This window comes from Biomphalaria glabrata, chromosome 13 (assembly GCF_947242115.1).
Source record: "Biomphalaria glabrata chromosome 13, xgBioGlab47.1, whole genome shotgun sequence".
NCBI lineage: Eukaryota > Metazoa > Mollusca > Gastropoda > Planorbidae > Biomphalaria > Biomphalaria glabrata.
Window position 1 is genome coordinate 18,713,436 of NC_074723.1, and position 60,948 is coordinate 18,774,383.

General features: G+C 38.4%; 3 protein-coding genes across 8 annotated transcripts; 2 read left to right on the plus strand and 1 right to left on the minus strand.

The window, feature by feature from the left end:
• The first annotated feature begins 6,978 nt into the window (after positions 1-6,978).
• LOC129922540 (allatostatin-A receptor-like) lies at positions 6,979-13,824 on the plus strand. Its single transcript, XM_056009173.1, has 3 exons — positions 6,979-7,274; positions 11,674-11,888; positions 13,121-13,824. Exons 1-3 carry the CDS (start codon positions 7,058-7,060, stop codon positions 13,730-13,732), a joined length of 1,044 nt encoding a protein of 347 aa, XP_055865148.1. The 5' UTR covers positions 6,979-7,057; the 3' UTR covers positions 13,733-13,824.
• Positions 13,825-28,346: 14,522 nt separating this feature from the next.
• Positions 28,347-49,149, minus strand: LOC106068873 (carboxypeptidase D-like). 6 transcript variants are annotated; one of them, XM_056008143.1, is made up of 10 exons: positions 48,914-48,983; positions 46,602-46,710; positions 46,373-46,431; positions 45,502-45,752; positions 41,096-41,357; positions 35,571-35,758; positions 32,741-32,897; positions 30,547-30,689; positions 29,350-29,516; positions 28,348-28,523 (listed from the first exon to the last, which is right to left on the minus strand). In XM_056008143.1, exons 4-10 carry the CDS (start codon positions 45,745-45,747, stop codon positions 28,418-28,420), a joined length of 1,269 nt encoding a protein of 422 aa, XP_055864118.1. In that variant the 5' UTR covers positions 45,748-45,752; positions 46,373-46,431; positions 46,602-46,710; positions 48,914-48,983; the 3' UTR covers positions 28,348-28,417. The 6 variants fall into 6 exon arrangements, with proteins under 6 accessions (XP_055864114.1, XP_055864118.1, XP_055864116.1 ...); XM_056008141.1 differs by lacking the exons at positions 46,373-46,431; positions 48,914-48,983 and adding an exon at positions 49,079-49,149; XM_056008142.1 differs by lacking the exon at positions 46,373-46,431 and having other exon boundaries at positions 48,914-48,982.
• Positions 49,150-49,552: 403 nt separating this feature from the next.
• Positions 49,553-60,212, plus strand: LOC106059617 (allatostatin-A receptor-like). The gene is made up of 3 exons (XM_056008169.1): positions 49,553-49,891; positions 57,152-57,366; positions 58,881-60,212. Exons 1-3 carry the CDS (start codon positions 49,582-49,584, stop codon positions 59,508-59,510), a joined length of 1,155 nt encoding a protein of 384 aa, XP_055864144.1. The 5' UTR covers positions 49,553-49,581; the 3' UTR covers positions 59,511-60,212.
• Positions 60,213-60,948: the final 736 nt, after the last annotated feature.

Here is a 60,948-nt window from a genome sequence, read left to right on the forward strand (position 1 = left end):
GACATCCTCCCATATAGAGGGCGCTGTTGTAGAGTGGGGTCGTGACATCCTCCCATATAGAGGGCGCTGTTGTAGAGTGGGGTCGTGACATCCTCCCATATAGAGGGCGCTGTTGTAGAGTGGGTCGTGACATCCTCCCATGTAGAGGGCGCTGTTGTAGAGTGGGTCGTGACATCCTCCCATATAGAGGGCGCTGTTGTAGAGTGGGTCGTGACATCCTCCCATGTAGAGGGCGCTGTTGTAGAGTGGGTCGTGACATCCTCCCATATAGAGGGCGCTGTTGTAGAGTGGGTCGTGACATCCTCCCATATAGAGGGCGCTGTTGTAGAGTGGGTCGTGACATCCTCTCATATAGAGGGCGCTGTTGTAGAGTGGGGTCGTGACATCCTCCCATGTAGAGGGCGCTGTTGTAGAGTGGGTCGTGACATCCTCCCATATAGAGGGCGCTGTTGTAGAGTGGGTCGTGACATCCTCCCATATAGAGGGCGCTGTTGTAGAGTGGGTCGTGACATCCTCCCATATAGAGGGCGCTGTTGTAGAGTGGGGTCGTGACATCCTCCCATATAGAGGGCGCTGTTGTAGAGTGGGGTCGTGACATCCTCCCATATAGAGGGCGCTGTTGTAGAGTGGGTCGTGACATCCTCCCATGTAGAGGGCGCTGTTGTAGAGTGGGTCGTGACATCCTCCCATATAGAGGGCGCTGTTGTAGAGTGGGTCGTGACATCCTCCCATATAGAGGGCGCTGTTGTAGAGTGGGGTCGTGACATCCTCCCATGTAGAGGGCGCTGTTGTAGAGTGGGTCGTGACATCCTCCCATATAGAGGGCGCTGTTGTAGAGTGGGTCGTGACATCCTCCCATGTAGAGGGCGCTGTTGTAGAGTGGGTCGTGACATCCTCCCATATAGAGGGCGCTGTTGTAGAGTGGGGTCGTGACATCCTCCCATATAGAGGGCGCTGTTGTAGAGTGGGGTCGTGACATCCTCCCATATAGAGGGCGCTGTTGTAGAGTGGGTCGTGACATCCTCCCATGTAGAGGGCGCTGTTGTAGAGTGGGTCGTGACATCCTCCCATATAGAGGGCGCTGTTGTAGAGTGGGTCGTGACATCCTCCCATATAGAGGGCGCTGTTGTAGAGTGGGTCGTGACATCCTCCCATGTAGAGGGCGCTGTTGTAGAGTGGGGTCGTGACATCCTCCCATGTAGAGGTCGCTGTTGTAGAGTGGGTCGTGACATCCTCCCATATAGAGGGCGCTGTTGTAGAGTGGGTCGTGACATCCTCCCATGTAGAGGGCGCTGTTGTAGAGTGGGTCGTGACATCATCCCATGTAGAGGGCGCTGTTGTAGAGTGAGTCGTGACATCCTCCCATATAGAGGGCGCTGTTGTAGAGTGGGGTCGTGACATCCTCCCATGTAGAGGGCGCTGTTGTAGAGTGAGTCGTGACATCCTCCCATGTAGAGGTCGCTGTTGTAGAGTGGGGTCGTGACATCCTCCCATATAGAGGGCGCTGTTGTAGAGTGGGTCGTGACATCCTCCCATATAGAGGGCGCTGTTGTAGAGTGGGGTCGTGACATCCTCCCATATAGAGGGCGCTGTTGTAGAGTGGGGTCGTGACATCCTCCCATATAGAGGGCGCTGTTGTAGAGTGGGTCGTGACATCCTCCCATGTAGAGGGCGCTGTTGTAGAGTGGGTCGTGACATCCTCCCATATAGAGGGCGCTGTTGTAGAGTGGGTCGTGACATCCTCCCATATAGAGGGCGCTGTTGTAGAGTGGGGTCGTGACATCCTCCCATGTAGAGGGCGCTGTTGTAGAGTGGGTCGTGACATCCTCCCATATAGAGGGCGCTGTTGTAGAGTGGGTCGTGACATCCTCCCATGTAGAGGGCGCTGTTGTAGAGTGGGTCGTGACATCCTCCCATATAGAGGGCGCTGTTGTATAGTGGGGTCGTGACATCCTCCCATATAGAGGGCGCTGTTGTAGAGTGGGGTCGTGACATCCTCCCATATAGAGGGCGCTGTTGTAGAGTGGGTCGTGACATCCTCCCATGTAGAGGGCGCTGTTGTAGAGTGGGTCGTGACATCCTCCCATATAGAGGGCGCTGTTGTAGAGTGGGTCGTGACATCCTCCCATATAGAGGGCGCTGTTGTAGAGTGGGTCGTGACATCCTCCCATGTAGAGGGCGCTGTTGTAGAGTGGGGTCGTGACATCCTCCCATGTAGAGGTCGCTGTTGTAGAGTGGGTCGTGACATCCTCCCATATAGAGGGCGCTGTTGTAGAGTGGGTCGTGACATCCTCCCATGTAGAGGGCGCTGTTGTAGAGTGGGTCGTGACATCATCCCATGTAGAGGGCGCTGTTGTAGAGTGAGTCGTGACATCCTCCCATATAGAGGGCGCTGTTGTAGAGTGGGGTCGTGACATCCTCCCATGTAGAGGGCGCTGTTGTAGAGTGAGTCGTGACATCCTCCCATGTAGAGGTCGCTGTTGTAGAGTGGGGTCGTGACATCCTCCCATATAGAGGGCGCTGTTGTAGAGTGGGTCGTGACATCCTCCCATATAGAGGGCGCTGTTGTAGAGTGGGTCGTGACATCCTCCCATATAGAGGGCGCTGTTGTAGAGTGGGGTCGTGACATCCTCCCATATAGAGGGCGCTGTTGTAGAGTGGGGTCGTGACATCCTCCCATGTAGAGGGCGCTGTTGTAGAGTGGGTCGTGACATCCTCCCATATAGAGGGCGCTGTTGTAGAGTGGGTCGTGACATCCTCCCATATAGAGGGCGCTGTTGTAGAGTGGGGTCGTGACATCCTCCCATGTAGAGGTCGCTGTTGTAGAGTGGGTCGTGACATCCTCCCATATAGAGGGCGCTGTTGTAGAGTGGGTCGTGACATCCTCCCATGTAGAGGGCGCTGTTGTAGAGTGGGTCGTGACATCCTCCCATATAGAGGGCGCTGTTGTAGAGTGGGTCGTGACATCCTCCCATGTAGAGGGCGCTGTTGTAGAGTGGGGTCGTGACATCCTCCCATGTAGAGGGCGCTGTTGTAGAGTGGGGTCGTGACATCCTCCCACATATAGGGCGCTGTTGTAGAGTGGGGTCGTGACATCCTCCCATGTAGAGGGCGCTGTTGTAGAGTGGGGTCGTGACATCCTCCCATGTAGAGGGCGCTGTTGTAGAGTGGGTCGTGACATCCTCCCATGTAGAGGGCGCTGTTGTAGAGTGGGTCGTGACATCCTCCCATATAGAGGGCGCTGTTGTAGAGTGGGTCGTGACATCCTCCCATATAGAGGGCGCTGTTGTAGAGTGGGTCGTGACATCCTCCCATGTAGAGGGCGCTGTTGTAGAGTGGGTCGTGACATCCTCCCATATAGAGGGCGCTGTTGTAGAGTGGGTCGTGACATCCTCCCATATAGAGGGCGCTGTTGTAGAGTGGGTCGTGACATCCTCCCATGTAGAGGGCGCTGTTGTAGAGTGGGTCGTGACATCCTCCCATATAGAGGGCGCTGTTGTAGAGTGAGTCGTGACATCCTCCCATGTAGAGGGCGCTGTTGTAGAGTGGGTCGTGACATCCTCCCATGTAGAGGGCGCTGTTTTAGAGTGGGTCGTGACATCCTCCCATGTAGAGGGCGCTGTTGTAGAGTGGGTCGTGACATCCTCCCATATAGAGGGCACTGTAGTACAATGAGTCGTGACCAAGGTGGAGACGTGCTGACATATTGGTAAAGCACTTGGCTTTCGAATCAAGAGGTTTCTGTTTTGAATCTCGGAGAAGACTGAGATTCGGAATTTTTGGATATTTACGCCGCACCTGAGGTGATGGGTACCTGAAAAAAGTTGTGGTCGTTTTGTTGGCCACATGACATTATCGTTAATCGTCGTCTATAGAAACAGATGACCATTACATCATTTGCCATATGGATCACATGGTCTGATGAGGAACTTAACTATTTTTTTTTTATTAAGACAAAGGTTTCTATCTCTACAGAACAAGTGACTTAGAAATCAGGGCTCAATTGAAATGTATCAGTTGAGTGAACTGGCTATAGATAGCTGAATATAATGTAGTGTTTGCTACAAAGCCTCAATTTCCTTGGTCTACATGCCTGGTCACATTTCTGTACACGTTATACCTCCTATTTACCATTCTTGGATCAAGTTGAAACCTTACACAATTATTCATTGTACTAGACATTTGGAAATCATTAAAATAAATTAAACAAGTAATTATTAATTAGTGGTATTTAATTATTTTGTTTGGTATCGAAACACGGTATAAATTCTACAGTATTGGTATATATAGTTGGCTATATAGTTGGTATATACACATAAGCTCATAACTCTCTCTCTCTCTTTTTCTCTCTGTCTTTCTCTCTGTGTCTCTTTCTATCTCTATCTGTCTCTCTCTCTGCCTCTCTCTCTCTCTGTCTCTCTCTCTGTCTTTCTCTCTCCTCTCCCCCCCCCCCCCCACTGGTCCACAACTGAGATTGAACTAAAGCGCTCTGAGCATGCTATAAGCATGAAAGTAGCGCTATATAAAAGCCATAATTTATTTATATATGTATATATGTATATATATATATATATATATATATATATATATATATATATATATATATATATATATATATATGTATGTATGTATGGATGGATGGATGGCTATAAATTTGGAATTTTTTCCCCTTTGATAATTCGTACTTAATATTTTTTTTATATTTAGCTGGTTTTTAGATTAAACTATTTTATGTTTGTTCTTGTAACTCCAACCTGTTGTTGAGTGTTACATTGGTGATGGCATTTTTTGCATAAGTGATTTAATATTGTTGTAAACCTAGTTCTCACGTTAGATGTAATAACTGGTGGTGAAACTACTATTGTTTATATTACTATTTGTATTAGCACCATGGGCGTAGCCAGAATTTTTTTTCGGGGAGGGTTTGGGGGGGGGGGGAATCCGGAAAGATTTTATATATATATATATATATATATATATATATATATATATATATATATATATATATATATATATATATATATATATATATATTATATATATATAATATATATATAATATATAATATATATATATATATATATATATATAATATATATATATATATATATATATATAATATATATTATATATATATATATACTAGACATGTTACCCGCGACCCGCGGGTCTTTATTTGCGCATTACTTTCGATATAGTCACTGAGAGTGTTTTGTAAACAATTAAACGAAATAATAATGTAATAAGTAAAGCGAATGTGTCAATGTAAAAATAGTGTGAATGAAGCTATCAAATCGAAATAGCTAATAGGCTTAAATCCATTTTTTAAAATTAAAACATTTGCTTTTGAATAATCTAGTGGATTGGATTTAGATGTATGTTAAACGTAGCTAATGATCCTTTCACGTTATTTCTCTTTCGCTACGAAAATAAAATTAGTTTTGCGAAAATGGTTTACCCGAAGTCGATACATTCTTATCTATTAAAAACGAAAAGAGCGATAGCTTTATTAAATAAATGGGATTATAAAGTGAACAATTAAACGAAATAATTTTTAGTACGCGATTCATGAATGAATATAGATCTAGGCCTATCTCAACTCGGCTTCGCAGCTTTCGTAAACGAATGTAGCTTTAGAAAACCAAATTTTAATGTTTATTTGATCAAAATATGAAATGAATGGACTTTAATTAATATATTTATGTGTTAAAGTATAAAACTATCTGTGCGAAGAGAAGTTTTATCATCTTAGAGTTTTAGATCTAGGGATGGGATTATAAAGTAAACAATTAAACGAAGTTGTTTTTTTTTAAAGAGTATTTTTGGTTTTAGCTTTTTTTTTTTGCTATATAACACAATTTTCAGAACATTTTCCTTTTATTCAGCTCCTTCTCTAGACCGCTTCTCTTTGTTTGACCTCAATGTTGTGGCTACGATAGGTCTCTATTGAACATGTTCAGTAGATTTTAAAAAACATTGTCAAGATAACACATTTCATTTACGCCATCTTACCTACAATTCTGAAGCACCCATAAAATTGTCTTGACATTTTTGGTAAATATTGTCTTTATCATGTCTCGAACTTAGGACCTTCGACCCAGTCGACTCTAGTACTAATCAGGTCATCATTCCCAAATTAGACTCCTCAAGTATTTTTGTATACGTATTATAAAGTACTAGTAAAGTGTTGTTTAAACCAAAACTAGTCTCACTTTAAATGTAAACCAATGATTTCTTGTCTAAGTCAAAGTATTGATTAAAAATAAGTTTAACGTCCTTGTAAACAGGACACCTGCTAGCATCTACCTTAGAAGTTGACATTGTATATACATAATACTTCCTGGTTAATTGGCAGCTTGTTATCACAGGAGAAACGTGACCCTACTCAGGCTAAGTAAACATACAAATGACACAAACACAACATTCTCTAATTAAAATACTGATACATAACTCTCAATCTGCCAGAATACATACCGCCTGTGATGAAAGGTCTAGCTCAGTATTGATCCTACTTACTGATCGATGGTTTGTAATAAAAAAGGATTTTGAAAAACGTTAAGGAAAAAAAATCATTTTCATGTAAAGAGAGATAACATTTGTTTTAATAAAAAATTATTTTAATAATTTAATTGTTTATCTTATTAGTGTAATGCACTATTTAGAAATGTTAAACGTAGTAACACATAGACACTAAATTAAAACAGATCTACACTTGAGCATAAAAATATGACGAGGTCACTTGAGCAATTATAAAGAACAAACACCAAAAAATAAAATCAACATGAAATAATTACAAGCGATTATTGAATTACTTTTATTTTTTTTTGTCAACATACATATACAATGTATACATTTAATCGCCTCCGTGACACAAGTTTCATAAATTTATATTTAATTAGGTCTATAATAACTTTGTTACCTCTGTGGATGGGGCTCAAAAGGTGCTGTTATATCAGGGCTTCAAATGTGCCCCATAGTTCCATGCTGCATTCTTCAAAAACATATTTTGTACTTGTACAAAGTGGATAGTTTTTGTAAAAGAAGAATTAATTTTACTATGAATATTAGTCTAGATGAGCAGCGTAATTGGACAGCAGGTGAAGTCGGATGGTCGCTGGGGTATGTTAGCGATGAAGTGAGCCTCCTCTTCCAAGCCATCAACTTTGCTGTGGTGTGTCAGGCGATAGACATCTTTGGCACAGTGACCAACATTATAAACATTGTCGTCTTTTGGAAGCAAGGATTTAAAGACTCTGTCAATGTTAGTCTGTTTGGTAAGTGTTAGCATATTAGTTGGGCGTGATACGTTACATAGACTAACTTCTGCTCCCTTAACATACGTGTATGGTGTCATATGTCCACTAGACTACCAGTTTGTGTCATAGTAGGTGGCTACCTGATCGAGGGGCATGCGTTGTGGACTGTCAATTCAATTCAATTTATAAATGCCAGAAAGAACAAATGAACCTAAAGGAAAGTTATTTAAAGCAAAAATAAATTCAAAATATTAGCCAGTAATCTAAATATAAACAAAATACAAGCACATCGTATCACACAGTCCAGCTGTCTTCTTCTAGTTTCTCTTTCTTTCTCTCTCTCTCTGTCTGTGTATCTTTCTCTTCCTCTCCTTCTCTCCCCCTATAAACATTTCCATCCTCCAACATCCACAGGTACTACAATTATTTGGATCAGCCGGAAGTTCGAACATTGCTTGCTGCCATAACCAGTCTTCACTTGGAAGGTTGAAGCTAGGATTTACAATTCCTCATTTCTGTAAGAAAACACAACAAAACAAATTCCTCTAGCCTTTCAGTTTGATGTCATCTAGCCCCTCTAACCTGTTTTATATCATCTGATCCAATGTCATACCTTTTGGGTGTCATCTAATTTACTATCCAGCTTGGTGTCATGAATGTCTGGCATCAAACATTTTATTACTATACTTGTTTCATTATTGAAAAAATACATACGTACAATCGTAAAAAAAGATTTGTTGAAAAGCTTGAAATTCAACACAAAAGCTTAGAAAACTCCATTGTTCTTTAACCTGCCTGAATCATTGAAAAAGACTAGTTTCTATCAATGGGCTAGGTTGAGCTTATGTGTTTCGTTTCTTTAGTTTAAAACTAGAATTACTAATTTGGGTCGGAAGTACCATATTCGTTATATATCTTTACCATTTTTCAGTTCTCATTTTAAATTAAACTGACATTATTATGCTATAATTTTAATTATACCTGATAGAGAAAAAAAATTCTGCACAAAAATACGGGTAGTTCGAATCAAACCCGATTGAGGCTATAAAAAGAAAAGACCTGAAACAAACGTGTTAATCTAGACTTTTAAAGTACTTTGTTTCATGAGTCTTTTACCCAAGATCTGTGTATTTTGTTTAGGGCTAGCTTATTTAAGTACCCGGCATTTTCCGATACACAATTTCACACACAAAAATAATTGTAGAAATAAAAAGTATAGTGATTTTTAAACTTTTAATGATTTTTAAAAAGGTTTATCTAAAAAGGTGTTACTGTACTCAATTGTTAATATTCGTTTGTTATGAATCTTAATGTCTATTTTGCGTCCGTTCTAGTTTCTTACTGTTTTCTTGAGTTAAGGTGTCGTGTCTTCTCCTGGTTTATACCTGATCCAAAATAATGCTAAGCTTATATATATTAAAAAATCGCATGTGCATATATGAATGAACTTGTTTTAGATGAAGTCCATTAATTATAGTTGCTTTGAAAAATTGATCTGACACATACCATGGGCATTGTCAAAATAGTCATAGATCTATAAAATCTAGTTATAATCTGTGGTCTATATAATCATAAATATTCAAGTTGAATTTGAATTGTAACTATAGAATCAGTATAGATCTACTTCTAGAATATATGTCTTGGTTATAAATATAGTAGAAATAGAATCTAAGTGGTTATCTCAACCCTTTTATATGGTATGGATATTATACAGAAAGCAACTAAGTCTACTTGAACGCTATGAACTCTTTCACCAAAGATGCTTGCGCTTCATCATGAACATACGGTAGCTAGACAGCACTTCAAGCAGCGATGTCCTTGCAAACGCCGGTATGGACAGTATAGAAGGACTTCTTATGGTCCAACAGTTATGCTGGGAAGGGCACGTATCCCGTATGGGGAACGAACGTATGCCAAAAGCAGTCTTTTTTTTTGTAACCTTAAAGGTTGTCGACGTAACAGAGGTGCCCCACGGAAACGCTTTAAAGACCAGCTTAGATGCAAACTTGCCTTAGCTGACATATAAGAGAGCACTTGGTTGCATGCAGCAGCAGAACAAGACAGCTGGAGGTCACTTACAAAGGCACATTTGAGACCAAATGGAAATCCGCTGCTGAGGACGGACGCAGACGGCGAAAAGAAAATCTTAACCGACTACCTGCGGACAATGGCTATGCTTGCCCTGGTTGTGGGAAAATATGTAGGTAACAGCTGGGGCTGCGTAGATACGGGAAGTATTGCTTTCCGCATTAATCTTCGAAATCGATGACAAGCCTTATTATTATTATATTAGTATATTAAGTCTTGGCGATGAAAAGTAGATCTATAAGTAGAAGTATATTCCATATTGTATAGATAGTAAATCTACTGAGTCTGATCTAGACTAACCATGGGCGTAGCCAGGAGAGGGGGGGTTTGGGGTTCAACCGCCCCCCCCCCCCCAGAAATGAAATCCCCCCCCCGCAGGGGGGTTGGGGGAACGGAATGCAGTGACTGATTTTTTGCTTTTATTTTGTTTATTTTAGGTGAGATTTTAATACTAAATCATAACTTACCACAGCACAGCCGAGGGGGTTTTGAGTTAAAAACCCTCTACCAGGGGGTTTTGAGTTTAAAACCCCCTGCCAGAGGGTTTTGAGTCAAAAAAAAACTATCAGGGAGTTTTGAGATAAAAATCCCTCTACCAGGGGGTTTTGAGTTTAAAACCCCTTACCAGGGGTTTTGAGTTTAAAACCCCCTATCAGGGGTTTCAGTTTAAAACCCCCTACAGGGGTTTTGAGTTTAGAACCCCTACCAGGGGTTTTGCAGTTAAATCCCCCTCTTCTATAAACAAAACTTAAAAAAATGCAAACGACAATCCCCGAATTCAAAGAAAACAGCTAAGGAAGATTTTGACTTTAAAACCGCCTCCAAAAATTACGATAAAACCCCTTTCAATATAAAAAAAGCAAATTACACACTCAAAATTCTATGAGCGTAGCCAAAGGGGTCTGGTTCAAACATTGGGTCCGCGGAACTGTTTTCATTTACATGAGAAAGGGCCAAGGCGAGTAACTGGCGCCTAAACCACTAAGCTTTGGCAGGAGGGACTCATTAGCATTCACTTGCAACACACCGAGAAGAAGAAAAACTGAATTCAAATTTCAAACCTCTGCTGCCGTGCAACTATACCCCAACACGGCGACTTTTAAGCAGTTTGCAGCACACAGCGCTACACCCAGTCAGAGCCTTCGACACGGCTGATCCCAAACTGTACGGGTCATTTGCAAAGAATTCCATAAGCACAAGAAGCTTTTAGTGTTATAACTCATACCCCCGACATGCCCTTGAACTGTATTGTTGCTTAAAGAATTTCGTTAAATAATATCAGATGTAGATTTGTGTCAAATAATTCGTTTTTATCTTTGAGAGTTCGAAAGTTGTTCAAACCTTTACCTTTATTGTCAGGGTGACATCATCTCAAATGACCCTGCAGATGGAGTCCAACGTAAATACTTAGTCACTTAGGCAACCAACCTCTTATTTGACAAGAAAGAAATGAATCCCGATTATCAATAAATTTTAAATATTTGTTTTTTTTAAGCATTAGTTAAATTTTGACACAATTAAGCTATTAAATCGGTATTCAAATTAAATACAACATTTTTCTTTTGATTAGCAGGAATATTTAAGGATTAATAAAGTACAAATCATATATTCGTGAATGAAATAAGTACATTAATAGGATCTGAAAATTATAGTCATGACCTGCTTTAAATGAAATCCATTATCGTAGACCCCCGTGGACATCTCATAGACCCCCAATTTATTGTTTTACTTTCGTAGACCCCTTGGAAGTCTTCGTAGACCCCTGGGGGTCTATATAGACCACTTTGGGAATCACTGATTTAAATGTTTCACGAATCACATGTGCTCATGTGGTGATATGACTACGCCTACGGAATACCAGACCGTGAACCTATTGCTATTTGACGACTTTTATAAGTTTATATGTTGTGCTGTACGAGATGCCAAAAAAAAATGTAGATTTTAAAATTCTAGAACAATAGATCTATTTCAAGTAATTTATTAACATAAATCTACTAATCTCATTTATAATATGTAGCTTTAGATCTACCAACGCATTCATTCAGATTTTAATATACAGATTTAATTATACTAATAAAGATATGTAATTTAGATCCATACGGTGTTAGCGAATAGCGTTACACAAAAAGGAACCTGGCTTTTTCTAAACTCTGATACTTGGTCTATAACAGTAAAGCAGCAACTGCCTAAATAAATAAATAGAGATCAAATACCTATATTTAATGTAGTACATCACCTTTGTCCTCTAGTTAACCGAAACAAACGACAAATCATTGGCCCACCCTTGTCTATGACATTATTGTTATTTGTTATTTGTTTTTTTCCACAGCACTTGCGGTGTCGGATGTCGGAATGTTGGGAACGCTCATCTGGCTTAACCTTTGTTTCAACCCTTTGTTTCACAACCTTGACCTACCCTTTGACTCAGTGGAAATACAGTATCTGACTGCCGGGTGGCCGCACGTGGTGTTCACGCGAATTACCAGCTGGATCACGGCTTTTATCACCCTGGAGAGATGCCTCTGCATTGCATTACCGTTGAAGGCAAGTGACTTGTAATAGTGTTACGTGAGGCTGTTTTGTTTGATAAGACATTTTGTAATTGGGCTTTTCCTAAATCTTTGAATGAATCATACCTAAACAGATTTCAACGAACTAGAAATTCTTTTCCGAAATTTCTTGGAAAATCGTTAAAGCCGTTTTTGATATTCGTGCCCAGGTTTTGACCACGGAGGTTTTTTAACACCCCAATTTTTTTTTTTTCAAAATTTACGAGTTAACAGAGGTATTGCTATAAAGGCTAATTTCTTATTTTATACGTTAGGATAGCTTGAAACAGCAAGTAAAACCAACGACTTAGCAGAGTCTAAGTCTCTGATTAACATACGTGATAAGATTGACACATGGTTACGCATAGGATTTAATTATCTTTTCTTTCGAAGTGACAAAATTGTCTAAACCTAACACTTAAGACCACGAATCAAAGAAAATACAAACATGATCTTTATTAAATTAGAACCAAACATAATCCTTCATCAATGATTTTTTCCTTCAGGACTTCCTGAGTCTACCGAACTGTAATGGGTACTTGATAATAATGGGGAAAGTAAAGGCGGTTGGTTGATGTGCTGGCCACATGATACCCTTGATAACCATCGGCCATAGAAACAGATGATCTCTATTTCGTCCTCCCCATTGATTGCAAGATCTGAAAAGAGTACTTAAACAAACATAGATTGTAGTTTTACTTTTGTTAAGGCCGACAATGGCTGAGAAGTATTAAATAAGAAAGCCGCTCAGAACCGAATGGTTCTTTGGTTAATCCTATGTACAAAGAGTGCCGAAAAAATATGTATTTTAAAAGTATACGGTAAATATTTTACAATTTATTAAACTGTAACATCAATTTTCTTATCTACTTTGCTTGAAGCACAAAGTCGATTTATGTATTCACTTAACAACAGTGTTTCTTTATCTATGTTTTTCAACATCTCTCCTAAATCTTCCTCTTTTTATTCTCGTACGTTTCTATTTGTTACTTTATTTCGTCCCAGCATATCACCATATTGTTTTATCTTCTTTTTCTAAGGAACTGTATTTTATTACCTAAAGAATGAATACCTCATATTTAAATTGGAATGTAAATCGAGTGTTTAACGATTATTTTAAAAGTCCCCATGTAAGCCTAAGCTCTGTTACACGATGTTATATGAACACTAAGCTTGAAGAGCCAGTGCAATGCTCGTAAATGATGTTGTTCTTTTATTTATCGTCAGATCAAAAGTCTTCTCACAGCAAGGAGAGTCAAAGTTATAATGGTGTCCATCTTTCTTATTCTTATCGCAAGCGTCACTCCGGTCTACTGTGTCAACTCGTATGGCTGGAAATATTTTCCTTCCCGGAACAAGACTCTCATAGGCCTCGTCTACACCCCTGACCGCGAGTCAGTAGAGAAAGTGTCCTTCACCTTCAACAACATCATCATCCCATTCTCCGCCTTCCTGACCATCGTCTGCTGTACCTTGGTGCTGGTCGCCAAACTGAGGAGCAAGGCGAAGTGGAGGAGGAAGTCCACCAGCGCTGGACAGACAGACCAGATGACTAGCCGAGACCAGAAGGTCACCAAAATGGTGGTGATGATTTCCACCCTCTTCATCGTCTGCTTCACCCCAATATGCGTCGTGTTCATTGGGATGACCGCTGAGCCGGACTTGTCCATCAATGGGAAGTATCACAATATGTTCTTTGTGGTTTTCTCTTTCGGCTTTATCCTTGAAAGCACCAACTCCGCCATGAACATATTCATCTACTACAAAATGAGTTCTCGCTATCGCCAAGTCTTCAGAGAAGTGTTCCTCAGACAATCGCCTTTGAAAAACACTTTTTAAAAGCTTGCAAAGTACAGAGAAAAACGTTCCCTGGCCTCAAGCTTCACATTATTGTTGTTTTAATATAGACATTATTGGCCATATTATATATTACCCACATAAGTTTATTTGTTCAGAGCATTTTGTCAATTCTTTATGTTTGTCTGGTTTAAATAAAGATTAATCTTTTTTTAAAAAAATTATATCTATATACTTAATAAAACTAATACAACAAAGAAAATTATTCAAATGCTGCCAAAAGATGTACAAACACAAACAGAGACTTGGTAGATAGTACTGGGAGCGATTAATCTGAACATTGGATGTAATATAATTGTACCGTCCTCTTGACTTTCAAAGCTAGATAAAAGAGAAGGAGTCACATACACATTAATTTTTCGTCAAAGCGATGAGGCAACACTAGTAAAAGTTTGAGAAACATTCTGGTCGAGTTACTAGACAAGAGCTTTAAACTTTGCTTTTTTTTAAATATTAAAATAAAGACTGCATGCAATAATTTCAATTTATTAACACTGGGAGACAGTGCCCGCCGACCTCCTCGTGGTGTCCCCTGGTAACTGGAGTAAGTCCACCCTTTGCTCTGAGGATGGTCTGAAAAAGGCTAACGTTGCGAGAGCCCCAACTTTCCTAGCAGTCTCTCATGCTCTCCTGGTGCAGAGTTCTGCTGGTGAGGTCTGGGTAATGCTAAGCTCTGATCGACTTAACCCCTGCACGCTCGTCTGGTGTAGGGATTTGTGTCTGTCGGGGCTTTAGCTAATGCTGAACTGATCAGCCGCCGCCCTGGAGACTAGTGGAGGGTCAAGCCATCAAAATTTGCGGGCCCTAAACTGGTGGCTTTAAAAAAAAAGGTCTCCTGCCTCACTCCACTTTCGTGGATTAAACCCTGCCCATACGAGCGAGTGGTTGAATTAACTGATCTTTCGATCGATTCATAGTTCAATGTTCATGTCTGGACTGTTTTTCACTGCTCGCTCTAAGGGGCAACCCAAATCTCCTCCTCCTGGAGGAACCCATACCAATGTCGAGTAAAATTACAAAGAAAAGCGGGTCTGAGCAGACCCTAACAGGCCAGGTAAAGGGCATTAGGCCTGGCATTGAAAAAATGTGCTACTAATCGCCTCGCAACGTTGGTACATAGGAAGAACGGGCCACGTTGTGAAAAAAGAGCTACCGTTCTTCCCAACACACAAACCCTGATAACATCCTTTTTTCCCCCAAACAAACACTACAATTAAAAAACCAAAAGTCTCAGAAAAAATTAACCAAACACCAACACCTCATACTGGAAAAGTAAGTACCCTTGTAAAAAATTCAAAAACTTTTGGACGGCTAAAATCAACAAACTTGTTATGGCTCGGAGAAGGGCATACAAAAAGGTCCAAAAGAACCCGAACAATCCAACACTTAGGCAGAAAAACAACAGACTCAGCCTACTAGTCAAAACGTCTGTTAACAGGGAAAAACGAGAACGTTGGACCAACACCTGTGCAAGGTTAAAGCTAAATGATAGCTCTAAGGCTTGGAGTCTTCTGAGAAATCTCGAAAATGCTGGGCGTACGCAAACAGCAACCCCATTATCTTCACCAAGTGGGGTAACAATTTCATCGAAGAAGAAAATTGCCACCTTGTTGAACAAATATTTTGCTAAGATCAACAAGGCTGCCAAGAAGTCCCCAATGTCCAAAGCCATTGATAAAGCTCGCAAAGCTGATGAAAAAAAAAGACCGAAAGGAACCACAGACCAAAAGTGCTGAGGGAACGATTGTCGCAGTTACTAAAGTAACTGCATACGGTAGTCAGGACAATCAAATGTAAATAATGCCGAGTTCAACACGTTTGATGACGTCATTGTGTTTACTTTCCTCCAAGTATTTTGTTTAGCAGGTTGTGTCCCTTGGTTTCTGGTCATCAATTTTTTGACTAATACTCACTCGCTACTAGTGACGTAGCGGACGGTCTGTCGATCTTTTTCCCATCTTGTAGTCTAGAGACAAGACATTTTCTTGAGGGAGCTCTGATTTTCGCCTTGTACTTCACTACTGGATAGCCTTAGTGTTGTGTCTTGGTGGATATTCAGATTATTCTTGAAGTGGATTATCTTGACCCCTGTGTAGGGTGAGTTAATTTTCCCACTGAATAATTATTCTATTTGATTCAATCGTATTTGTTATTCTATTGGTAGACTAGAAAGTTAGAAGACTCCGTTCTTTTATCTTTCAGACTCTTTGGCCCACCAGGGAGGGCAAATTCCACCCACTGATCAGGCTGTAAGCTTTCATCAAGCCCTGGCTATAATACAAAAATGGAAAAGTGGTTTGAGTGCTGGGACAAGTCCCAAAAAGACAGTGGAGTCTGGGAGCGCATGAGGCGCCCTGACCGCACTTCCCCGTGGTGGAGGCTGTCCAGGCCTGAGCAAGCTATTATAGCACAGTGTAGGACAGGCCACTGTCCTGTTGGCTCATATTTCTCGCGGCTATGGCCAAATTTTGATTCACGGGGAAGAAGAGGAAACCGTGCCTCATATTCTGTTTGACTGCCCCAGACTGATCTCCGTCTCGACAGGTCTGGGAAACCCAAAATTCTCGACCTGTATGGCGACATTTATGCACTACGCAAGACAGCAGGGTTTCTGTCCAGGGCTTTTGCAAGAGAGGATTTGAGCCTCTCAAGCCCTCACTCTAATGGAGCTTGATGATGATGATGATGATTAACACTGCTAGTTTCGGTTTACAAATAATTTATGCTTGTAAAGCGCCTTGAGCCTACATTTTGTTTGTTAACAGTTCTCTATACATTATTATTATTATTACTGACATTGATCTTCATAGAAAAGTTTGTTTCCTAAACAAGACAACTGCACATATCCTTCCCATAAATTAAACCGCAGAATATTTATCAGCCTTCTCACTAGTTTGGATAAAAATATCCAGAACCAAGAATTTTTTTTTGTCGCAATAAAAAAAAATATAAATTCCGATTGTGAAAAATCTTTATAACTTTTTCACATACATCATACAAGTGTCATAATGACCCTCCACCTTCACAGGAGATGCAAGCATAGCTTGGAACTGTTTCAGGTGTGTGGTTGAGTCGAATAAAAATAAATAATAGTAAGAAGGGAATAAGAGACAGTTAAAGTTTCCCGACTGACGTAATGTCTATATTGTCTTTGGAACGTATCCCGTATCCAGTGGGCATCCATATATGTACCCAATTACTTCACTTCATCTTCCGCCTTCAGATAGTTTGACTTTGGACCGAATTTAAGACCCAGTTTGTAATTCTGTGAGAACCCAATTGGGACAGGTTAGTTTTGGAGCTAGTCATGAAGCCAGTTTTGGGTAGCCTGATCCTACTCGTGTGTGGGCAAAGTCGTTGCCAACTTGTAAAGTTATATATACGGTAAGTTGTTGGCGCGAATTCGAAAGGCGAGGAGCATTTACAGGAAATATCAATTAATAGCCCAGTTGGTTTAGTGGTTGTTAAGTCTTAAATTTTGTACTTGTATCATTTGAGATTCTTTTTAATCCACTGTTTGCGTGTGTATATATAATTATTATTATACAAACGTGAAAAGCAAAATAAAACTTTACTTATGTAGCAAATTTAGGCTTTTTAAAAAGGTTTTAATTTTTTTTTAATTGAAATATGTATAGTGCTATAAAACCGAAATAATTAAATAAATATTGATTTATGTAAAATGTGAAGCCCCAGATGTCCTCCATGTTTACTAGGTAATAAGGGAGGTAGTAAAAACGTGTTTGGAGGATGTAACAAATACATTGAGCTATCTCGCTTGGGAAAAAAAATGTATATATTGTCGGAATTTATATGGTGAAGATGATTTTACCCGAAAAAATTGTTAACTTCCAGACTTTGTTTTCTATCCACGAAGATTCAAGGATGTACGTATCGAGAAGAAGCCCTAACATTGCAAGAAAAGAAAGCTGAGGGTCTGGCCATACGGGCTGCCTGGTCGTGAGGCATGTGCTTTGGAGTGTAGTACGATGGTATCAATGGTTCCGGGTTCGAACCCTGCCCACCGCCATCCCCGTCGTCCTGTGAGAGGTTTGGACTATGATGACATTATCTTTTAATCTGAAGAAACATGTTAAACATTTGAAAAAAAGTCCAGTAGGCCAGTAACCAATGGGTCTGTTGTCTTCAACATTTTTTGAATTTTCTCTTATGTTAAAGAACAATTGTTTTAAAATTTTTTAAATTGAATTAGGTTTTGGTTTTGATTTCGATAGTAAATGGCCAAAACACACTGATTATCAACCTACATTAATACGATAAAATATTCTATGAAAAATCAAGCAGGCATTGAACAAAAGACACTTTTCATTATCCACTCTAATCGAAGAGGCTCCACAAATAGATGCAAATATATCACAACATGTATATTAAGGACTATTTGTAGGTCTAATGCCATGTGGATGATATAAATTTCATAACTTTACTAGTGGTTTTATTCTAGTCAGATGTTGAGATTTATTCTCACAGTTCTATTTTGTGTCTGCATTAGTATTTTTAAAAAAGTTTTCTCTAATTGAGGGATCCCAAATAGAGGGCGCATGTTGTAATATAAATCTAACAAAATTTGAATAGCATTTTAATTTAATGTATGCTGACTTCATGACCTTTGACGTGGCAACGAGGTATTGGTCTAAACAGCCCACAGGCTGCGACGTCGCTGGTCAGCGTTCAGGCCTTTTATAATGACTAAGAATAAGAATAAGACTGATCTATTGATCCTTGTGGAATTTTTTTGTGATTACAAGGACTCCTTTTCTCATATTGATACAACACAACAGAAACATTGACATAAATAAAACAGACACAACATAAAGAGCTCATTCAGCGACTACACAGGCATCTTGGTCCTTTACATGTTTCCTGATCAACAAGTGGCCTTGATATCATCTGACCGAGGAATGTACCAACGAGTTTTTGTACCGCTCTGTTCTTGTCTTGATATACAGTAGTCGCCCACTTCGCGACGGCCTGACGTAGTTCTGATGGAGCGGGTGACCGACTTTTCTTAGACATTTTTGTTCAAAAAGTTCGTTAAATATGATTCGTCTTGGCTGGCTTACACATTGAATGCCACAAAAGACGACATTGTCACGAGTCGAGTCTGTGACCTATTTCGACCAGTTTCTAGAAGCGAGTTCAATCCAGTGCAAGTGTCCAGCGTAAACAAGTTAATTTTAGGTATCCAATCAAAGAAAGAGGTTAAGGGAAAAAATAGCACACGTCAGCTTCTAGAAGGTCAAAGCTACTAAAATAATTATCTGAGAAGGTTCCATGATTCTGGAACCTACGATCAAAGAAAGTATAAATTAAGGGAATGTCAGTTAGACTGGGTCCTCGCATAGTAGTAGTTCTATTAGAGCGATGGTCCTCGTTTAGTCCTCGATTAGTAATGGTTATAAGTTTTGTGATATTAGCGGGTCCATTAATTAAAGTTTTATTAGTTGAAAGTGAAGTTATACTAAGTGAAGTTTTCATGTATCTTTAAGTTTTATTTTAGAAGTATCAAGTCAAGTTGTTATTGAATTGAGAGGTCATTTTATGTGAAAGTTGAAGAAGTATTATTAAAGAAGTTTTAAGAAAATACAGAGAGATGTTTCTTTCTTCATTTCATTGAATTGTCAAGTTTGATAATATAATCCCCGGCAAGTGTGATCGTCACAGACATCATTTTAGGTCATAATAAATGAAAATGTACTTGATGGCAATATATCTGCAGGTCGCTTAGTGCCACTAAAAAAACCTTGCTCACGAGCAACCAGGAGCAACTAACTTTATTAATAAACTACATGTCTTTATACAAATCTTATGTCTACATATTTCAAACACATCGCTCAATGATATATAAACAAAATGACGCTTCTAGAATTACGCAATTAGTATATAACCAGACACCTTGTATGTTCTATCAAATATTTTTGTTATTTTATTTGGCTTGTATTGTTACTTGTAAGAATAAATAACTTTCTATTTACTACTTTGTAGTCGCATATTAAATTTTAAAAGTTATATTTATTTAATACTGTATTTTTGTTTCCCCTATGAGACACCTGTTCCGAAATAAAGTTGTCTAACAGGAAGTCAGGCATGGCTAAACTCTTTAAATATTTGAACATCACGCAAGTAATGACAGTTCCGAAGGTCATAAAGCCTGTATGTCAGGGGTTCTCAACAATTGGCAGGGGGTCGCCTTAGATCAGTCACAGCTGAGGTAAGACCTATAAATATGGCACAAAAATATGATAAAACAAGGTTACAAAGACAGTTTGTGTGGAAACAAAAACTCAAAATCGGCTCCCGAAGTGGTCCACCCAGGCAGGCTTCAATAGTTTCAGAAAAAACATCCGAATGAAATTATATCAAAGACATATGAGAGATAAGAATGGAGAAAGAAGGTTGACAGATCATGTGTAATGCCCCAACGGTCCAGCAGATCAAAGGATAGGTGCAAGTGAATGCAAAGATAGAATTGAACCTGGCCTAACTAGTTCCCCTTTCAGACCTTGTGGTCTATAGGGCAGATGATCTAAAGTTCATCTGTTTTTATGGCCTACGGTTAACGAGGGTGTCATGTAGCCAGCACAACGACCAACCGCCTTTACTTTTCCCCAACTAATGTCAGGTATCCATAAGAGCTTAGTGGACTCAGGGGTGCCCTAAAGATCCCGAAAGAAAAAAATCGTATTTTTCACCAGGATTCGAACCCGGGACCTCTGGTTCGGAAGCCAAGCTTTTTAACACTCACCATAGAAACATATACACCCTCACTTTATAACAGTTGTATCAAAAAATTGTCAACCAAACGGTCTACATTTTAAAAGGTCCTTATTTTAATATGAAACGACTTTTAAAATATTTTAAAATGTCAAACGTTGGTAATGTCATTTTACTACGCATCAGGTTAATAGTCAAACAGGGATTGATAACACGATGACTATACTTTTTGTATGTGTCCCTTGAAAAAGAAAAGAAATTGAATGCAGTGGCGGACTGTGTGCTAAGATCGGCCAGGGCATTTCTATATAATCCGGCCCACAAATTTTATATCATATGATGGACATCCAATTCTAGGTCTACCTGTTTTCAAAATCATTCTGTTAAGTTTAATAATGTATTGATTGCCGAATGCTTACATACAATAAACTCTTTATAGGTAATATAGTACTAATGTTGCTATTTAATCGCTAAGCCCTAATAGGATGGAGCCTACTAGTAGCACATTCTACGGATATAGGCTATTATATCATTTCGGAAAATGTTTTAGATTAAATAAGTATTACTATATTACACTGTATAGAGTTTGTAAAAGATTTTTTTTTAACACGATGTTCAGAGAGCTTCTTTTACAAAAGAATATCATTAAACCTTTAACAATTTAATACGTTCTATAGTGGCATTCATGAGGCCCTTTAGATGGCCCTACCGGCCCATTTGGGTGCCGGCCCACCGGGCATTTGCCTAAATGCCCATATAGCCAGCCCTCCACTGATTGAATGGCTCTTCCATCTCTGTTTTGTCAGGATGTCGCTCCTTCCTTGAGAGGGTGGCGTGCCCCTCGGTTTGAGAAACACTGGATTGTTGATATTTTTCTTCTCTGAAGGAGAGAGATGTGTTATTTTTATAATACAAAAGGCTTAGTTATTTAAATTGTAAATATGTTCTTATTATTTGCTTATTATAATACAATTTATTAAAAATGAAAAGCAATACGTAGAGGAAAACAATCTGGAAATGTGCTTGATATTTATGAATGTTTAGAAATAATCACCTTTTTTTAAAAAAAATTACAAAGAAAATATAAACTAGTTTCATTTTTGTAATAAATATGAAGATGTTAATTTTAATGCGTATCATTCAAATTTTGTTAAATAAAAATAATGTCAATTATTTGGATGGTTTCAATTAGAAACTTTATAATTATAATCATAGGTAACAGAGCACCTTCAGGCGTCTCGAACCCAAATGTTTTGACGTCGTCTTATTTACTAAAAGAATTGTATATATAGATTGTAAGTTTAAAGAAGAAATTTCTATCAATATTTTAACGTGATTCTGATCAACCTTCCTTCTTATGACCAAATTTCTCCTGACCTTTGACTGTCGCATATATTTTGGTAATGGCATTTACTTTATACAAAAAAAAAAAAAGGTCAACGACAAAACGGCTTAATTAGCACATGACCTCACGACAATAACGCCTATTAAAAAAATGGAACGACCTGAATTTGAACGCATGGCTCAAGCCAACACAAGTCAATATCCAATATACTAACCAATCTGTTAGTGAGGCGCTATGTAAAATAGAAGATTGTGCAGTTATCTTTTCTTTATTTAAAAAAAAGAAAAAAAAAAAGTAAACTTTCCCTTTCAGACCTTGCGATCTATGGGGCAGATGATGTTAAGGTCATCTGTTTATTTAAAAACTTACTTTAAAAGTGTGACTCATAAAGTGGACTAATTCAAATTAGTCAAGTACAATTTCTTTCCTTTTTAATAGTTAATAAACTCATTAATTATTTTTTTAAATGTATTCTTATGTAAAAAATATAATTGTGCAAAATTTCAGCTTGCTCCGAGATTGGATAAGGGAGAAACAACGTGTTCAAACCTTTTACCAGACAGACAGAGAGACAGAGTGAGTTGATAGAAGTTTTGTAAAAAGAAAATGACACAAAAAATGTAAAATCGTTTGCATAAATGTGTTAAAATATGGTCCATTGTTATCTCCCTTACTAAACAGCCTCCCATGTTTTTTACTATTAAATAATAAAAATAGTTGTACAAATTGTGTATTTTTATAAAAAAAACAGCTTGCATAGTTGATTTAAAAAGAAAAATTTGTCACTTTCAGAAAAGAAAAAAAGTAGCCGTTGCATCAGAACTTTAAAAGGTCTAAAATATCATGATGTTGGATTTTCAATATATTTTCTAGTTAAGGAGATCTAAACGGGACAGACTGACTGACGATGGACGGACAGACAGACCACACAAAACTAATAGCGTCTATTTCCCTTTTTGGAAAAGAGATGAATATACTTAATATATAAGAACAAAAACAATCGCGTGTTAGTTTATTCAAAGTTAACAAAGAAAAAAAGAATGTATGTATGACTTTATTTGGTTGGGGATGGAGGTAAGGAATAATGGAATTCACGGATCTTAAACAGCGTTACGATGTGTAGAAAAAAAAAGGTCCAATCAAAAAATTTTATTGTATAAATGAGAAGCCGAAGAATAGTAAGAGATCGTATGGAAAAAAGTTTTAATTATTTTTGTCGTAGTGGGGTGTGGGAGAGACAAGGTGAGATAGAATTCATAGGTTAAATATTGCGGAGGAGCTTTAAAAAGTGAAACGTTCTATTGGAGGATTGATTTAGGTCATTGGTTAATATGCCTGACTAAATGCATGACGCGGAGGACGAAATCATCTTCTTTTTTGAAGTAACGTCTGTATCATTTAAGATAAGAAGATAAGCTTTAAAAAAAAAACACGCTTATATTGAGTGGGATCAATTTTTTTTTCACCTGTGCCAAAAGTTGTATTAATTTGAATTTTTTAATTTTTTTGTTTTTTTTTTAACGTAGCAAAAATTTTAAATATGTTTAAATATACACACTGATAACTCATAAAAATGCATAATGACCAATTAACAAAATGTTACACATTGGCGTAGCTAGGGTATATGATGCCCAATGCGGCAGCTCCTCATGATGACCCCCCCCCCCATTTGCCCCCAAAATATATAATATAATAATTAAAGCAGTGAAATGACGTCGTTTTTTTCGAACTATTGTGTGTTCATTGTTAAAGTATTACTTGCAAGAAAAAAAGTATTAATTTAACAAAATATTCTAGAAATAAATCTTACGTTCTATCTTGCTCGTAAAACTATCAACATTTTTTTTTATAGAAATCTATTTTTTTCCCAAATCGCCAATTAGAGAAGTGCACATTTTTCATCGTTGATCGCAATTAATTCTTGATTAACTGAAGTCTGAAAAAAATCACTCGCATATAACCACGCTTATCGCAATAGTCAAAAATATGCACACAAAAAAGACTACATTTTGAACTGAATCCCCAAGCGTTATATATATATTGATACTCACTTATCCATATTTCAAAAGTTCAGATGTTTCTAAAGAAACTGCAACAAACCGTTAAGGTTTCTTTGTATCTTTCGCTCCAGACCAGATTCGTTTTTCGTACCCCATGTGACAAGACGGATTAAGATATTGGCCGTTTTGGGTGTCTAGGGGATTTTATAGTTTGAGAATCCTTACTTGCACATATAAACTACAAGCACAGCGTTATAATGCAGGCAACAATACTAGGTTTAGATGTAAAATTATGTACAGTTTATTATACAAAGGATAATTAAAAGGTAAAATGCTGTACAGATGCTAGAATGGGGTCTAGCGTATTTACATTAGGAGACTATCATCATCAGATATTAGAACCAAGTCGGCTGAGTGTCATTAGGCTGCTTGCTTAGCTTTAGTCCGGTGCTGCACTGGCGTGACGGGTGTGGCAGGTACTGATGCTGTCCGCTGGTGGGCTGGCGTAGTGGATCCAGGCTCCGTGTGCAGTCCAACTTGTATGGTTGCAGAGCTAAGCTGCGTCTACCAATCAGTTAAGCCAGTGACGAGTCTGTGGCTAGCGTTGTTGCTTGGACTCTTGAAGGATGAGTAGGACTGATGTCTGCAGATCTGGTGTCAGCAAATCTGTTATCAGCTTAAGTTTGCTAAGATTTCAGGCGGATGTAGCCTATAGATAAAACTGCAACGATATGATGTATGCGTCGGTTTAGCCATAATGATAACACTGGGAGGTAGATGCCTTTCCGTGAAGGACATCTTCAGACTGATGTATAGAAACCATAAGATAGTTTCATATTTATCAAAGGGACCTAACAAATGAATATAGTGTCCCATCAAGGGAGATAACAATAATAATGGGGACTCCCATAAAGGGAAATAACAAACAGTAATAAGTGATATATGATGAGTAATACAAGTGACGTTCACCAATCACGGTGAGTAGCAAGTACCTACATCGCTTAGATAAATGAGATGAAAGGGGAAGGGGAGGTCAACGTCTGATACTCGCCCATGCTCTCACATAAGTAAACATAGAGCATAAGTAAATACATACTCAGTAATAAGACATGTTTACATAAATGTCTTGATAATTCCTTGCCAAGGAATTAATCAATGATAATATATTGAAGGCTCGTGCTGAGCGCTAACATATCAGAGTTAAATTAATGATAGTTAAAGAGCTAAATACATCTGGTAAGAATTGTTAATAAATTCTAGTCCAAATGGCTTGAACATTTAGCCATAAAGGTCATGATATAAAATATAAGTATACAGTAATCTACTTACATCATCCATGATAAGAATGCACAAATATATACACAAGTAATGTAGTAATAAATGCACAGATATATATATATATACATTACTAAGTAAAATGGTTCTCAAGCACTTTACTAAGTTACATACCACCAATCCAAAGTAAAATAAGGGAATGAAAATAGTCTAGAGCTCAAGCAAGAGATAGATGTGCTCCCTGTGGGCTCTCCAGCGTGAATGAGATCGGACGATGAAGTTTGTCCATATACACGTGGATAGAAAGGGGGGGTGAGTGGCGGGAGATAGGTGCAAAGGTGGTCTAGCCTATCTGACGTCTTTGACAAAGGGAGTCCACGCTTGACCGTGACGAGAGTTTCCGGGAGATAGACATTGCGCGAAGGCGCGAGTTGAAAGTCCAGGAAATCAGCCCAGGTGGTCAGGTGGATTATGAAGGGGAGATTATCGGAGCTCGGCCAAAATCAAGGGAGATTATACCTTGATAATGGCTAGTGCTAGACGAACAGCGTTGCCCGAGGCGTTAAGTTGCATGGGTACTTTGAAGTGACCAGCCGCTCCCGGAAGGGGGGGGGTCAACGGATGTTTGCCACGATAGATGGAGGGAGTGTACTCTTGTCAAGGGTCTAGTGTGACACGTGTCAAGGTGGGGATAGTAACATGTGACATCGATGCCAATGGGGTGGGGTTGGATTGGAGGGGTGGTGGCTGTGTTTTTAGCGCTTGATTGGCTAAATTAATAAAATTGATGATTAATAGCGAGTAAATAAATTAATTAAATGCTTAGACCTGAGTGATATCTTGAGTGAGCTAAAACGGTTCGTCACACCCCATCATGATATTGTTCATATCGTGTGATTGTTTCTTGAACTATCCCGTCCAAGAAAGAATACATTTCCACCCATAGCTCTTTCTTTTTGGTTGATACAGAATCTTTTTCGCTTGGCATCTTTTTTCTTGTGGGCAATAAGTCTTTGAGGTTCTGCACTAATCACCAGATCTGACCACATGCTTTAGGCATATGTATTACTTTGAGAAAATTGATCAAGTTTTGAGAAATCCGATGTTCTGTCTAATTAATCGAGAAATATTAGGCCCGTAACCAACCAATATTTGTAATTTAAATTTCTAATAATAATAATTTCTTTTTTAATTTGTGGGGACATGTACGTATTCGTTGTGGATCTATCCTGGTTCGGAGAACATGTACTTTCGGGACTAGATTGTACTTAGATTGTAATTTCACAAACTTTTAGAAATGACTTAGGGGAAAAGACGCTATTAGTTTTGTGTGGAATGTCCGTCCGTCTGTTTGTCTGTCCGTCCGTGCCGTTTAGATCTCGTAAACTAGAAAAGATAGTGATAATCCGACCTCATAATATTTTAGACTATTCAAATTTCTGATGCAACGGCTACTTTTTTCTTTTCTGAAAGCGAAAAATCTAATTTTTTAAATCACTTATGCAAGCAGTTTTTTCATAAAATTACACCACTTTTACAACTATTCACTATTAATAGTAACAAACACAGGAGGCTCTTTAGTAGAGGAGATAGCCATTTACCATTTTTAAAACTTATTTATGCAAACGGTTTAGATTTTTTGTCAAAAATTTTTTTTTTACATTTGTATTGCTAATTCAAGTTCTGTTATATTAACTATTACCGTTACACACAAACTTTTTTTTACTTTTTTTTAAGAGAAAAAATCTATTTAGTAATTAGTATGCATATAAGTTGGTTATAATTTAAAACAACAATTAATAAGTAGTTTTTTATATTATCGCGTGAACTGCAGCGTGTCTACACAGCAACAGAACACTGAACTAAAGGATTTTTTTTTTTACGAAATGTTTTTTTCTCGAGGAATAAGATATTGTTCCTTTACAAAACAATTAGAGCAATTATATATTCATTATAAGACATTAGTTAGGTCAGGTTCACATCTAACTTCACATTCACTTTCACCTATCCTTTGGTCTGTGGACCGCTGGGGCACCACACTAGATCCGTTAACCTTATTTCTCCATTCTTCTCTGTCATTTGTCTTTGATAGAATTTCATCCTGATGTTCTGTCTGAAAATATTGAAGCCTGCCTTTTTAACAGCCTGGCGGACAGGGCAGCTTTCTTATTTTCCGTCCTGATTAAGGCCGCTTCAATTCTTTTGTTCTCATCGAGGGTTGTCCCAGCACGCAGTCTGTCTCCATGCACTTCAGTCTTTAGCTATTTCTTCCCATATACTTTCGTTGATGTCTGTGTCTCTCATGTCTCGCTTGCAGACATCTCTAAATGTTAGTCTTGGGCGGCCCTTTGGTATGCTCCCTCCAAAAGCTCAGCATATAAGATATCTTTCGAGATTCTACCATCTGGCATGCTGGTGACATGTCCGAGCCCGCGTAGTCTTCTTTGTGAGTCAGGAGAGCATTCATGCTGCTCATATTGGCCAATCTCAAAACTTCCTGATTGGAGACATGGTCCCTCCAAGAGATGCGCATTATGCGTCTCAGGCAGCGCAAGTGGAAACTATTCAATATGTGCTATTGGTACATGTATGTTGACCAGCTTTCACTGCCATAAAGAAGATTGCTCCCAACACAGACATTGTAGACTGGGATTTTGGTTGCTGTAGTCAATTTGGCATTTTCCCAGACGCGCTTGGAGAGTTTTGCCAATGCTGTGGTAGCTTTTTCTATTCTTTTTGTCGACTCGATGTCTAAATCTAGGTTACTGGCAATTGTTGATCCCAAGTAGGTAAATTCCTGCACCACCGTAAGGGTGTGGTTCCCAATATGTATCACATGATTTTCTGCGACGTCTTGTGCCAGGATTTCGGTCTTGGAGAAACTTATTGTAAGGATACAATCTTGACAAGAAGCTGCCAAGGAATCACTAGCTTCTGTAGACCTCCTTGTGAATTTTCTTACTTATGTAAGAATGTAAATTTATTGTTTTTTTTTAATTTCATTAACAATGAAATGGGGTTATAAGCTGGTGTTATTGTACGACAACCGAATCCATTCCTCAGCCTCCTTGGTTTATGGAGATTACTTTGATATTTGCCACAATGCCGAATAAGCTTTGAAGTCAATTTTATAGTTTATTTTTAACATTTCATTGCATCCACGAGCGCTAATATTTCTTGAGTTGTTTTATCATTTTCAAAACAAAATTCGTCACAGCTTATCACATTATTAAATTTATTTACATAAAAGATACAGATACAGAAAAAAAATTGACATAAATATTTTGTTCTCTGTCAATAAAAAGTGACTATTTATTATCCCTTTTGAAGTTTTCCTCGTTTAGTAAATGGGTTAAACGTCACGTTTATGACCTGGGCTGGTCCGTCAGAGATGATCACACTAGTGGTCACTGAGGAGTAGCTGTGGGGAAAACACAACAAAATTTCATATCATTTAAAGCAATAAAAAAAAAATGGCGGCTTTTTTTTTTACACCCTTACGTCGTCGTGAGCTCTAAGATATGACCCACCGTTCGGTAACAGGAGCAGAAAGGGAATTTCCCTAATAAAAAGCTAGCACTCTGGAAAAATTGGAAAGTATTCTTGTAACTTTTGAGGTTTAATAGGTTTTGGTAAAATTAGAAGGCTATCAAAATTAGTTTATCATTTTAATCTACTAATTTAGTTATTTTAATCAATACTATTTCATAAAATCAAATAAGCCTTCTAAAAGAGAAGCTTTTGTGCGTGTTTATATTACACATTGTGTTCTAACTAGACTAATTAAAATTATAATTTTATGACATGAGTTTCAGAATATTTTTGTTCGAACCTGCATCTTATTCCAGTGGAAATGAATTCTGATATCTTCAGGGTGTGTGACATTCGATACTAAGTCTTAAAAGTCTAGAACAGAATGACAGATGAGTGAATGCTAGCTAAAAATAGTCTATCATACTGATGATAATGATAATGGTTCCAACGCTAGAGTTTTTTATTTTGATAAAATTAGTTAACCAGCATCTATCTCTACAGCTTTAAACCTGTCCAGATGAAAACCTGTGCTCAAAGACCTATCATACCTTAAAAAGCTAGCCTATATTATTTCAGCCGGGTAATTATTGATTGCAAATAAAAGACATAGTTTAAGTTGAAACTAAGAAGCTTCAGGCTGGACAAAACCTGTTACAGACGTGCCATTACTTTTCCTGCTTTACACTTAACTTCATATCTCAACAATGAATTACCCTGGGGCGCTAAAGGTTATCTGGTATTTCCCTGGTGTTAGTAGTCTCCAGTACTCTCCTTGGTCAGAGGTTCGAATCACGTGATCTATGCCTCTCACTTTAACTGTCCCGTTGGCCACTGGGTTTCCCAAACTTGTTTTCACAACTCCTTTCACGCCGATGTGAGTCTGTGAAAGCAATAATATAAACAGCTAATTTAAGAGCAAATGATTAAATCCAGATGTCAAATAATCAAAGGATATAAGATTGGTTTATACATAGAATTAGCAACATGCTGACATACATTCAAACATATATACATATATTGCCTGTACGATATGCGCACTGGTCTGACGTTCGGTCACGGGCTCATACCACGCCCGCTGCCATCCCCCGTCCCTCCTGCGGGAGGTTTGAGCTCGAATAAAGATTATTTTCAACTTTGGAGGAACATTGGAAACAAGTAAAACCAACATTTTTAAAGTTTAGTGATTGCACTATTTTAAACAAACATACAAACATTTAAATTGCCTACATGAATGAAAAATCTAAGCATTATATTAGGTTCCATGTAAGGTTTACATTGCTTGGCCACTGAACTGTTCTTATACTTACACAGATTTGAAGCAAGAAGAGTGGTCAGGGCGAAAGAGCGCCGAACCAACAAAAAGCTGAAAGAAGAAGCAGGCCTATCTGCAACTGACCAAACATACCCATGCCACGTATGCGGCCGATTTTTTAAAGCGAGGATTAAACTTTACAGTCATCTTCGAGTCCATAGGATATGAGAAACGTGCTGATCTTCGATCACGAAGGAGGGAGCTATATATATTGTTTACAATTTCATTGAGTCAATTAATGTCATTGTCTTGGTAATTGTTTATTTCTAATTTAATTAGAACCGTGTATATTTTATCCTTAATCTTTTTTTTTCAAGCTTATATCTGGCCGTTTCCAGGGAATTATCCAAATTGATCACTTTTTGTTCTCCATTTCTCGTTAGATGTTACTGTCACTTTAACCTGTTGTTGACTACATGAGAGTTAATAGTAACATATAATATACTTAATTTTTAACGAAGTTAATTATTTTTTTATCAAGAAGCTTTGAATCTATTGTTAATGTAGTTTGTTATTTTCTCTCTACGGCGCTTTAAACATGTTGAACTGTAATTCATTATATTTATTATTTTAAGTATTTCCCAAGAATTTCATTTACCTGTTCTATATATTCAAGCAAAGCCAGTCTGTTCTCATACCAAAATCTGGGCAACTCGTTTCCTCCTGGGTATTTGCAACAAGATATTTCCAGAGTTACTTCAAATGTATTGCTATTGAGATAATTAAAGTCTTGCATTCCGCCTAGAATTATAGAGGCAAAAAAAAAGAACACTTAAATTATAATTATTTCATTATTGATATTCTGTTTTAGTAACAAGTATTGCCTAGATATCACGCTCTCAAGCAGGAATAAGTCTGCAAATATAATCAAAAAGTTTAAACTGGATTTAAAAGTTTTAAATTAATACATTCTGATTTGATTTTTTAAGAATACAATTTTCTTTTCATCCTTCATCGAGAAAAACCTTATTTGGTTTTATGCTGCAAGTCTGTCAATCTGTCTGTGAAATTAGTTCTCTAAAACTGAAGTGCTATAAAAAATATTTGAACATCAACAATTATGTGGTCGAAAAATAGATTCAAGTCTCTTGAAAAAGAAACCTTTTTTTTCTTGTACACAACTTGATAGACCAACTTGAAAGTCTGATAATAAGCTGCCGTAATGTATTTAGCTTAAAGGGAAATAATTAAAGCCATTTCTTCTGAAGTAGTAGTGACCACGAGGAGAGGTCAGTCAGAATGCATGTACAAACACACGGAACTTCCAATTATGTTTCTCAAAGTCACATTTTGTTTTATCTATCTCCATAAAAATTAATAATCCGTTTTCTTTTTTTTCTAATGAGAGTACAGATATTGTGAAACTCTGAGTAGCATTGATGCAGATGATTGAATAAAAGGGCAGATGCGAGAGGAACATCATATACTACATACAATAATAAGTATATATATATTAAAGTAAGTATAGTAAAGTACTCCTTTCAGACCTTGTGGTCTTATAGGGCAGATAATGTATATATCAAGGTTTTAAAGGTAGTTTGTGTTGAAAAAGAAACTCATAATCGGCTCCCGAAGTGGTCCACTCTGGTAGGTAAATAGGCAACTTTCAAGTTTCAATAATTTCAGCATGAATATCAGAAGCTGTGAACTACAAATGACCAGCAGCCACAGCCCTATCTCGGTCCATACATAAAGGGATAGACGTGGGCGTGTCGAATGTGTTACGTAACTAATGTACTGTTAGTCCTACCCAAGATATGATTCCACGGGATACTACGAGATATAGTAGTGTCGCTATTATTATTATTACATTGTAATGAAATGATTGTTAATAAGATATGGTTTACTGTGGGCCAGAACTAATGGATGTTTTGAGTGATCATCTAATCGATGGTTTTATTAAGGATCAATGTCTCATTCAAGACCTCAAGAAACTTCAAGGAAGACGCCACGGTTAATGGTCAAAAGGGGCTTTATTCATTATAATTAGCATTCCAGCTTATTAAATCTTGTTATACACATAATTGAATTATAGACATAATAAATGATAATGTCTGTTAAAAACAAAAACAAGCACTTTCTTTACATTTATACTTGGCCTGTATAACAGAAAAATGTACTTTATGAATACAAATACTTATATAATATTCTTTAAATACACAGTTTGCTTGCATAGTTAGTTGTAAAAAAATGAAACCCTTTGTTTTCAGAAAACAAAAATGTACCTATTGCTCCAGAACTTTATAAGATCTAAAGTCTAAAGTCTCCTTATATCAGATTTTTAACACTTTTAGGATGGTAGTGGGTTGGACAAACAAAACTAAGGCGGCTTTTTCCCTTTTTGGGGCCGCTATAAATTGTTCTATAGTATGTTTAAAGTTTTTTTTCTATTCTTTATGACATATGTGATGTAGATATTTTTTAAGTCAAGTTATTTTGTTTGGAAAAGAAGTTTTCAAGCTTTATACGAATTACATAAAAGTTAAGTTATACGTCTGCAAAGGCATTATGGTCTAGCTGGCTGTAACTGCAAACCAACGAACATATCTTCTTAACACATAGATACTCGCAAAGAGCGACTTACTGGAGAAAGTGGAAATGGCAAACGGTCTAAAGAGTCAACAGAAGAAACGAAAATACAATTTAAACATGGTAGACTGACGTATCTCTAGATTCATTAGAGCCGTTTCACTTTGATCACTCGACAAGCTTCACCCAGTTTGCAAGCTAAACGTCTAAGTCCTTAGTTCGGCCTCAGGCCTCGTTCTACCTCGTATACAATGGTGTCCTACCTGAGACTGTGTACCATTTTGCTCCGTTTGTTATACCATCCGCAAAGTAGCTCTCGCCATCACAATTATTGCCACGATGCATTGTGGGATGTGCGTACGAGTACACTTTAGACAAGGACTTAAATACGTCATCATCTGGACAAGCGCTGTATAATCCCTGGAATCAAATAAAACACACACACACATCAAAGTAACTGCAAAGACCTGGTTGTCAACATAGTTAGAGATACTAACACGGGCGTAGCCGGATGGAGGGAGGGGTTGGCTAGCAGCTTGTAAAGCCGGTATGAATCACAACCAATTGATAAAGAATCAAAGAATACATGAACAGATTACCAAAGATAAGAGAAAGGCCACGAAAGACACAATTACAAATGGAATGATAGAAACACTGCAAGAGTAAATTAATCAGAGAAGACTGAGATTCGGAATTTTGGGAGCCCCCCCCCCCAACTCCAATGAGTACCTGAAAAGAGTTGTGGTCGTTTCGTTGGCCACGTGACATCCTCGTTAACCGTCGGCTATCATTACATCATCTGCTATTTAGATCACCAGTTCTATAGAGGAACTTTACTATTTTGGCTTAAGACAAAGGTTTCTATCTCTACAGAAGTAGTGAAATGAATCAGTTGAGTGAATTGAATATAACGGGTATAGATAGCTGTATATTATGTAGAGTTTGTTACAAAGCCTATATCAATTTACTTTGTCTGTCTGGTACAGTTCGGTACATGTGAAACGTTACACAATTATTCATTGTGTTCATGGTAGGATCATTAACAATTTAAACAACAAATTATTAAATAGTGGTATTTCATTATTAAGTTTGGTATCGAAACACGGTATAAATTATACAGATTGGTATACATAGTTGGCTATATAGTTGGTACACACACACACATACATACATATATATATATATATGTATTGTTACGAATCTCTCTATCCAGGCTCTCTGCAAACTGCACCATACACCACCAACTTAAAGAACTTGACAACTCAGGGCTCCAAAGTAACGTAACACTTTAATAGTTGATAAATAACAGCCAATACTGTACAATTGGCAACACGTACACTGTACAAATATCTCTCCGATAACACCGTTCCGCAGTATCAACTCTTGCACTGGCCTCTCCGTCTCGTTCCGGGCTTTCACTGGGTTCAACAGTTCAGGACTGACTTCACACACTGGGCTCGTTGTGTCGGACTCGATCACAGACCAAGATCAAGACGCCGTTCGTCTCAACTGTACTAGATAGTACTCCGCACTGAACCCTCGTAATGCTCCGTACAGAACCACACCGCTGAACTGTGCTGTAGTCGACCGGACTGTAGTGAACCGGGCTCTGGACCCCTGCCGTGAACCTTGCTGTATTGAGCCCCTTTTCTCGACTGTGTTGACTGCGACACCTCCGCTCTTTATATAGGGTCCCTACTGGCCTTCTCGAACCGGACAGAACGCCGCTCGACGTTTCTAGGTGGTCAGATGACTACAACTCTCGTGACGCTCCTGAGCTCTGTTCACGTCGGCGATCCTTCCCGAACTGCCGTCGATCCTTCCCGAACCGCATTGTTGACACTCGTCTCGGCTGATCGTCGTAACTCGTCACGGTTGACCGCTTGTCTAGCGCTGGCCTGGGGCGATTTGCGTCGGCTGACTACACACACACCACTACCCCCATCTGTGCCACCACCACGTTTATAACAGTATATATATATAATAGGGCTTATCTAAGGGGAAAAACTCAGCATATATATATATATATATATATATATATATATATATATATATATGTGTGTGTGTGTGTGTGTGTGTGTGTGTGACTGCTGTAAACGTTGAGTTCTTCCACTTATATAGACTCTAAATAGCATGCACTGTACATAAAGATATTTTTCTTCTTGTCATTCATGTTTGTTTTTCAGTTTGAACGGTAATGGAGTTTTTGCATAAATGATTTAATATTCTTGTAGACCTAGCTCTCATGTAGGATCTAATAAATGGTGATGAAACTACTATTGCTCAAGTTACCAATTATTATTATTCACTAAATGTACACTTCCACACTAACTGAATATACATGAGACTTGAAAAATGTACATAAAACACTTCTTTAGAATAGTATAGAACAGAGATGCCCAACCTAATTCAATCAGAGGGCCATTTTAATTTATAACACTAATGTCGAGGGTCACATGATGGAAAAGATACAAAATCTTAATGAAATTAACCTGAAACTATTTTATTTCAAACCCGAGGATCTAGTACTTACATTGAAGTATTGGGATATTTATATTTTATCTTTACATTTTACAAAAAAATGGCGTAAGTTCTGTTAATATTATGTTTTTTTTTTGTTTTTTTTATAAACAGCCAGACTTTCTTTATAAAAACAAACAGGTATCATGTTCTACAAAAAAAAGTATAGATCCGTTCACTTTTCCTAGTAGATTCTATAGTCCTATTTCATGAAGGCACACATGTTAAAAGAAAAATGTGAGGGCTCTAATGTAGGTAAAGATAGATTTTAAACATTTTTTTTTCAGGGGATGGGGGACAGGGCGATTTTCTTTATTTTGTGCCGACATTTCGGCGGGCCGGATGGAAGCACGTAGCGGGCGGGATCTGGCCCGCGGGCCGTATTTTGGGCATCACTGGTATAGAAGATACAATTAAATGATCAAACTTGTATAGGACTAATATACGTAGAGTTTAATAGACCATACGGTTATTTATATTCCCTCCAAAAAGGTATAAACAAAAGTTAAAACACACATGAGACATATCCTCAAAGTGATAATCATCAAAATATTAACATAAAAAAATGCACACATGGGATATATCCTTAAACTTGTGGTCATCATAAGGATAGTTGACCACCAATGCTCCTCCGTGCAAGTTGGCTGACAAGACGAAGTTTGGTCTGGCCTTGGTAATCCAGTCCATTACCGCTTTCGTCTCTCTTTGAGGCGCATTCGTTGGCCAAAACTGATCGGGAAAATTTCGGTTTAAATCTCTATCTGAAAGCACAGAAGCATTAACAAAATAATGATATAGGCCTACATATTTATACCATATATAAACGAAATAATTTAGTTTAAAAACACATACAAAATTTCCCCCTTTTAAACAGCTGTCTAACCTTTGTAAGAGCAATTATTTTGCTCCAAATAATAAATGAATGAAAGATTTGTTAAAAAATTGAACATTTTTATACCCCGCTAATATCTCCCCCGTCGAAAAAATAATGGTTAAGAAAATGTTTAAATCTCCTTAGAGCAGTGATGCCCAACGTAATTCGACCTACGGGCCATTTCACTTTCCGACACTCGTGTCGCGGGCCACAAGACCGAAAAGGTACAAAACCGAAATAAAATTGAACTGAAACAATTTTATTAGAAACCTCTGGATCTAGTAGCCTGCTTACATTAATTAATTGGATATCTGAAATGTATCTTTTTGTTTTTACGCGCCTCTACTTAAAAGGCGAGCGACATTGTAGCCAGCTACCAACAAATCATTTTCTTCTTTTGTTTCTCCTCCAATCTCTAGGCGAAGTTGAACAATCTTTGTATCTGATACTCAAACCAAGAAGGACGACATATTTGTTTTATAATGCCGTTTATATGTTGTTTATTTTTAAAACAGCCAAACTTTCTTTATAAATCAAATATGTTAGCTTATTATCACGTTTCACAATAGAATTAAAGATCCGTTCAACTTTTCCAGGTAGATTCTAAATATAGAGTTTCTTCAGGTCTTCCATTACATAACGTACAGGTTATAATGTTAAAGGCCCTTGTACCAATCCATCAGAGAAAAAGGGAGGCCCTAACGTACTTCAAGATACTTTTCAACTTTAAAAAAAGAGGGGGGATTTTCTACACTTTGTGTCGAAGTTTCTACGGGCCGGATGGAACCACGTCGCGGGCCGTATCTGGCCCGCGGGCCGTATTTTGGGCATCACTGCCTTAGAGTTTCAAAATTGGAATGATTCACTCGTACACCCAGACAAATGAAACAGATATACATCAGCTGTCAAATTTATAAGAAAATCAATAACTATCTTCACCAAGGTTCCAGTTCCATTGAATTTGCAAGCCGAATAGATTAATTGTAAAAAGAGACACATATATTTAGCAATACTCATTAATTTATATCAATGGTGATCAACCTTTAGCGGCAGTGGGGAATTTTAATTTACTTAATGTGTTTCACGGGCCGCATTACGTCAAAAACAAAAAATAATGGAGTCTTTTGGAACTGAAACTCTGTGGTCTCATTATGCACTCTAGGCAGGGGCTAGATAGTATCGCACCACAAATGGGCCGAGTATGGTCACGCAGGCCTTGGCGTGGTCATCACAAAGTCCAATAAAGCTAAATAACATTTCTATCTGCATTGCTATGTAGTAATCGATGGTGTTCTTCTTATACTCTCCTGGTCAAACTGGACTGCTCTAAGTCTATTTCTGATGTTTTCTACCAGGTGGGGCGATACCTCTTATAGGAACATTCTGATATTACGTAACAGCTAAAAAAAAAAGGGTGGGGGGCGAGTATAACATTTTCTTAAGATTTATTACAAGGGAGGAGGAGGGTCTGAAGGTTTGTTATATAACAAAAAAAAGTATTTCAATGAAATAAAAGGTACAGTGGTTCCTTGACTTTCATTGGTCCTACTTTCGCGGAAGAACTATATAACAAATAATAACAATAATAATAGTAATAATAATAATCTCTATCTCCGCTCTGGTTCTGCCTAGCTATTAAACCACTATCTAAATTACCCCATGGCACTACACACGGTTTTAGGGTTGACACTAAATGTACAAAGTCTATGTCTCACCTGTTATACATGGATGATTCAAAGCTATATGCAGAGAAGGAGCAAAAGTTACACACCTTAATCAAAACGGTAAAACGTTTAGTGACGATATCTGCATGTCTTTTGGCCTGGATAAGTGTGGCATCATAAGCATTAAAAAAGGGCAAGGCAGCCAACACCAACATTGCATTTGAAGACATCGAAGAACTGAACTATGGTCCCCTTATAAATATCTTGGAATAAACCAGAATGCCACGATAAACCATAAAACATTAAGAGGACTTTCTTGTCAAATACAAGCAGAGAGTAAATAAAATTCTCAACACAAAATTGTCTGGAAGTAACCTCATCACTGCAATAAATAGCTAGGCCGCCCCAGTGCTCCTGCGCATACGAAGACACCATCAAATAGACTGACTCAGGAGGAAATTATTAACCAAATTTCGATGTTTGCATCCCAAGTCCTCCACCATAAGGCCATACCTGCCATGGAGGCCGTGGATTGCAGAACATCTTCAAACTGTGTAAGACGCAAGTTTCAAATATACGATCACAACTGCACGCCTCCAGCAATGAACTAGTTTCCTTCCTACGCAAATACAACTATGATGCAACCCCTCTGAACCTAAACAATGTTGATCTCAATGTCGGTTTGGACGACGTAGGGCATGAGATTCGCCAATGAGAAGAAAGAACACTCCTCGGAAAATTCGCGGCTTTATTAGATGGGGACAACATTGACAAGGCTGCCTCCTTGGCATGGCTAAAAGCAGGTCATCCCTACCCGGAAACTGAAGACTTTGTCACAGCAATACAGGACAGAGTAATTAGATCAAAAATTACGAGAAACATATCCTAAAACTCAGTGTTGTTGACATATGACGAAAATGTGGAAATGTGGGTGAAAACACAGTGAGTAAGTAGAACACATAATGGCAGGATGTTGAATGTTCAGCCCTATCGGAATCTGCCTACCTAGGTCGCGATAACCAAATTGCAAAGCTAATACACCAGCACTTGGCTTTGACACATAATTTGATCGGTAAGGATGCTCCACCTTATTACAAATACGCACCACAAGAGATTCTCGAGTCTACGGATCATCTGCTGTACTGGGATAGGCCTATTTTGACTGACAAAACGGTAGATTTTAGTCGCCCTGATTTGCTGCTCTTCGATAAAAAAGAAAAGGCCGCTACCATTATTGACATCGCCGTACCACTATCTCATAATTGAAAAAAATACATGGAAAAACAACGAAAATATGGGAACCTTGGATCGGAGATTAAACGTTTATGGAAAGTATCTAAAACAGCAATATACCCCTTTGTTATATCAACCAGGGGATAATAACAACTGACCTCACAGATACCTCAAGGCCCTTGACATTCCTAGGAACATTCTCGTTGCCTGTCAAAGGGCGGTACTTCTGCAGACCTGCCATATCACCAGAAAATTCTCCGGTGGAAACTGATAAGGGACTACGATAAATTTTGTTTCCCTTTAACGAAACTCGACCCTGGCTTTGCCAGAGAATGAATACCCGTTCTAATCTAACATAATAATAATAAAAATAAAAATAATCTCTATTGTCCTTAAGGAAATTTGTCTTACAATTTGTGAATTAACCAAAATGTACATTTACACCTGACTCGCTCATAATTTACATGTGAAAAGTTTATATCTGATTGTTTCTATTTAATGATTTGATTGCCAGGGAAAAAAATATTAATGGAAAACGGCAGACCTGTGATGTATATGTACAGTATTGGGAAACAACAACATCTGAATACGTTATCGAGACGCCGAAAGAAGTCGATGACACGTAAAAAATTAAATTTGGAGAATGATGATTAATAATTAAGTCTTATGTAATTATGTTACTCTACGGAGGGAGAGAGAGTCTTGTTACGAGCTATTATAAGTTAAGAGGGGAAAATGGGGAATTCCGGGCGTTACGTAATATCCAAACGTTCCATTATTCATTTATTAAGTAACAAACAATTTCACAAATTAACCGGAAAATATTTTTTTTTAAAGTTTTTGAAAAAGGAAATTTCATATTAACTCTTTCTCATCCAATTGACGGTGCCAGCGTTGATTTAACCCCCATTAAACTAAATTGATTTTTGGGTTTATTAACTTTAATTTGTGTTATGTAAAAAGAGCATGTTTTCTCATAAACTTTAATACCAAATATAGTATTTTCCGATAAAAAACAAAAACGTTATTGAAGTTTAATCATAACAGGGTTGTGAAATACCAATGAGCAGAGCGAATAATACTATCAAAACGAGGAAAATAATTACGAAGATAAAGAGTTAAGCATAGTTGTATCAACTAGATTGGATCAGTCATGTAATTAAATGTGTAAATATGATCTGGACTAACAATAAAAAAGCAAATATTAAACACCAAATGGGTGAACGACCTGAAATCAAACTCAGGGCTCAAGCCTCCTCAAGCCGACATTGTAACCACTCTGCTAGTGAAGTTCTTATAAACGTAGAAGATTATCTATTGCAGAAGATTGTATAGTTATCTATTGCAGAAGATTGTATAGTTATCTATTGCAGAAGATTGTATAGTTATCTATTACAGAAGATTGTATAGTTATCTATTGCAGAAGATTGTATGGTTATTTATTGCAGAAGATTGTATAGTTATCTATTGCAGAAGATTGTATAGTTATCTATTGCAGAAGATTGTATAGTTATTTATTGTAGAAGATTGTATAGTTATCTATTTCAGAAGATTGTATAGTTATCTATTGCAGAAGATTGTATAGTTATTTATTGTAGAAGATTGTATAGTTATCTATTTCAGAAGATTGTATAGTTATCTATTGCAGAAGAATGTATAGTTATCTATTGCAGAAGATTGTATAGTTATCTATTTCAGAAGATTGTATAGTTATCTATTGCAGAAGATTGTATAGTTATCTATTGCAGAAGATTGTATAGTTATCTATTGCAGAAGATTGTATAGTTATCTATTGCAGAAGATTGTATAGTTATCTATTGCAGAAGATTGTATAGTTATCTATTGCAGAAGATTGTATAGTTATCTATTGCAGAAGATTGTATAGTTATCTATTGCAGAAGATTGTATAGTTATCTATTGAAGAAGATTGTATAGTTATCTATTGCAGAAGATTGTATAGTTATCTGATGCTTCTTTTGTCTCGTCGTATATCATGTGTTTTCACTAAGATTCAGAAGACGACCTATAAATGGGACTAATTCAGTTTATACCACTACTTCAGTCAAGTACAATTTCTTTCCCTTGTTCGAGATCCCAAACAAAATCATTTATTTATAATTGCTAATTAAATAATTGGCAATTTAAAAAAAAAAAGATTTTTGTGTCAGGTAAAAAAAAATATTTTGCAAGTTTTCAGCTTAATTCCAGTTTGAGTGTGAGAAATAAAAGGTGTAAAAACTTACTTTTGGCCACACAGAGTGAGTTGATATAAGCTTTGTAAAAACTGAAATCAGTAATGTGTGTATGTAGATGGTGGTTTTTCTTACTGTTTCTATTGCCCCTCCCGGTGTAGCCATCACACTGTCCTTCTGGTGCAGCCTCAAAACCGTCGGGATTCATGCTGGGCAGCAGATGAATGTCTGTCCTGTTCACTAGGCTGGTCACTCTGGCATCTTTGCCGTAGTTCTCCAGGAGGTACTGAGCTAGATTTAGAAGCAACTCTCGTCCGACAGCTTCATTTCCGTGCATGTTGGCCACGTACTTAAATCTGGGCTCTCCTATCTCTCGTTGTTTGACATTGTCAGAGATCTGATGAAAAGTAACAAACATGTAATATGGAAAAAATCGTTACAAAACGTCTTTGTTTTTACATCTTTAAAACAAACTTAAGACCATACAAAAAGTTGCCCAAGTCTATGAAAGTATTACTATTTAAATGGATCTATGCCATGTTTACATGAGAAAATATCGAAATGATCTAGATCTAGATCTAATTTTTAAAACTACACTTTGCACAGATAGTTTTTTACATTGACACATAAAAATACAAAATATAGTCTATTGATTTCATTATTTAATAAATTCGTTCCTTATATTTGAGAAATTAGAAGTCCTGACGTATTTTATAATCCCATTTATTTAACAAACCGGGTCAGCCCGTTTTAATTGTACTTTATATTTCATACAACTCCCGCTTCTTTCGCTTTTAATACATGTGGATGTATTGCCTTAACAGGTAAACCCATTTTCGCAAAACTACTTTTATTTTCGTGACTGGAGAAAGAGCAAAACTTGAAAGGAACGTTATCTTAGTTTTACATATATATCAATCCAATCACTAGATGAGTAATAAACAAACTAAGGCCCGTAGGCCGCGGGTAATGTCCGTCTAGTAATATATATCGTTGAAATTAAGGAATATGTATATATGTATGTATGTATGTCCCGAATAAAAATCAAAACCGTTTGACCAATCTTGATAAAACTTGGTATAGATGTTCCTTAGATCACTGCGGAGACCATAGTGTATATTTAATGTCCCTCACACATTCGGAGGGTCCTAAGCATATACAATAAATACCTAAATGTATCGCTATTAAAGGACGAAACGGTATAACAAATCGGGTATCCCCGTTTTCACAGTATATTACAGAATGGATATGACGTCTGAAAGGGTAAACCCATTTTCAAACTGTACTTTTATTTCCGTGGTGAAATGTAAAAAAAATGTGATGGGAACATTCTTAATGTTTGACATAGATCTAAATTCGATCCAGTAGAACAGTAATACCCAAACTAAGGCCCGCGAGTCATATCCGGCTAGTCTATAATATAAGGATAAAAGGGATGTACTCACCACATACTTCTAATCAGTTAACCAAATAATGTATTTCATAAACAATATAAAATACCAATTATACCACCACAAATTCCATATGGTTGGAACTTACATTTACCCCTTATAACGAGAACCATTATTATAGAAGTGTCATATATAATTAATTACCCAGTAGTAAAAAAAAAAGTATTTATCTAATTCTCAAGTACCTGACAGATTTATAAAGGTAGCTCATTATCTGATTAATGATATCTTATATATAGGCCTATATTCAACTTGCCGTAAGCCATTTCATAATACTTTCTTTTAGGAACACCATCATTTAAATATTGATATATATGTCATGCACACATTATATCCGGTGACCGGTCACTTCATCCCCGGTCACTTCATCCCCGGTCACTTCATCCCCGGTCATTTCATCCCCGGTCACTTCATCCCCGGTTACTTCATCCCCGGTCATTTCATCCTCTGGTCATTTCATCCCCTGGTCACTTCATCCCCCGGTCACTTCATCCCCGGTCATTTCATCCCCTGGTCACTTCATCTCCCGGTCACTTCATCCCCTGATATTTTCATCATCTGATAATTTTATCTAACAAATTGTAATTTTAAAAAGCATTAAATGAGCAATATTTAATGTATTCCTTTTTTATTTAAATGACAGAGAGAGAGAAAGAGATAGAGAGAGAGAGAGAGAATCACACCCTGAATATACATGCAAGATTATTTCCAATAAGCACTCAAACAATTAATTTTAAGGCTATAGGAACCTCATCATGACGGGTATGTTCACATAACTAGAGGCCCCCCACCAGTTTCGCTATCTAAAGTGAATATCAATAAACAAAATACATACTTACATTTACATGTAGAAATGAAATATCGATAGAAATAAAGTCCTATAACACAATTTGTAACTTTAATGTTTATAAGGAAGTCCGCCTTTATTAGAAAAAAATAAAACCTTACTACAAGCTAAAAATGACTCGCCCATTTTCAAGAAAGAGCGATTGAAAAATCAAATAAAGTGAAACATGGTCGTACTTTCACCACAGCTTGGCCTTTGATGATAAGTTATCAGCGGCACGGTCATAAATATTGTAATCGCACTTCTATCTCTCAAAAGATTTCCACTACTTGCACCACACATTGGCCTTTGATGATAAGTTATCAGCGGCACGGTCATAATTATTCTAATCGCACTTTTATCTATCAAAAGATGTCCACTACTTGCACTACACCTTGGCCTTTGATGATAAGTTATCAGCGGCACGGTCATAATTATTCTAATCGCACTTCTATCTATCAAAAGATTCACACTACTTGCACTACACCTTGGCCTTTGATGATAAGTTATCAGCGGCACGGTCATAATTATTCTAATCGCACTTCTATCTATCAAAAGATCCCACTACTTGCACTACACCTTGGCCAGATTTACCATATAATATTAGATTTCTCATTAAGAATACAAAGTGGAAGAGGAAACACTATAAACGTATTAGTAATATGTCATAAAATGTAAAAAAGAAAGCATTCTACATAATCATATTTATATATACAATATTTAATTGGGGATGAAATGACCGGGGGATGAAGTGACCGGGGGATGAAGTAACCAGGGGATGAAATGACCAGGGGATGAAATGACCGGGGATGAAGTGACCGGGGATGAAGTGACCGGGGATGAAATGACCGGGGATGAAGTGACCGGGGATGAAGTGACCGGGGATGAAGTGACCGGGAACCTTATATCCAAATCCAATTGTCCTAATTATAATATTCATTGCAAAAAAAAATTTCATTCTGTTTTTTTATTTTAATTTTATCTTCGTGATGGTTCTTTGTGTAAAGGTCTCTAAATACCTAACTGCAATAACATCACTATAACTAGAGTCAAACAAACAACTCTATTACTATTGTGAATACTCGTGTTGTATGCTTCTTAAATACATCTAATTGTTAGTTTAACAGAGAAGCCTCTATCGGGTACATATAGTTAGTTTGGGTAAAGTAAACCTGTTTAATCGTTGTGCTGGCTACACGATACTAATGCAGATAACTAGTACGGTTAACTTGTACATTATCTAATAATTACGTTACGTATCCCAATAAATATGTGATAGGAGTTATATTTGGTACATATAAATGAAAATAGAATAATTTTATGTCCGAAATGCCTAAATAATTCAAGATTGTTCAAACTTTTTTGTGTGTGAATTGAATGTCAATTGTTAGATAGCTAGTTGAGTTAGTTGGGTTGCGCACTTTGTTAGACCGCCAGTGAACGGATATTTTATAGTGACGACATAGACTTTGGGTTAGAGATTAGGATAGACTTTAAACTTAATCAGTTACCGCTAGATTCTCAAGGGGATAACATAGTTCTATAGTGACAGACTAGACTGTGGCCCATTCTGTAGTAAACGTTTGTTTGGAGTTCACCTTGAGTCAACTTGGTCATTGAGTCTGTGTTCCTGTTAGTACCTTATCTGTATTTGTGACGTGTGCATGTTTTCCAAGAACTCGCGGATTGAAAATACATCATACAAGGTACGCACGCAGTTAGTCGAATTAAGTCTTCTAGAAATACTTCAGCTACATCTGACTACACATGCATCCGTTACACAATAACGCCATGGTTAACATATGTTTGCCCTACTGGCATTTGTTTTAGAAAGCTTTATCAACTCACTCTGTCTGTCTGTCTGTCTGGGTGGAATCTTGTGCACGTTAGTTCTCCCACTTTCCAATCTTGGATCTTATTGAAAGTTTGCACAATTATTCATTTTCGATCACATGAATTAATAAAAAAATTAACAAATTAGTTTATATATATATATATATATATATATATATATATATATATATATATATATATATATCGGTCGTAATTAAAAATAATAATAAGGCTTGTCTTCGAGTCAGAAGAATAATGAGGAGTGTTGTATTTACCCTCTTTATTAATAATTCATAACATTCTACTGGTTCTACAGATGATGCTAATATTTTATATTTGTATCTGGAACACTGGAAGCTTTACCGATGTTTTCGCGAAGTTATCAACTGTATTGAGAACTAGTGGAATAACTAAGACTATATCCATGTAACCTGTATAACTGTCAGCTTTCGCCCTTCCAAGGATCTCCCTATGTCGTAAACCTTGGCCAGACTGGGATAATCACTGGCCAGTTTCTTCAGAAGTGCCTGCATCTCAGTGTCATTGCGATAGTGACTCACAGGCGTGTAGTTATTTCTAAAGTCTACCGCCGCATGAAGTCCAATACAGACGGAAAGAAAACACATGAGTGCGCTAATCCCTTGGTGCGGAGACATCTTAGAAAACATCACACTCATTGACTCTGTAGCAAAATAGAAAAGAATTAACAACAAAGTTTATCTATGGTGATGATTGCATGGATTATCTATGTTTTTATTGATTTCTTTGTCAAAATTAATACTTTATTTGGCATTACTTTGGGTTACCCTACAAAATAGCGCGGATAAAATAGCGCGACATTTCCCGACGAAATAAATAAATAAGGCTAGTCTTCGAGTCCGAAGATGAGTGAGGAATGCAGTATTTCCCGTGGCTGCGCAGTCCCAGCTGTGACACCGACGAAATAGCGCTAGTTGAACTAGCACGGACTTATTTATTATTTGTTTAATAAGTATCGGAATTTAGTAAGTGAAATCCCTGGGTAGGATTTTTGTTGATGCCTCTACCTTTTCAAGCTTAATATTAATAGATCTAAAAGTATATCATATTTGTAAAGTAAGGAATTATTATACGATAAGAAAAAACAACAACACTTTTTAAAAAGACAATACCTACATTATGCAACAATATTAAAAAAAATAATAATAATTTGCTCAAACCGGGTATCAACCACCTAGTTTGACAGCATTAGATTCCTGGACAAACGATTCTACTAATTAGGCCAGCAGGCATTGTATAAGAAAGCAATTTATTTATTGGTACCTTCTTTACACGTATCTGATTTAGAACTCTTTAGATCTTGTCTACATCTTAGACTACATCTAGATCAAGAAATTAGAAGTAATCTATATTAAATTATCGTAAAAATTAAAGCAAAGCTTAGATAATCTATCGATAAGTTCTGACTTGAATAGAGGTATTGTAAAAATGAAAAAGAAAATATTCACTAAATTATTAGGTTGAATTTAATTTAATATACATTTTTTCTTACCAGGCTACTGCGAAACCCAACGCTTGCCTCCTTGTGAATGAAGCTTCTAAATGTTAATCATGATCTAGATTCTGTTACTGTAGTGTACGGTCCAGTGTCATACTTTTGGCTAAAAAAAATATTTAATTACTCATTCTTGTGTGCTAGACGTAATTACAGAGTCACGGAAAGAAAAAAAAAAGAATCACACGACTGTCTATTATCGTTTTCAGATACATGGCATGTCAACCTGTTACCTGGTAGAAAGTCTCTCTTAAAGCTTATCACTTTAGACAGATAGTAAATCCAAAAGAAATCCAGACTATTGTCCTCAGAATTATTTCGTAAGCCCCATTAGAGGTCTATTGCAGAGCAAAAGCACGGGAATGACCTGTGAATAATAGCTTGGTATACAGGACTTGTCACGTTCTGATAACACTCATCAATTTAAGTCTTAAGAAGACAAAGGGACAAACTCGTAGGCGTCCCTTATGGGGTCCACAAGTTGGTTGGTAAAGTAGATCAAATGGCAAGTTTGCACCAGTGAGTGTACAATCATGACATGTAACATGTAATAGCCGCACAAAGGCTAGAGGGTGAAGACTACATTTTTTAAACATAGATGCGCACTGATGAGGACTTGAACCACGACCTCCAAACCGCCGGCCTCATCGACCCCGGTGGCAGTCTAACATCTAACTTGATCATTCAGACCCCCCCCCCCCCCAAATAACTTTCTGTAGTGTTATCTGGCTCCTCATCCAGGGTCACGTGATGACGTTCCGCTACCAGATTCGGTACACATTGCATTCCATAATCGTACTCACATAGCTTCCGGAGTGGTAGTAATTAAATTATGAAATACATATGGCCAAAAGCAACTTTTTTATCGTTTTAAAGTCTTTACGTCCACTCCAAATCTTAAATAAGCAATGCTTAGAAAAGGAGGTAATAACTCAACTTCATACTAATAGGTGAATTCAGGCGAAGTTCAAAGCATTGAGACAATGAAGAGTAATGTCAATTTCTAAACATTTAATAGATGACTAAGTCTAAAACGTTTTCAATGAAGCAAACTCTTGCCTGTCTCTAAAGACACTAGCATATGAACTGTTCTCTGTATACCAGAACTAAGCCTAGTGTTTGTTTTTATTATGAAGTTATTGAACGCTTTCACCAAAGATACTTGCGCTCCATCATGGACATACGGTGGCAAGACCGCACTACAAACAGTGATGTCCTTGCCAACGCTGCTATGGACAGTATAAAGGGACTATTTATGGTTCGACATTTAAGCTGGGCAGGGCACGTATCCCTTATGGAGAACGAACTTATGCGAAAGGCAGTCTTTTTTTTTTTTTGTTGAGCTAAAAGGTGGTCGATTTAACAAAGGTGCCTCACGGAAACTTTAAGACCAGCTTAGGCGCCACTTTTCAATACCTGCCGTTGAAGAAAGCACCTGGTTTCATGCGGATTCAGAACGAGATAGCTGGAGGTTATTCACAAAGGCCGCAAGATACACATTTGAGACCAAAAGAAAATCCGCTGCCAAGGACATATATAGAAATATGTAGATCACAGCTTGGGCTGCGTAGCCATGGAAAAAACCTCATTCCTCATTAATCTTTGGACTCAAAAAACAAGCCTTATTGTCGTTCTATAAAACCTAACCAGAAATCAACAAAACAAATGTCTCTTAATCTTTCGCGCCAAAATCCTTTTTTTTAACTAGCGTAGCATTACAGTGTGGAGTTCTTCCCGTCAGATAATTTTTTCCAAAGTATTTTTATATTTAGCTGTTTGTGCAATATAACACAATTTCCAAAATATCTTAGCTTTATCCTGCTCCAGAACTAGACTGCTCCCCTTATTTGACCACATTGTTGTGACTACGATAGATCTCTGAGACAACCTGGTTATATTGAACATGTTCAGTAGATTTTAATAAATAACATTGTCAAGACAGCAACAACTTTCATTTACGCCATTTTACCTGAAGTTCTGAAGCACCCATTAAAATGTCTTGACATTTTGTTGTAAATATTGTCTCCACCATGTCTCAAACTCATGGCCTTCGACCCAGTCGACTCTAGTACCTATCAGGTCATCACTTTTCATCGCCATTGTTGAAAGATGAGCGAACATCTCTTCCTTATTTCCCAAATTAGACTCCTCAAGTTTTTGTATACGTATTATAAAGTACAAGTAAATTGTTGTATAAACCAACACTAGTCTCACTTTACATGTACACCACTGATTTCTTGTCTTGAGTCAAAGTATTGATTAAAAATAAGTTTAACGTCCTTGTAAACAGAACACCTGCTAGCATCTACCTTAGAAGTTGACATTGTATATACATAATACTTCCTGGTTAATTGGCAGCTCTTTATCAAAGGAGAAACATGACCCTACCCAGACTAAGTAAACATACAAATGACACAAACACATTCTCTAATTAAAACACTGACACATACATCTCACTCTACTTCAATACGTACCGCTTTGTGATGTGAGGTCTAGCTCAGTATTGATCCTACTGACTGATCGATGGTTTGCACTTAAAAGGATTTGTGAAAACGTTAAGAAAAAAAAGTTTCCATTTTCATGTAAAGAGAGATAACTATTTACTTTCAAATAATTTTGGTAATTTAATTGTTTACCTTAGTAGTGTTATTGTACTACTAAAAAAATGTTAAACGTAGTAACACATAGACACTAAATTGAAACAGATCTACACTTGAGCATAAAAATATGACGAGGTTACGTGGGCAATTATAAAGAACAAATACCAAAAAATAAAATCAAAATGAAATAATTACAAGCGATTATTGAATTACTTTTATTTTTTTTTGTCAAAATACATATACAATGTGTGTACTTATGTATACATTTAATCGCCTCCGTGACACAAGTTTCATAAATTTATATTCAATTAGGTCTATAATAACTTTGTCACCTCTATGGATGGGGCTTAAAAGGTGCTGTGATATCAGGGCTTCAAATGTGCCCCATAGTCCCATGCTGCATTCTTCTCAAACATAATTTGTACTTGTACAAAGTGGATAGTTTTTGTAAAAGAAGAATTAATTTTACTATGAATATTAGTCTAGATGAGCAGCGTAATTGGACAGCAGGTGAAGTCGGATGGTCGCTGGGATATGTTAGCGACGAAGTGAGCCTCATCTTTCAAGCCATCAACTTTGCTGTGGTGTGTCAGGCAATGGACATTTTTGGCACAGTGACCAACATTATAAACATTGTCGTCTTTTGGAAGCAAGGATTTAAAGACTCTGTCAATGTTAGTCTGTTTGGTAAGTGTTAGCACATTAGTTGGGCCTGATACGTTCCAGAGATTAACTTCTGCTCCCTTAACATACGTGTATGGTGTCATATGTCCACTAGACTACCAGTTTGTGTCATAGTACGTGGCTATCTGGTCGAGGGGCATGCGCTCTGGACTGTCAATTCAATTCAATTTATAAATGCCACAAAGAACAAATGAGCCTCAAAGAAAGTCAATTAAAACAAATATAAATACAAAATATAAGTCAGTCACCTAAGTATAAACAAAATACAAGCATATCGTATCACACAGTCCAGCTGTCTTATTCTAGTCTCTCTCTCTCTCTCTATCTCTCTCTCTCTGTCTGTCTCTCTCTCTCTCTCTCTCTGTCTCTCTCTCTGCCTGTCTCTCTCTCTCTCTCTCTTTCTGTCTCTATCTCTCTCTCTGTCTCTCTCTCTCTCTCTGTCTGTCTCTCTCTCTCTCTGTCTGTCTCTGTCTCTCTCTCTGCCTGTCTCTCTCTCTCTCTCTTTCTGTCTCTATCTCTCTCTCTGTCTCTCTCTCTGTCTGTCTGTCTCTCTCTCTCTCTGTCTGTCTCTGTCTCTCTCTCTATGTCTGTGTCTCTCTGTCTCTCTCTGTCTGTCTCTCTCTCTCTCGTCCCGAGACATGACGTTAAACTGCGCTCCTCTTTCCTTTGCACTTTTGGAGCTCAAAAGTGCCCTACTCCTTTTCTATCATTGTGTCTGCCTCCTCTTTTCCTAAGTCTGCCTTCATTGATCATCACACTGTCTCCTTAACTTTAAATTCTCACTACGTCCTAGACCAGTCCGTTTGCCGTGGACTGCGACGGGTAAGGGGGGATAAAGAGATCCTGGTGTTTGAGTGGTGGCTATCTGAGGATAAACCACAACAACACAATACTTTGGCTCCAAGTTCCCCTAGACCTGAGACCCAGAAGGCCCGCTCTGGGTCAACCGGCTGGTCATGCCGAGCTACCAGCATAGGTCGTCGACCTATGCTGGAGGGCGGTGGCTGGAGGGTCAATCAGGGAGCTGCTGTATCGGACACATGTCCGATCTAGCAGCTGACTGAGTATAGCACCTGTGTAGCCCTGGCGGGCACATTCTGGACATCCGAATGGCCCGTCCCCTTGTTGGACTCGATGGCGGGTGGGGAGCACAGGTGCCGAATTAACCAAAATATATATGGACAAAAAAAGACACACAAAACTACTTGCCCCAGACCTATGTCTGGGCAAGAAACGTCGAATTGACGATAAAAAAGAGGAGGTCCCAAAAAGCTGTGCCACCTGGCCATCATTTCTGGTGGTTAGATGCACAGAGGAGGGAAAAAGCCTGACAAAGTTGAGCCCTTTTATTATCTATAAGGGACTCAAGTCAGTAGTGGGAGAGCCCAAGAGTGTGTCTAAGCTACACAAAACAATGGAACTCCTTGTAGAAGTAGACAGCAAGACACACTCTGATGGGCTTTTAAGATGCAGAAGACTCTGTGATCACCAAGTGGAAGTCATGCCACACATGAGTCTAAACACCAGCAGAGGTGTAATCAGCTCTAGGGACCTACTGGAATGTTCCGAGAAGGAAATAGTGGAGGGCATTGAAGGAGTCACCCATGCCCGGCGCATTACCAGGCGCAGGGAGGGTGAGGAGGTCAAAACCGCCACTATTATCCTCACATTCGGAACTAGGACACCGCCAGAGTATGTGAAGGCAGGATACCTACGAGTTCCAGTGAGGCCCTACATACCTAACCCCATGAGGTGCTTCAAGTGCCAGGGTTATGGACACGGCGCGGCAGTCTGCAAGAGGAACACTGTGTGTGCCAGATGTGCTGGAGAGGGTCATGAGGACAAGGGCTGCACAGCCCAGTTCAAATGCCCAAACTGTCAAGCTGGCCACTCAGCCTACTCCAAGGACTGCCCTGTGTGGAAACAGGAGGTTGCCGTGCAGGAGTACAAGGCAAGAAACGGATGTACCTTTAGCCAGGCGAAATCGGCTGTACTGGCCCTACCCAAGGGCCAATTCGGCTTGACAAAGACCTACGCCCAGGCTGTTGCTAAGAAAGGAAGATCCATAGCCACACAGACGGACACATTGACCCCACCACCCCCTCCTCCTCCCCCAACTCAGAAGAAAACACCGCAAAAGAACACACCTCTGAAGAAACAAGAAAGCCCTGTTGTCATGCTAAAGAACAGGTTCTCTGTGCTCGCTGATGAGAGCATGGAGACTGAGCAGCATGTCAAAACCAATACTCCGGGAGAACCCGGAGACATCATGTCTGACACAGGTTCTCCTCAGAGAACCCAGCCAGACACCCCAACCTCTACCGAGTTAGAGGTTGACCAACTCCCTAAGGGGAGAAATCAAAGCGGAGAGGATGCCCGAGGTGAGAGAGGAGGAAATAACCTCCGCTCTAACCAGAGGGATCTCCCCTCTCCAGAGAGAAAGACTTCCCCCAAAAGGGGGTTGTCCTCCTCTCCATCCAAACCCAAGAATAAAAATACCAAGGTCACTGGAATAAAGGGAAACCCATCCAGGGGGCCTCCCAAGGCCAAATAGCTCCAAGTAGGTCATCTAGAATAAGCCATGGATTCCAGAATTGTACAGTGGAATTGTAGAGGCCTCAATGCCAATTACGAGGAAATGCAGCTACTGATGGACTCTGAGACTCCTGTAGCTGTCTGCTTACAGGAAACATTTCTGAAAGATTGCATCAGCTTCCGAAGCTACCGTGCTTACACCAAGAATGTTGAGGATGCAGAGAGAGCATCAGGTGGAGTCTGTATCCTTGTGAAGGATAGCATCCCCCATGAGAGGGTAGAACTACAGACCACTCTACAGGCCGTAGCAGCTAAAATAACCCTTCACAAGGTTATCACTTGCTGCAGCCTGTATCTACCACCAGGCGCTCCATTAAACCGAACAGACATGGAGGACCTATTGAAACAACTCCCCCGGCCTTATTTAATCCTTGGGGATTTCAATGCCCATAACACCATGTGGGGATCCAACAATACCGACACAAGAGGTCGTATGCTGGAGGATATCTTCCTCCAACATGATTTATGCATACTTAATGATGCATCACCGACCTACTTGCACCCAGGAACTGGATCATTCACATGCATTGACCTCACCGTATGCGTCCCCGGACTTCTGGACGATTTTAAATGGTCAGTTAGCAATGATCTACGGGGAAGTGATCACTTCCCAATCATCATTACTAACAATCTCACTTCATTGGGACGACCTCAGCGGTGGAAACTGAATAAGGCCGATTGGGAACAATTCCAAAAAAGATGCTCTGAGGATATCACAGAAAATATCCTCCATGAACAGAACCCAGCTGATACATTTGCTAGCAAGCTACTAAGTATAGCCAGGAAAGTTGTACCCCTAACCTCTGCAAATCCAAAACGGCCTAGCAAACCATGGTTTGATACAGCTTGCAAAAGTGCTATTGGTGATAGGAAAAAACGACTGGCTGCATTTATAAAGAATCCTTCCCAGGAAAACCTAAAGCTATTCAGGATAGCTAGAGCAAAGGCTAGACAAACCATACGGTCAGCCAAAAGGAATTCCTGGAGAAGTTTTGTCGGCAGTCTGGATGCCAAAACTTCTGCTAGAGCGTTTTGGAAGGCAGTAAGGCGAATCAAAGGGAAAGAATCAAATGCAATAGGGCATTTGAAAAACCAAGGACGAACTGTCACGTCCCCCAGAGAAATAGCTGACTGCCTTGCATCCTCAATAGCAGAAAAATCATCCACTGCACACTACACGCCAGAGTTCCAAAAAGTCAAAACCAGGGAGGAAAGACACCCCATTGATTTCAGGTCAGAGAACAATGAAGACTACAACAAACCGTTCTCGCTTGAGGAACTGAGGGAATCGCTGGACAAGTCACATGACACAGCGCCTGGAGAAGACGAAATCCATTACCAGTTCCTCAAGCACCTTCCCGAAACCTCATTGGCAGTCCTGCTAGGGGTCTATAACTGTGTGTGGCAAACAGGCGCTTTCCCAAACAGCTGGAGAAAAGCCACAGTTATACCGATACCTAAACCGGGAAGAGACGGCTCTGACCCAGCTAACTATCGACCAATAGCACTAACAAGCTGCATCTGCAAAACCATGGAAAGAATGATTAACAGTAGGCTGGTCTGGTACCTGGAAAGGAATAAAGTGATCTCAAACTACCAGTGCGGATTCCGGCAGGGGCGGACAACAACTGACCACCTGGTAAGGCTGGAAGCTTATATTAGAAATGCATTACTCAGAAGAGAACATCTAGTAGCTGTATTCTTCGATATAGAAAAGGCCTATGACACAACCTGGAAACATGGCATTCTACGTGACCTGGCGCTTATGGGGCTTAAGGGACACCTCCCCCGTTTTGTGGAGGAATTCCTGAAAGATCGAAAATTTCAGGTTCGAGTGGGCAACTCCGCTTCTGACACTCATGACCAGGAAATGGGTGTACCCCAGGGCAGCATTCTGTCAGTCACCCTGTTCAACATTAAAATAAATAGCATCATAAATGCGCTGTCCCCTGGCATAGAGTGCTCTTTGTATGTTGATGACTTTGTCATTCTTACTTATGGGAAAAACATGAACACCTTAGAAAGGAAATTACAGTTATGTTTAAACAAAATTCAGGGTTGGGCAAACTATAATGGTTTCAAATTCTCAGACTCCAAAACAGTTAGTATGCATTTTTGTAATCTAAGGGGACTCCACCCAGACCCTGAACTATTTATACACAAAAAGAAAATCCCTGTCGTGAAAACTAAAAAATTTTTAGGCCTCACCTTAGATTCCAAATTTAATTTTCTCCCCCACATTAAGGAACTTAAGAAGAAATGCCAAAAGTCATTAAACATACTAAGAGTACTCAGCCATACGGACTGGGGAGCTGACAGAGATACCTTGCTGCTGCTCTATCGGAGTCTAATTCGATCCAAGCTAGACTACGGATCCATAATATATGGAGCAGCAAGGAAGTCGTACCTAAAAATACTGGAACCAATACAAAATGCTGCCCTGCGTCTCTGTCTCGGCGCGTTTCGTACATCACCTATCCCAAGTCTCCATGTGGAGGCTGGAGAACTCCCCATGGATATAAGAATGAAAAAGCTTGCAATGCAGTATATAGTCAAGCTAAAATCCAACCCCACGAACCCTGTTTTTGACTCCATATTTAACCCCACAGAGGTAGAATTATACAATCGAAGGCCTAACGTCCTACAGCCGTTGGGCCTTCGAATGAGAGAACCCATCCAAAATTTAACCCCACCCATTGACCAAATCTCTAAAATAGAAACCCCTCAGAATCCTCCTTGGCTAATGAATAAACCCAAATTAAATTTATCCCTCCTTAATTTCAAAAATGAAAATACAGACCCAAGCATACTACAAGTCCACTTTAGGGAACTGCAGGAGAGCTACGGAGATTGTGGCACCATCTACACAGACGGATCCAAAATGGAGGGAAAGGTCGCGTGTGCCTGCTCCTTTCGGAACAAAACAATCTCCCGTAGACTCCGCGATGGCTGCTCCATCTTTACGGCCGAATTGCACGCAATATTGCTTGCACTTATGGCCGTAAAAGCATCAGAAAGGAGTAAATTTATAATCTGCTCCGACTCCAAATCTGCATTGCAAGCTTTGGGGCGGATGAAGACTGACATCCCATTGGTACATAAGAGCCTGAAGCTGTTGGACCTAATAACAGCCGACCGTAGAGATGTCACCTTCATCTGGGTCCCCTCCCATGTTGGCATTGAGGGAAACGAAGCCGCAGACAGAGAAGCAAAGAGAGCCCTAAATCATGCGGTGTCAGGAACCCAAATTCCCTACTCGGACCTGAGACAAAGTATTGCCTCTGCCACCTATCGAGAGTGGCAGAACCGATGGGAGGCTGAGACTCACAGTAAACTCAGGCAGATTGTGGCGGATGTCAGGTGGCGGCCCACATCTAAGGGTCTGACAAGGCGTGGTAGCACAACCATGTCCAGACTTAAGATTGGCCACACCTACATCACGCACTCTTTTGTACTGAAGAGAGAGGAGCCCCCACTTTGCGAGTACTGTGACTCTCGCCTCACCGTGGAACATATCCCCGTTGATTGCCCCAGATACCAGGATGTCAGGGCGAAATATTTTAGAGCCACTAATTTAAAAACACTATTTAATAATGTCGACCCTGGGAAGGTACTGGGCTTTATTCGGGAAGTGGGGCTATCTACGAAGATCTGATTTCTGAATTTGTGAACATGCACTATTTACATTAGATTTTTACCAAATATTTAAATTTTTACTACCTTTACTATTTTAACTGTGAATAGACCTTGATTTTAATTATATGACTGTATAGAATCTGGCCCTTGTTGTTTAGAGAGAGAGTAGTCCTTAATGGACTGCAGGCACGACATGGCCTAAATTGTGCCGATGTGCCTCAAATCAAAAAATCAAAAAAAAAAATCAACACTCTCTCTCTCTGTCTCTCTCTGTCTGTCTGTCTCTGTCTGTCTGTCTGTCTCTCTCGTTCTCTCTCTGTCTGTCTCTCTCTTCCTCTCCTTCTCTCCCCCTATAAACATTTCCATCCTCCAACATCCACAGCTACTAACAATTATTTGGGTTACAAGTTTGAACATTGGTTGCCGCCATAACCCCTCTTCACTTGCAAACTTTAAGTTTGGATATACAATCTTTCAGTTCCGTCAAACAACACAAAACAAATTCCACTAGCCTTTCAGTTTGATGTCATCTAGCCCCTCTACCCTAACAATTGTGTATCATCCGTTCCATTGACCTTTTGGGTGTCATTTATTTCACTATCCAGTTTGGTGTCATGAATGTCTGCATCGCCCATTTTATTACTATACTTGTTTCATTATTGAGAGAATACATACATACAATCCTAAAAAAAAAAAAAGAAAAAAAAAGGATTTGTTGAAATGCTTGAAATTCAATATACTAAGGCTTACAAAACCCCATTGTTCTTTAACCTGTCTGAATCATTGGAAATGTGTGTGGCTATCAATTATAGATTCCCCGAGTAAAACAGAAATTAAGAATCTATTTGATTTGAATTCGCTTTCTGAGATTTTCATAGATCTTCAATCTTATTCATCGACTGGGGTAGAACTACAAATGCAGCCAAAAGCTTTAAATTTAAGCCAGCCAGCTTGGTAAATATTAAAGACGCATCTATGTTCTGTAGTTAACCGGGAAAAAAGATCATATCATGTCATAATTTGTTTTCACAGCACTTGCGGTGTCGGATGTTGGAATGCTGGGAACGCTCATCTGGCATAATCTTTGTTTTAACCCGTTGTTCCACAACCTTGACCTTCCCTTTGACTCAGTGGAAATGCAGTATCTGACTGGCGGTTGGCCGCACGTGGTGTTCACGCGAATTACCAGCTGGATCACGGCTTTTATCACCCTGGAGAGATGCCTCTGCATTGCATTACCGTTAAAGGCAAGTTACTTGTAATAGTGTTACGTGAGGCTGTTTTGTTTGACAAGACGTTTTGTAATTGAGTCGTTTTTAAATCGTGGATGAAACGGACTTTAACAGTTTTTAAAAAACTAAAAATTCTTTTACCAATAATATACAGCAGCTGTAATTTCTAGGAAAATCGTTAGAGCCATTTTCAAGATACGTGTCCAGGTTTTGCTCACTAAGGTTTTTTCAATTCTAAAGGTTTTTGTTTCCACGACGTTACAAGTTAAATAGAGGTCTTGTAATAAAGGCACTTTTCTTATTCCATACTCTACGAAAAAAACAAAAAAAAAAAAAAGCCTCTAATGAGGTTGACACAAGGCTTTTGGAGTAACGTCTGTAATTTATAAGATAGTATAACAAAACAAAAATGGCTAAAAACTAACCCTTAATGCCACTTATTGGCATAAATCCCGGAGTCAAATAAAATACAAACTTAATCTATATCAAAATAGAACCTACCTTAATCCTTAGTCAACAATTTTTCCTTTTGTCTTCCTGAGTCTACAAAACTCTAATGGGTACTTGACATTACATGATGAAAGTAAAAGAGGTTGGTCGTTGTGCTGGCCAACTATTGGCCATAGCAAATGATGAGTTCTACTTCTTCCTCCTCTTTGATTGCAAGATCTGAAAAGAGAACTTTACTTTACTAGTTTAAAGTCAACGTTAATAGATTATGCAACAAACATACTTTTCTTAAGGCCGACAATGAGTAGTATTAAATAAGGATGTGACCGAGAGGCCAAGTGCGTTTGAACTTGGCTTGGCTTGGCTACCTAGAAGGGGGCTCGAGGTTCGACAACCGGCTCGGGCAGAGTTGCGTTTACTGAGCGCCTAAAGGCAGCACGGAAAACCAACTCCTAGATACCTCCTACCCCCCCCCCCCCCAACTGGTCCACAAATGAGATTGGACCAAAAGCGTTCTGAGCATGCTATAAGCATGAAAGTAGCGCTATATAAAAGCTATAATAATAATAATAATAATCATAATAATAATAATAATAATACCGAATGGTTCTTTGATTAATCCTATGTACAAGAAGTACTGATAAGCTATGTATTTTAAAAACTATACGGTAAAAAAATTACACTTTATTGAACTGTAACATCAATTTTCTAATCTCCTTTGCTTGAAGCACAAAGTCATTTTATGTATTCATTTAACAACAGTGATCTCTCCATTTGGCGTTGTTTCCTTATCAATGTTTTTGAACATCTCTCCCAATCTTCTTCTTTTCATTCTCTTACGTTTCTGTTTGTTTCAGCATATCACCATATCGTATTATCTTCTTTTCCTAAGGTACTGTTTTTTATTGAATGAAGAATGAAGATTTTATTCTAAAATTCGAATGTAAATCGAGTGCTTAAAATTTTTTTTTTAAAGTCCCCATGTAGGCCAAAGCTCTTACACAATTTTATATGAATACATGAGTTTGTAAAGCCAGTGCATTGCTCGTCAAATAAATTCTTCTTTTATTTATCATCAGATTAAAAGTCTTCTCACAGCAAAGAGAGTCAAAGTTATAATGGTGTCCATCTTTCTTATTCTTATCGCAAGCGTCACTCCGGTCTACTGTGTCAACTCGTATGGCTGGAAATATTTTCCTTCCCGGAACAAAACTCTGATAGGCCTCGTCTATACCCCTGACCGCGAGTCAGTAGAGAAAGTGTCCTTCACCTTTAACAACATTATCATCCCATTCTCCGCCTTCCTGACCATCGTCTGCTGTACCTTGGTGCTGGTCGCCAAACTGAGGAGTAAGGCGAAGTGGAGGAGGAAGTCCACCAGCGCTGGACAGACAGACCAGATGACTAGCCGAGACCAGAAGGTCACCAAAATGGTGGTGATGATTTCCACTCTCTTCATCGTCTGCTTCACCCCAATTTGCGTCGTGTTTATTGGGATGACCGCTGAGCCGGACTTGTCCATCAATGGGAAGTATCACAATATGTTCTTTGTGGTTTTCTCTTTCGGCTACATCCTTGAAAGCACCAACTCCGCCATGAACATATTCATCTACTACAAAATGAGTTCTCGTTACCGCCAAGTCTTCAGAGAAGTGTTCCTCAGACAATCGCCTTCGAAAAACTCTCAAAATTTTAGCAACACTTTTTAAAAGCTTGCAAAGAACAGAGAAAAACATTCCCTGGCCTCAAGCTTCGCATCATTGTTGTTTTTATATAAGACATTCTTGCCCATATTATATGTTACCCACTTTATTTTATTTGCTCAGAGTATTTATTCATTCATTATGAATGTCTGGTCTAAAAAAAGATTAAATATTTTATTTTTTAAATTAATATCTACATACTTTATTAAGCTAATACAACAAAAGGAAATTATTTGAATGCTGCCAAAAAATGTACAAACACAAACTTGGTAGATAGTACTGGGAGCGATTAATCTGAACATTGGATATACTGTATTTGTACCGTGCTCTTGACTTTCAAAGCTTGTTAAAAAAGAAGGAGGCATATAGATTAATTTTTCGTCAAAGCAATGAGGCAACACTAGTAAAAGTTTGAGAAACACTATGTTCCAGCTACCGGACAAGAGCTTTAAACTTTGCTTTTTTTTAAGAATATTAAAAGAACACTAAGACAGTCCTGAATTCATAAACACTGCTATTTTCGGTTTACAAATAATTAATATGTTTAATGCTATAACAGCGCATTGAGCCTACATTTTGTTTGTTAATAGTTCTCTATACATTACATTTTTATTATAACTGTCATTGATCTTCATCCTAAACAAGAAAACCGCACATATCCTTCCCATAAATCAAACCGCAGTATATCAGCCTTCTCACTAGTTTGTAAAAAATATACAGAACCTAGAAATTATTTATTTTTTGGTCGCAATCAAATATATATATATATATATATATATATATATATATATATATATATATATATATATATATATATATATATATATATATATTCATATTGTGAAAAATCTGTATAACTTTTCACACACACCATACAAATGTCATAGTGACCCTCCACCTTTGCAGGATATATATATATATATATATATATATATATATATATATAGTCTTGAACTGTTTCGGGGGTGTGTTGACTGCTTATCAAAGGGTCTAGAATTCGTATCCCGAGTGTGAGTTGTGTTTGCTGAGCGCCTAAATGGTTCATAAATATTAATCAAGTAAATAGGACGTTATTACCAAGAAATATATTATTGACCCTAGCGAGGTCGTTATATTCTCTATATAGGACCTTTAATAGTAAGAAGGGAATAAGAGACAGTTAAAGTTTCCCGACTGACGTAATGTCTATATTGTCTTTGGAACGTATCCCGTATCCAGTGGGCATCCATATATGTACCCAATTACTTCACTTCATCTTCCGCCTTCAGACAGCTTGACTTTGGACCGAATTTAAGACCCAGTTTGTAATTCTGTGAGAACCCAATTGGGACGGGTTATTTTTGGAGCTAGTCATGAAACCAGTTTTGGGTAGCCTGTTCCTACTTGTCGTTGCCAACTTGGTAAGTTGTAAGGCAAGTTGTTGGCGTGACATCGCAAGGCACGG

What these genes read in the sequence shown, in the direction of transcription:
- LOC129922540 (XM_056009173.1), top strand. Translation starts at nt 7,058, where the DNA reads ATGAATATTAGTCTAGATGAGCAGCGTAATTGGACAGCAGGTGAAGTC. An exon ending in TGTCAATGTTAGTCTGTTTG is followed by an intron (nt 7,275 to 11,673) that starts GTAAGTGTTAGC and finishes TTTTTTCCACAG; the next exon opens with CACTTGCGGTGTCGGATGTC. An exon ending in GCATTGCATTACCGTTGAAG is followed by an intron (nt 11,889 to 13,120) that starts GCAAGTGACTTG and finishes ATTTATCGTCAG; the next exon opens with ATCAAAAGTCTTCTCACAGC.
- LOC106068873 (XM_056008139.1), bottom strand. Translation starts at nt 48,649, where the DNA reads ATGAGTTTGAGACATGGTGGAGACAATATTTACAACAAAATGTCAAGA. An exon ending in TGGGTGCTTCAGAACTTCAG is followed by an intron (nt 45,753 to 48,573) that starts GTAAAATGGCGT and finishes ATTTTGCTACAG; the next exon opens with AGTCAATGAGTGTGATGTTT. An exon ending in ATAACCTTTAGCGCCCCAGG is followed by an intron (nt 28,524 to 29,349) that starts GTAATTCATTGT and finishes TTTTCCCCACAG; the next exon opens with CTACTCCTCAGTGACCACTA.
- LOC106059617 (XM_056008169.1), top strand. Translation starts at nt 49,582, where the DNA reads ATGTGCCCCATAGTCCCATGCTGCATTCTTCTCAAACATAATTTGTAC. An exon ending in TGTCAATGTTAGTCTGTTTG is followed by an intron (nt 49,892 to 57,151) that starts GTAAGTGTTAGC and finishes TTGTTTTCACAG; the next exon opens with CACTTGCGGTGTCGGATGTT. An exon ending in GCATTGCATTACCGTTAAAG is followed by an intron (nt 57,367 to 58,880) that starts GCAAGTTACTTG and finishes ATTTATCATCAG; the next exon opens with ATTAAAAGTCTTCTCACAGC.